Below are 71,855 nucleotides of genomic sequence, written 5' to 3'. Positions count from 1 at the left end.
TTACCGTTCCTGCCTGTTTCCTGTTTGTTGACCCGTTGCTGCCTGTCCTGACCATCGCCTGCACCCTGACTACGATTCTGCCTGTTCCTTGTTGTTCCCGTTTGACCCTGCCTGTATGACAACGCTCACTGTAAATAGAGCGGGTCGATAAACGTGTACGTGACTCAAAAGTGAAATGTGTATTTACAACTTACCAGGTTGCCCAATCTCCTCACCGACACTGTTCCTAGCGAGGTCCTTTTTATTCCTGTCTCTATAGAAGTATGAACTTGTGTCATAAATCTCTGGGTGACTGCTCACTGATAATATCAGTCGTTCCTCCATTTTGAATGAGTGACTCCGGGCGGGCCTGCCGCCACAGCAGCAAGCAGGCTCCTGATTGGCGTAAATTTGCGCCACGTTAACCAAAGTTCAAATTTTTCAATGTTAGTCTAATGTTAATTCTTGTTTATTACTAGTAGGAAGAGATGATCCGTTCACGTACTGCTTGAACTAAGACGCTACATTGATCTGTCACTACACATTGTAAAGCCACAAAACTTATTTATTTTTTGAATTTCTTAAAAAAATTACAATTTTTCAAAGCTGAGTCTTTGAAAGCAGTTTCATACCAAAGTAACCTGCTCTGTATGGCTGTGCATTGTCAGTGTTCTCTTTTCTCCACAAAGATATCAGTGTTGATTCAGAGAGAAAGTGGGCCTTGGCCTAAAAAAGGTTGGGAACCACTGGTGTGCACTTTAGAGCTGCCTAGAGTAGACAATGTCATAAGGTTGTATATCATAGAATAAGGGACAGCATATACACTGGTCAAATTCAAACGAATTCCTTTATTTTTTCAAAATGTTTAATGGTAATGCTTTAAAAATATGAACATTGGCTAATGAATTCTGCTGGCCTGAGATGGAATTTTTTTATTATTAATTTGATATGATTTGATTTTCACTGACTTCCATAGTAGGAAAAAAATACTATGTAAGTCAATGGTGGCCCAAAGCAGCCTGGTTACAAACTTTATTCAAAATATCTTCCTTTGTGTTCAGCGGTACAAAGAAATGTATACAGGATTAGATTTTTGGGTGAACTGTCCCTTTAATTATGTATTTCTTGCCTTTCTGGACATTGAAAATGGTAGTTGCATTGGATTACTATGGAGGGATGAATACCTCTTGGATTTTATTAAAAATATCTTAATTTGTGTTCCAAAGATGAACAAAGATCTTATGGATGTGGAATGACATGAGGGTGAGTAATAAATGACAGAATTCTCATTTTTGGGTGAACTAACACTTAAGGTGAAGTTGCACCATTTGAAATGTACATAAGCATGCATGCATGCGAATTAATTTTAATTTGATAATGTTTATTCATCTTCACTAGATATCCGATGATCGCAGCTCGAGTCTTGACATGCCAGTGGGGATTGTAATAGTTGAAGATGAGATGACTCTCTGCATCAGTGATATCTAACACCGTATATGATAAGTGGAGGGTGGTGGATTAATGTTTTTTTTCAGGGTGTTGCATATAATCCCATTAACACTTCCCTTTGGTAAGGGAAATCATCAAGTGTTTTGCAAAAGTGACCCAGGTTTACCGTTTTAAAATGTTGCCATAGACACACTACTGTATACTTTAATCCAGTAGCAGCTTTACAGCAAACAATGGATAAAAAGGATAAAGAAATGGGTAAGGAAAATAAAAAAAGAAAGCCAAATTGGACAGAGAAGTGTATACTTCTTGATGAATATGGGACAAGAAAAGCTATTTTAAAAAGCAAACTTAATCCCTGCTGCCAAAAAAAACAAACATAAACAGTGGGAGGAAATAACCAAGAAAATTAATGCAAGGAATCTAGGTGTAAAGAGGACTGTTTCAAGAGGTAATAAAAAACTATGAAAACATCTGTGGTGGCAAAAAGAGAAATAAGCCTTCATAAGAGGGAGCACAACAAAACTGGTTAAAAAAACAACAACTACACTTTAAATTATTATTAACCTATTTTCACCGCACCAATGCTGGAGGACCACAAACACTTGTGAATTGCAGAAAGATGCAAATACCCTCTCCCGTCGCTATAAGAGAAGAAGTGCTGGAACTGCAGAGAGAGTCCTACAGCTACAAAGGACAAAACCACAGTTAGAGATCGAAAAACTCAAAAAGGAGAAGGCTTTTCAAGACCTTTACAACTTCATTCTCAACAACAAACTTCTGCACCTACAAAGTGAAGGGAAAATAACAATTACATCAATTGACGAATAAATAAATTTTATGACCAATCTGAAAAGTTTTGTATTTATGTGATTAAAAAACAAGTATATTAACAAAATATGTTATTTTTGTCATAATGCCCTGACATGGCCATTTGTGAACTAATGATATTGAGGTGCCTACTCAGTGCTTTACTGATATAGTGTTACACACTTATGGCTTATAAACTCAAGTCTTCCCAAAATATCGACTAAGTTGCCTATTCATCTTTTTCATATAAATTGAGTGTATTTCGTTGGTAATTGTTAGATAAGTTAGTTTTGATTGTAGGTTAAGTTATAGTTATCATATATATAGTATTCATATTAGTTGTACAGTTTGATAAGTTAAGGCTTGTAGTTTATTCGTAGCTTATTTAGGATGTGTGTGTGTATATGTGCTGTTCATAAGTGTTTGTGTGTATAAGATTAGTTTATACAAGGTTTGTAGCTATATTTACTGTAAGTGTTCATGTCGTGCAGTTCATTTCATAGTTTAAGGGTTGTAGTTCTCATATTTTAGTGATTTTTATTGTTTATTAAGTCGCAAATCCATCCAGTCTGGTCTACCACCCTTTCAGCCAAACCGTGCTAGATTAGATGACCCTTCAATCTTATTTGCACTCTGCAGCTAAGTACATGTATAGTGGTCTTAAAATATCTACATTAAAAATGTTATGCTTGGTCTCACTTTAGCTCTTTCTGTGCCACCTTCTCCGTAGCTGTACTACCTGTCAGTGTATGTAAATATGTGAGTACTTTTATAGTCCACTGTTTTGAGTCCTGTAAAATGCATCATCCATCAAAACTATGGCATCCAAGAGTTTACAGATACAGAGTTTATCTTATAATTCAGAGGGTTTGAACTGATGCTTAGGAAGAATATGTAAATCACAGGGATGCAACAATAAAATTCAACACATATCTGCTTTCAGTTTGGTTTGGTTCTAATGGCTGTTTTTGAGTGTTTTTTGTTATCCTATGCTAATGCAACAGGAACAGGAAGAGGTTAAGGGGGGAAAAAAAATCTATTTTTTGCATTAAAAAAACCCTTGTATTGTATTGTATAATATAAAATATAGATATATAAAGATTAACACTGGCAGCTCACAGCTGTATAGTAGTATTCAAGTATGAAATTGAATTAAAAAAATGTATATGTAAAACACTACATAGAATTCACAGTATAAATTATACATTGATTCTTATTAAAGCTATTGTATTAAAGTTTTTCAGTCAAGAGCAGCGAGTGATTTTCTTTGTCTTTTGTTTTATTAATATTAAAGTTTAGTTCACCCAAAAATGAAAACCCATTTACTCTTAGTTGTTTTAAACCTGAATGTAGTTATTTCTTCTGTTGAACATAAAAGATATTTTGAAGAAATGTGGGTAACCAAACAGTTGCTGGTCCACATTAACTTCTATTGGTAGCTTTTAACTTCTAGCGTTAAACGTCTCGATATTCGTCCCGGTGTGTACAGGCCTTGAGAGTGACTCTCGAAGGAGTACCACTGTTTGAAAAATTTATCTTCCAGAATCTCGTAGTAAGTTTTGAGAGTTCATTTCTCAAGTCTCTGCAAAACAGACTTCAGGGTAGGAGATGGTCTAAAAATTAACTCCCAAAGCTTACTGCCAGATTCTGGAAGTAATTTTTCTAAAGTTAGCAACCCTACATACAAGCAGAGCCAATTCTGAGAGAAATAAAATGCACAGAAATTATTGAAATGCAAATCCAGGGACAAAATCACAAAAGAAAACAAAATGTTAAAATATAAAGAAAAGATGCAAATAAAACATATGGCAGTTATAGTATACATTTGAGCAGAAAAACAGATTTTGGCTACATTCAGCTGTGGTGTGTGGCCTTAATTTCACAGAGAGAGATATTTTCTGGTGCTGTTTTAAATTGCAGATCCATTTTATATGTATTTACAGAAAAACAAATAGGGTCTCACGTAAGCACTTTTCAGGGTTATCTGTAAATGTGATGTAATTTTTTTTTTAAATTACACTGAACAATTAAATTGCCTTCATTCAGAGTAAATGTTCAAGTGATTTTTAAAATTGCTATTTTTTTTTAAATCTCATTACACTGAGGAACACTGCAATGTCTCTCCAGAATGAGTTTGCAAGTGATGTTTCAAGTCTCTATGATATGTGAAACTCTCTTCACACTGAGGACACTTGTAAGGCTTCTCTCCAGTGTGAATTCTCATGTGAAGCTCAAGGTTTCCTTTAAGTTTGAAACTCTTTCCACAGTGAAAGCAGGCAAATGGCTTCTCTCCAGTGTGAAGTTTCACATGAGTCACAAGATTTCTTTTTCGCAAGAAGCTCTTCCCACACAGTTTGCAGGTGAACAGCTTCCCTCCAGTGTGAATTCTCATGTGGATTTCAAGAGACTCCTTATATGTAAAATTCATTCCGCACTGAGGGCATATAAAAGGCTTCTCTCCAGTGTGAATCCTCATGTGAGTCTTGAGACTTACTTTATGACAGAAACTCTTTTCACATTGAGAGCATGTGAAAGGCTTGTCACCAGTGTGAATTCTCATGTGACATTTAAGATGCTCTTGTTGTGTGAAGCTCTTCCCACACAGTTCGCAGGTGAATGGCTTCTCTCCAGTGTGAATTCTCATGTGATTCTTGAGACTTACTTTATGATTGAAACTCTTTCCACATTGATGGCACGTGAAAGGCTTCTCTACAGTGTGAATTTTCATATGAGTCTTGAGGTATTTATTGAATCGGAAACTCTTATCACACTGCTGGCATTTGAAAGGTTTCTCTCCAGAATGAATTATTACATGCCTTTTAAAGTCCTTTTTGTCTGGAAAACTCATTCCACAATGATCACATAAACAATCCTCTTTTGAGTGATTTGTCATCTTTTGAGCTCTTTTTGGTGTTGACGTTTTTTTAGTCTGTGAACAACTAAAAGATGTTTCTCCAGTTATGAAACCATGATGTTTCTCTTCCTTTACATCATTCAGTTCTTGTCTCTCCTCTTTCAGCGCTATCAGATCTAAAGTGAACCGATACACAAACAAGTTAACACCAGTTTAAATGGCACAAAGCAACATCAAAACATTTAGACATTTAAAGCAACAACATATGATAGATCCTATACCCAGGGTTTCTACAGGTTTCATCAAATCTAATTTAATGCTTTTTAATGCCTTTTTAAAAAGTTTAATGCCATATATATGTCACTAAATGTCAATAGGTGAAGTCATATGACAATTTGAAAATTATTCATTATGTCATTAAGTTGCATTTGCATTCTGCCAAGTGTCAGCCCTTTAAATTTGTTTGTTTCTCTGCTACTACTAACATAATGTATTTTAATACAGCAAAATTCCCAATAAAATTGTTTCATCTATACATTTTTCTGTTTTGTTGTCAGACAATATGAAATGTCTGAAATGTGGCCCATTAAAACAACACCCATTCCTGTATGATTCACGTAAAATGTATGATTCGTCTTTTATTTTTAAATTCTTAAATTCCAAAGTCAATCATGAACATCGTGATTGAGATGACAAATTTGGAAGGCAAGCAAGTGTTTGGTGACAGATGGAATGATGTTGACTGGATGGAGATTGAAGCTTTTATTGGTTTGATGCTTCCAGAAAAGCGCTATATAAATGTAAGGAATTATGCTTGTTTATCGCTCATGCAATGAAGCCTTGACAAGTCTGTGGGATGCTGAAACTGGTCGTTCGATTTTTTGGGCCACCATGTCCCTGAAAAAATTCAAAGAATTGCTAAGAATCATCAGATCTGACCAAAAGCACACACAAGCAGATTGACGGGAGACTGACAAGCTGGCTGCAATCCGTGACGTGTGGAATCTGTGGGTTGAGCGGCTTCCAATGATGTACAATCCTGGCCCAGACATAACTGTAGAGGAGTGCCGATTCCATTCACAGGACGATGTGCTTTTAAGCAGTACATTCCCAGCAAACCTGCTAAGTATGGGATCAAGATCTGGGCTGCATGCGATTCCAGAACAAGTTATCCCTGGAATATGCAGGTCTACACAGGGAAGCCTCAAGATGGCCAGCCTGAAATAAATCAGGGTATGTGCGTAGTCCTTGACTTGACCACTGGTCTTTTTGGTCGATTTATGGAAGATTGATTAATCCCCAAATAAACAGAATTACAATAATCAATTCTTTTATCAAGTGGTGATAAAACCATTACTCTTTCAAAATTTGCAAATGACAGAAAGGATTTCATTTTTACTAAGGTTCGCAGCTGGTAAAAGCTGGACTTCACAACTTGATTGATCTGTTTACCGAGCTTTAGGGCACTATCCAACCACATGCCCAAGTTTTTCACACATGGCTTAACATAAGGTGCCAGAACACCAAGATTTACATCTCCTGTACCATGTACATCAGAGGGGGTAAACACCACAACCTCTGTTGAATGAACCTTTTAGCACATTAAATGGAAGTAATTATTTGATGCCATGTTAAGTCAGTTTGTATAGCATTTTTTTTTGCAATACATATTGTTTCAAACCACCTTTAGATGAAGTTATAGCAGGAATTCAGTCACTGGATAAAGTTATGATGGGATGAACTTTGATACTCGGAGTCAAATAAATCAAATGCTTCAAAATGATTCAGTGATTCGAAGAGCTCGATTCACCGCAAGCTGACAAGACATGATGCACTCCAAACACTCCTGACTGTGATCATCTGCTCATTATTACAGACTAAAATAAACTTGGGTGTCATTACTTGCACAATATAAGTGATCAGTTCATTGGTGGAACCCGTGAAACAGGTTTAAATGGACCATGTATCCTAAACGGATGAGATGTTTAGGATACAACATCTCCCCCATTTTAATGTGTTACTTGTCATAATAACGAATGCCTAAAGTGGAAGTAGGATCTTCTCAGGTCCACATTCATTTCTGTAGATCTGGACATTTTAATAAGGATCAAATGACTGAGTTCAGTTTTGAGAATGAAACCAACCTGTTTGTTCCTCAGTATCTTCTTGTTTCACACTGAATGTTTCTTCAATCCTCATGTCTTCACTCTCCTCTTTAATAAACGCCATCTTTATAATAGTGTGTCACGTGGATTTCAGTTGCTTCACCAGTTTTTCTGCCTGTTTGGACACTGTCATGATTAAGAAAAGAATAATAAATATAAACTAAATTTCTGGGTGCGTCTTAATCAGAGTAAATACCACCCCTGTAATGCAAATTAATAAAAGAACACACATGCTCTTCATATTTTATGACTTTAAAGTTGGTATTTAATTATTTGTAGCCTATAATACATTCAGTTGATTCAATTTTCAAGAAAACGTTTGCAGTTAGTTCGTAAAAGTTAGTTAATTACACGTGTGTTTGTGTTCTCGTTGCATTTAAATCTTTTGAGCATCATGTCTCGTCAGCTCGCGGTGAATCGAGCTCTTCGAATCACTGAATCATTTTGAAGCATTTGATTTATTTGACTCGAGTATCAAAAAGTTCATCCCATCATAACTTTATCCAGTGACCGAATTCGTGTTTACGAAACTGATTCACGATATACGAGAAATGAGACGCAACATTTTGTTACTCATGTGTGAATGCGCTTTACTCACAGAAATAACGTTCATTATAATGTTAGATAAAGCGATACTATTGTACATTTAATGCATTATAATTAATTTAAGATCGCATCTAATCATAAAAAAGAGGTCGAACGATTTTTATCGCTTCAAACACGTTAATGCTTAAAAACATACCTTTCTTCACCCAATTCACAATAGATGCGGGCTCTGGGCGCAGACTTATGACATCAGACCAAAATAAACGTCCCATTCACAAGCTTCTGTATAAAAAACTTCTGGCCCTACATCAGAGTGATATCACTTATTTGCATAATATCCCGGTAAAAGATAAAGTGAAATATTTAGGCATTACAATTACCAAAGACCAGAAAATAAGTACGAAAGAAAATTTTGATAATAACCTTTTTACAGTCTATGATAATAACTTGCAAAAAGCAAACCGAATATTAAATTGTTGGTTGCAAAGAGATATTTAAATTTTTGGTCGAATTTTGCTAACCAAAGTTGAATATTTATCAAGATTGATTTATCCTGCTCTTTCTTTGGCTCCCCCCTCAAATTTTATTAAAACATGTTCCCAAAAAATGTATAATTTCATTTGGAGGCACAAAGCTCATTATATTAAAAAAGCAGACACTATTAAATCGTATGAACAAGGTGGTGTGAATGTAATTGAATTTGAAAATATGAACATTTTGTTAAAACTTAAATGGTTAAAAATGTTTCTATGTAAAGAAGAGAGTTTTTGGTTTACAGTGCCATCAGCTTTGTTTCAAGAACTTGGAGGAATTCAGTTTTTTCTGAAACTCCCTTTGAAACTATCAACATTCTATCAACAAGTACTCTTATTTTGGAAATTGGCACATACACACAATTTTACACCTCATAATGCTTCAATTTGGAACAATAAATATATATTACACAGAAACGGATCTTTATGTTATAAGAATTGGTTAAGCGGAAGTATATGGTCAGTGAGAGATCTAATAGATGAACATGGTAACATTTTAGACTATAATGCTTTTACTTTGAAACATGGTTTTGCCTGTCACCAAGAGTTCTTCACTATCATTAATGCAATACCTCCTGGCATAAAAATGCTGATGAGATGTTCCCTTTCTTATACTGAAGTTAAACCAGTTCTTCCCGCCTTATACATTGGAGATATTCAAATTAAAAGTGATAGTTGTACTAACAAGTATATAAGACAGGTCATTTTAAAAACCTGTTATCCCTGTCAAGTCAAAAGGAACAAATTAGATCACATGTTTGATAAGAATACTGTAATATATCTTAGAACAGCTTATTTAAATTTTCCTGTTTCTCCTAAAGCAAAAGAAATACACTTCAAAATTTTAAATGAAATTTATCCGTCTAACAAATTCCTAAATCAATCCCTGTTCCCTCTGTGAGAGTCATTCTGAAGACACGGATCATATCTTTCTTTTATGCAATTTCTCCAAACTCTTCTGGATATCAATTCAGATCCCAAAAAAATATAAAGAAATAAACCAATAAATGTATTGTTCAGAGGCCACAAATAAAGTGCAAGGTGTGCAATAATTATTCATAGTTGTAAAAAACATATATATTCCACCAGCTCAGATGCTTTCTCCACATCACATGCCATGACCACATTACTAATGAAACACTAATGGCGACTTTAATTAGTTTCCTTTAATATATTTTAAAAAAATCTTTGTTTTATTTTTAATTAATCTCTTAAGTAGAGAGTGTCTGTCCATTCTCTTCCTGTTCTCCTCTTTGTCTGTTTGTGAAACTTCACATTGTTTTCTCTGATTAACTCCATCAGTTCATCCTCTCTGTCCCTCTTTCTCTCTGCTGCTGCTCCTCATCCTGGTCATCAATATGACTAATTTACAAAGCCAAGAATATTAATCAAACAATTAACATTTTGCAACATGTTACCTATTTATTTTATCATATTTGTCTGTGGCCCAAATAAAGGTTTGAATTTATTTAACAAATCTTGGTATAAATAGTAAATGTACCCAAACATGACTGTTTTGCATCTTACACAGAATCTCACATAACATGTGCTAAACTGTTTTACAGCATCATTAGACAACATTTAAATATGCATCTCCCAATTTAAATACGAATACCTTATTTATTTCTTATAATTTTTAAACTATGTTTGTGTGTTTGCATGTAAATTTCTATGTACTTTTTTAAATTTTAGACAGCGCTATTGAATAGGACTTTTGTTTTCGTCTGATGCTTTGACGTCATATGTCTGCGCCGCGACCCCTCGTCTGTTGTGATTCGGTTCAAGAAAGGTTTGTGTTTTTAAGCATTTAACATGTTTGAGTCGAAACAAATCGTTTAGTCGATATATATAATTATTAGATGCGATCTGAAATGAACAATATTTTTTTTTTTTACAATGTATTGCTTTATCAAAAACGAGTGAACGTTATATTTTCCTGAGTAAAGCGCTTCCACACAAAAAGGTGCTTCTAATTTCGAGTCATATGGTAAATCAGTTTATCGTGAACACTATTTCGGTTAATGGATAAAGTTACAATGTGATAAACGGAGCTTTTTGATACTCCGAGTCAATTGAATCAAATGCTTCACGTAACGATTTAGTGATTCGAAGAGCTCGATTCACCGTACATTGGCGAGGCTTCAAAGCCAACGCAGGAAAGGAGACAAGATTAATACATTTTTTAATGTCAATGGAGAAGAGGCTTCACTAAACAGTTTTTGTGAGGAAATAGCTTGATATTTAACTTATTGACTGTCTGCTTATCTTCACCATGTTTTACGCTAAACAATATTTTTGTTGGGAACGATATAGCCTATGTAGATTTTGTTATGATAAAAAGTAGGGACTAAGCAATACAGCTCCAACTAGTCGACACTGAAAACAATAGTGATTTACACAAAGAAAAAAAATACACATTTCTTTGCTCACATTACTGTCGTGAATGTTACGGTGACGAGCAAAGCGCAGCATTTTAAATAACACATTAAAATAAAACACTAGAGGAAATTATACCTTAAGATGTACTCTTAAGTTTACCTCAGATATTTTCATTGTGTCAGTCGCAAGCTCGAAAGCAAGCAAGGTGCAGCCCAATTTTGAATTAAAAAAAAAAAAAAAAAAGTTTTCTGTATGTTTCGACATGCCAAACTGGCATCATTCCACTGTATCCTTGCTTAACCATATTCAGCTCATGTAAGTGTGATAGTTGATGCCAGCAAATGCCTGTCGCGTCATTCACTTCAACTTTGAAAAAATAAAAATAAAATCCCATTTCCGAGACTACAGCAACAGTTCCCATGGCTTTCGAAAAGTGGTAACGCAAGGCAAGCATACTGCATATATGACCTGTTTTAAGGGTCATTAATTATGAGATTTGATTGTTTGATTTATTGTTTCAAATGGATCATATATACGTACAAGTCTTTAGGGATTTTCTTACTTTAGACTAATCAGTTAGTTACAAAACATCAATTTAAACAAATGTCAATTTAGTCAAAGTGCACATCCCTAATAAAAAGGTAATTTTACAAGAGAAGTCAGAAAAAGGATATGTCGTGACAATTAGGACTCATTCACGGCATTAGCATAGTATTTTAATATTAATTTTGAGTGATATTGTAGATAGTCTAAATAGTCTAAATAAAGTGTAATATACCGGTGTAACGACACAAAAGCACATTTCACAAACAATGCAGTCCTACTGTATGTTTACTGGTGATACAACGCCAAATATGGAGCATTTATTCACAAGGCCAACACACTGATACACAAAAAACTGATTTAACGTAAACTGTAATCGACTGTCATAAAACTTTGAACGGTGGGCACTGACGTCACTGCCACATAATTGAAGTGCTTTATGTGATCCTAAAGCCGCTATGCTTTCTCCAATGGTAAGAGAGACAGACCTTCTCATCTCCCCAATAATAAGACAATCTTTGGAGACGTGCCGGTCAAAACAGTGTAAATGCAACGAGAACACAAACTCGTAATTAATTAACTTTTACAAACCAACTGCAAAAGTTTTCTTGAAAATTGAACCTATTAAATGTAATATACAAATCATTAAATATGAACTTTAAATTTATAAAATATGAAGAGGATGTATAATTTGTGTTCTTATGTTAATTTGTACTGCCTGGGGTGGTAATCACTTTGATTGAGACGTAGATTTAGTTTGGTTTTATTTTTCTTTCTGTTAAATATTCTCACCAGAAACATGACACAGAAAAACTCCCGGTAAAGCGATTGAGATCCACGCGACACCATAGCAAAGATGGCGTTTATTAAAGAGGAGAATGAAGAAATGAAGATTGAAGAAACATTCAGTGTGAAACAAGAAGATATCGAGGACCAAACGGGTTGGTTTCATTCTCAAAGCTGAACTCATTTGATCCTTATTAAAATGTCCACCTCTACAGATGTGAATATTTTTGAAGTGTGCTAATTATATGAGTGTGCTAATTAAAGTGGATTTATTTGACATTGAGCGGTTCGTCACATATGGACAGACATGTTGAGATCACCAGACAAATACTAATGCTGCCTTCAAGTTAAAATGAGAAGATCCCACTTCCACATTGAATGTTTATACAAACATACAGAAGAAGCATAAACAAAACAAATATTTTGAGTAACATTAAATCCTAAATCAACCAATCATTTACATCTCTTGATTATGCAACCGTATCTATCAAAACTCATGTATTTTGCATGAAGAAAATTGATCTGTGAACATAAAGAGAAGCACAACCGAACCTGCTTGAAGCGGCAGAACAAACCTAGTTAATTTTTATATAAACTCAAATGTGCTGCAAATCCGATGGCTCAGTAAGGCCTCTATAGACAGCAATGCCACTGAACTTCTCAAGATCCAGAAAGCCAAAAAAAAAAACCCGAAATAGCAACTTTTCAACAATATTTAGTGATGGCCGATTTCAAAACAGTGCTTTGAATCTTGTTTTTCTAATCAATGATTCGGAGCACCAAAGTCACGTGATTTCAGCAACTTGGCTTTTTGACACGTGATCCAAATCACTGATTCGAAACAAAAGATTCAAAACATTGTTTTGAAATCGGCCATCACTAAATATTGTTGAAAAGTTGCTTTTATTTCTTTCTATTTTATTTGGCTTTCTGGATCTTGAAGTTCAGTGGCATTGCTGTCTATAAAGGCCTTGCTGAGCCATCGAATTTCATCACAAATAATTTAATTTGTTCTGAAGATGAACAAAGGTCTTACCGTGCGTTCAGACCGCCGCCGGCGAGAGCGTCAACAGTCACCTTGGTCGCCCTGCCAACAACGCTGTACTGTTCGTTCAAACCGCCGCCGACGGGAGGGTCAAAGTAAATGACAAGTCGCGTCAACCAATCGGAAGCCTCTCAAGCGAGGACATCTACATTCCGATTGGTTGCCGCCGAACCGCGTCATAGCTCATTACAATAAAGTTAACCTGATTTCAACTCTCCTCGCCACTCTCACCATCCAAGACGCGCCGCTCTCGCTGGAGCTCGCTGCCAAGCTCTCATTGAAAATGAATGACTTCCTGTCACTTTGACGCTCTCTCCGCTGGCGGTGTGAACACAGAACAGGTGTGGAACAACATGAGGGTGAGTAATTAATGACATTTAATTTTAGGGTGCACTAACCCTTTAACATGCTAATTAAGGCCTGAAAAGTCTGAAGTCTGAAGTGTTGCTCTTAGGTTTTTTGCAATTTCTCTGAGTATTACACGTCTGTCCTTGGGGTGATTTTGCTAGGACTGGCACTTATTATCTGAATATGCTCCTCCCAAACTTTGTGAATAAAACATCATTATGTGAGACACTATTTGTCTGTTTTATTTGTAAATACTTTTAAATGGTTCTTTTAAATGGTACACTGACAATACCGGACAGACAACTAAGGAAACAGAGAGCTTTAATACATGGAGAGGGTAATCAACTGAAACAGGTTTGGGGGACTAAGTAGCCCATGTGACACAACAGAGTGGAGTTGAAGAAGATATCAAGGGGCTGAAGGGAATCAGCAGAGGCGGGCTGACGGACTTGCTCTGGAGACACAAAAGACTTTGAGCTGGGTGGAACCAGCAGGGATGGGAGAATTGGGGAAATATCCTCTTCCAAATCTTCATAAATATTTATAGAGGCCAGTTGCAGCTCATTCTTAGTGATTGGAGTGTGGACGGGGCTTTCCTCCATGCCCTTGTACCAGGGGAGGCACCGGCCAACAATGAAATATGGTTGGCCACCCCATGTGCCCCCCTACCAGATGTCTTGTGATTAGCTTGTTTTTATGCTAGTCAGTTTCTAACCATTTCTGCTGAAATTCTTGATTCAAAGAAGTGGTTCTCAACCTTTTTTAGGGAAGTGTCCTAAAGAAAGTTCAGAGTTAACAATGCTGAGAAGATATTCAGGAATTACAGAAAACACCTCTTCCAGCGGCTTAGAGGGTATAGGATCTAGCATATGTTGTTGCTTTAAATGTCTAAATGTTTTGATGTTGCTTTGTGCCATTAAACTGGTGTTAACTTGTTTGTGTATCGGTTCACTTTAGATCTGATAACGCTGAAAGAGGAGAGTCAAGAACTGAATGATGTAAAGGAAGAGAAACATCATGGTTTCATAACTGGAGAAACATATTTTGGTTGTTCACAGACTGAAAAAACGTCAACACCAAAAAGAGCTCAAAAGACGGCAACTCACTCAAAAGAGGATTGTTTATGTGATCATTGTGGAATGAGTTTTCCAGACGCAAAGGACCTTAAAAGGCATGTAATAATTCATTCTGGAGAGAAACCTTTCAAATGTCAGCAGTGTGAAAAGAGTTTCCGATTCAATAAGTACCTTAAGACTCACATGAATATTCACACTGGAGACAAGCCTTTCACGTGCCATCAATGTGGAAAGACTTTCTATCATAAAGTAAGTCTCAAGAATCACATGAGAATTCACACCGGAGAGAAGCTATTCACCTGCAAACTGTGTGGGAAGAGCTTCACACAACAAGGAAATCTTAGACATCATATGAGAATTCACACTGGTGACAAGCCTTTCACATGCTCTCAATGTGAAAAGAGTTTCTGTAATAAATCAAGTCTCAAGACTCACATGAGAGTTCACACTGGAGAGAAGCCTTTCACATGCTCTCAGTGTGGAAAGTGTTTCAATCATAAAGTAAGTCTCAAGAATCACATGAGAATTCACACCGGAGAGAAGCCTTTCATCTGCAAACTGTGTGGGAAGAGCTTCTCAGAACAAGGAAATCTTAGACATCATATGAGAATTCACACTGGAGACAAGCCTTTCACATGCTCTCAATGTGGTAAGAGTTTCAATCATAAAGTAAGTCTCAAGAATCACATGAGAATTCACACTGGAGAGAAGCCATTCACCTGCGAACTGTGTGGGAAGAGCTTCTCAGAACAAGGAAATCTTAGACATCATATGAGAATTCACACTGGTGACAAGCCTTTCACATGCTCTCAATGTGGAAAGAGTTTCTGTAATAAACCAAGTCTCAAGACTCACATGAGGATTCACACTGGAGAGAAGCCTTTCATGTGCTCTCAATGTGGAATTAATTTTACATATAAGGAGTCTCTTGAAATCCACATGAGAATTCACACTGGAGGGAAGCTGTTAACCTGCAAACTGTGTGGGAAGAGCTTCTCGCGAAAAAGAAATCTTATGACTCATGTGAAACTTCACAATGGAGAGAAGCCTTACAAGTGTCCTCAGTGTGAAGAGAGTTTCACATATCATAGAGACCTGAAACATCACTTGCAAACAAATTGTGGAAGGACATTGCAGTGTTCCTCAGTGTAATGAGATTTAGAAAAATTAGCAATTTCAGAAATCACTTGACAATTTACGCTGAATGAAGGCAATTTAGTTGTGATCAGTGTAATTAAAAAATTACATCACATGTACAGATAACCCTCAAAAATGCTTATGTGAGACCCTATTTGTTTTTCTGCAAATACATATAAAATGGTTCTTCAATTTTAAACAGCCCCAGAAAATCTTTCTCTCTGTAAAATTAAGGCTACGCACTACGGCTGAATGTAGACAAAATCTGTTTTTCTGCTCAAATGTGTACTACAACTGCCATATGTTTTATTTGCATCTTTTTTTTAATATTTTAACATTTTCTTTTCTTTTGTGATTTACTAGACATTCCACAATTCTCAATATAATATTGAAACATACAATCCAACATCCACAGCTTAATACATTCTTGTGGATTGAGTTTTTTTTCGCACTCTCAGAATTGGCTCTGCTTGTATGTAGGGTGGCCAACTTCAGAAAAATTTGAAGAATTTAACTTCCAGAATCTTGCAGTAAGTTTTGGGAGTTTATTTTTAGTCCTCCTACCCTGAAGACCGTTTTGCAGAGACTAAAAATGAACTCCCAAAACTTATTGCCAGATTCTCATAAATTCTTCAAACAATGGTGCTGATCCTTCAAGAGTCACTCTCAATCTGTCTGTCTATAAAGCCTATAAAAAAAAAAAAATGAAAAAAAAAAAAACAGACTTAATGTATTTCACAACACTTCAGCTTGTGATTCTTATTAAGTGGGGGTAATATTTTTAGGATTCTTTACCTAACCTAAGTCTCTGAGATCCTGACACCTTTCACTTCTGGAGACTCCAGGTAGGTTGCAGTTCTGGAAAATGTTGGCACTGGAGACTAAAGGTCTGAAAGTTGCGTCTGAAATTTCCACACGTTAAAAAATAAATTAGCATGTTAAAAAATAAATACGTTGTGTCAATCACGTTTACACACTGCCTCTGAAACTTTCATCCGTCATAAAAACTTTTTGGACCAGGTTAGATTTTCTGCATTATTTGTCCCCTATCCAAAAGGTTATTGGGACTATAACAAAATATCTAAGGTGGTGGTGCAATTTTGACCCGAATTTAGCAACATAGCTATAAACACTGACAAAAATATAATTTTATACAGAAGTACCGTCATAGACTACGACAACACCACCTTAACAACTGCCTCCACCGACCCCTTCAAGGACTATAGTTCCAGAAAGTCAGCAACCACCACCAACTACGGGTTTATGAACGTCAACAACAGTCCCTGGGTCAGAATCATTCACGACGCCATCCCACACTACGGTATGAAACTATGGCTACCCTCCAATCAGACAATGACAGGTGGTGTGAGTTTCAAAATAATAATCAAGTACTATGTCACTTTCAGAAACCACATTTGAGTTGTAAGAGCTATGGCTGAAAGCAGCCTTCTGTAAGTGAGTTTCATATTTTAAATATAAATAAGTCCACTGCATTCCAAACAACATAAATGATGCCTTCATAGACCATTTGTAAACACACACTTACCCATGTTGCTAACAGAATCAGTATAGTTTGTTCATGTGCAATAACTGTTGTAACATTTCAAATATTACAATTATTCGTTGAATACATTTAAATAAATTTAGTTGGCTAACTTTAAACCATTTTTTTTTTTTGAATGTAGCTAAAATAGTTTGCAACCACTTATTTTAAAAAATGGAGAATATTTTTTTCAATATTTGATTTAAAAAAAAAATAGCATTAATAAATTGTAAAAAGACGGCATAAAAGCTTAACCAAAAGGGCTGTCTATATTGTCCTTACAGTATAAATCTTCTGAATAAAGAATACAGTCAAATTTAGTGTTTGTCAGATGTTTCTAAATGTACATCAGGCATGCATGAACACACACACACATGCAAAGTTAAAGCATGCACTTTGATACCACCAACAAAGAAAATCCCACTAGGTAAAATTATATGGATTGTTTGCAGGACACAACTGTCAAGGTAATCTCATACATTACGGACTAAAGAAATACACAAGTTAAAAGAAAGTACATTTGCATATCTCCACAAAATTGCATTTCTGTTACTTAACACAAAGAAGTGTTCATTTGATCACCTTAGTAAACAAGTTACATATAAAAAGCAGGGTTAGTTAGTCTACCTTACCTGGGGTGTGTTTCCCAAAGTGAACTATGGTCGCAAGTTCCATCATTACCAATAGAGTTCAATGGGACTTACAACCATAGATGGCTAACAATGTTTTTGGGAAACGCACCTCTGGACTGTTGGTCGTGTCTTCCGAGGGCAAGCCCTCGGGGAAGCCAACAACCACGCTGTTATCCTCAGAGTTGGCAATAGGACGCTCTCCCATAAATTAATCGATAATGTCATAAAACGGAAAACTGGGTTGCTACCACTTTTACCATTCTGTGATTTAGCCTTGAAGAACACCGTTTTCAGTAACTTCCATCTGTTTTTGATTTGCTCGATTGTTTTGATTGACACATTTTCAAAATATTGTGAAAAAGGACACATCCAAATTTGTACAAGCTTCTTCAGCTGGCACTGACCCTTCCGGTTAGGTCAGCAACATCAGAGCGAAGTGGCAATGTGAAGAACTCGAAACTGGCTATGAGTGAACCAAAGGTTTTCTGCTCTTGGAATTCTTCACATTGAAGCAGATATTACATCATGCCATGACCACATTATTAATGAAACACTATTGGTGACTTTATTTAGTTTCCTTTAATCACTCAAGTAGAGAGAAGTCTGTCCATCCTCTCCCTGTTCTCCTCTTTGTCTGTTTCTGAAACTTCATGTCATCTTCTCTGATTAACTCCATCAGTTCATCCTCTCTGTCTCGCTTTCTCTCTGCTGCTGCTCCTCATCCTGGTCATCAATATGACTAATTTACAAAGCCAAGAAAATTAATCAAACATTTAATTTTACACAACTGACCAAACATTTTACAACATGTTACCTATTTATTATTTCATATTTGTCTGTGGCCCTAAAAAAGGTTTGATTTTATTTAACAAATCTTGTTTATTGTAAAATAATTAGTTATTGCTGTTGCACTTTAGAAAAATTCATCCAAACATCAATTTTAAAATGTCTTGTTACTAAAATTTGTTACCAACCCCTGGTATAAATGTACCCAAACATGACTGTTTTGCGTCTTACAAAAAATCTCACATATTTTAGAGCAACATTTAAATATGCATATACTATTATTTCCTTTTTTACTGTGTGTGTTTTTGCATGTAATTTTCTATGCACTTTGTGATTTTAGACAGCAGCTTGTGAATGGGACTTATATTTTGCTTTCGTCTGATGCTGTGACATCATAAGTCTGCGCCGCGACCTCTCGTCTGTTGTCATTCGGCTCATAGATCGCCTGAAGAAAGGTTAGAGTTTTAAGCATTTAACACGTTCAGTCGATTTATATAATTATTAGAGTCGATCTAACATGAACAGTCATATTTTTTATACTGTATTATCTAACATTAACGAACGTTATTTCTGTGAGTAAAGCGCATCCACACATGAGTAACAGAAAAAGTGATTTATTAGTCAATTAGAAGTCAATTTATTATAATCAACACAAGACTTTAACAGCCAATTACATTTACAGCTAGAGAGACTGCATGATTTTCTACTGTTTAGTATCACCATCTTACTCAGCTAGTATCCCTGAAGCACAGGTTTTATCAGCTGGCAAGTTTAAATGAACATTTCTCTAAAAAATGTTTGGTTACCAACTATTGTGTAAAAAATGCTGTATTGCTTTAAAATGAACCCAAAATATGTTGGAAATTAACATTTATTTATATTAAATATAATAATTAAACATGTATTAAGTTGTTTATTAATACATGTTCACCTTTGATTAATATTGTTGTCTCTAGTAATTATGTGTCTGATTTTTAATTTCCAACCTATTTTGGGTTCAGTTTAAGCCAGACATAGTCATTTTTAAACATTAATAAAACTACCCAGCAGGCTGGACAGTTTAACCCAACTGCTGCATTAAAACAACCCAATAGCTGGGTTTGTCCATTTTCAACCCAACTTGGGTTGTTTTTAATCCAGGATTGTTTAGAGTGTAACATTAATGGAAAGATGGAAAGCTTCTGTTTTGCTCCATTTCCTGCCATCATAGTTGTGCTAATTCACTAACTTTCAATTTGCAATTCGATTCAATATTAGTTATTTTGATGTATATCAGGTACAGTACATGGCAAATTTTCTCAAGAAAAAAAAATCTCTCAACTAATGTTGTAAAATAGGACTACAATACATACATAGCAATCAGTTGGTAGACCTAGTACATTAATATTGAAGGTTAAAATAAACTGATTTGTACAAACGTAAATTACACTTAAGGAAATTTGTGTAATTATATAGTTAAATATTAAAATTATTTCTACTCCAATTCGTTTTTTGAAATGTAAACATTTAAATGGTGGCTGTCAACTTGATGGATCTATTCAAACATGCATAATATAGGCTATTGAAGAACATTAACAATTAATTAATAGGTAATATGGTGTATGTATTTAGTTAAATGCTCCTTTCAAGAGTTTTTTTCTAGGTGACTAACGAGTTTATGGTCACTGAATATGCTTGTTCTGAGGTAAATGTGACGTTACATGACATTGTTTACAAGCTATTAACGTCTTTCCGCAGTTGAAACACTGTTTATGTGATTATACAAGACATGATATCATACCTTGAGAAGTTTATTCATGTTTATTTCGCGTTATAACTGGTATTAAAGAGGATCAGTTCACGCGCGTCAGGCTGCAGCTTCTTTTGAACTGAGGCTACAGCGATCTGTCACTACACATTAAAGAGCACCAAAACGGTATTTGTTTTTTTATGCTGATGTAAAATGGGCAAAATATGTAACTTGAGACTTTGTTTCATGTCAAAAGCAACAAACCACAAAAGTTATATTGTGATTTATTGGATGGTTACGTATCATTGCGCTTTTTAAAGTGGGTGGAATCCTTGACATTTCTTAGTGGGTATACGGCGTATACCCCCGTATCATGTAGACTACACCATGGAGAAAGTTATGATGTGATAAACGGAGATTTTTGATACTCCGAGTCAATTAAATCAAATGCTTTGCGTAATTATTCAGTGATTCAAAGAGCTCGATTCACCGTACGCTGACGAAACATCAAAGCCACTAGAAGGCAAGCCTGCAACCAAACGGCAACGCAAGAAAGGAGACAAGATTAATTAATTTTTTAATTAATGTCAATGGAGCAGAGGCTTCACTAAACAGTTTTTGTGAGGAAATAGCTTGATATTTCATAATAATAATAATAATACACTTTATTTTCTATAGCGCCTTTAAAAGTAGCATCTCAAAGCGCTTCACAGAAGAAAAAAAGGAAACATACAATTATACAAACAATACTTTAAAATAAGTGAGATATAAAAAAAACACACCAAATAAGAACATACTATCAAAACAAGTAAATTTAAAAATTTAATTTTAATGAATTGATTGTCCGCCAATCTTCAACATGTTTTAAGCTAAACAATATTTTTGTTGGGAACGATAATGTAGATTTTGCTATGATAAAAAGTAGGGACTAATACTGTACCGATACGAAAGCACATTTCACAAACAATGCAGTCCTACTGTATGTTTACTGGTGATACAGCGCCAAATATAGAGCATTTATTCCCAAGGCCAACACACTGATACACAAAAAAATGATTTAACGTAAACTGTAATCGACTGTCATAAAACTTTGAATGGTGCACTGTTACGAATGGGAGACTCAGGCAGGGGATCCAAGTGCAGCGTTTATTTAGAAGTGAGCGTGGTCGTTCAGGCAGGGTCAAACAGGAACAAACAGGAGCAATAAGGAACAGGCAGAGTCGTAGTCAGGGTACAGGCAAGGATCGAGGCAGGCAGCAATGGGTCGTAAAACAGGAATCAGGCAAAATCAATCACAGACAGGCAAACAGGATACAAGGAAACGCTCAGAAATGTGACACAAGTGACAACAAGACTTCGCGATCAGGTGATGAGTGTGTGAGTCTTTTATAGTCCAGGTAATGCATGGCAGCTGGATGTGGTGATTAGTGTAGTGATTGGTGGAGTGAGTGCAGGTGATTGGCAGAGAGAATTGTGGGAAGTGTAGTCCGGGGAGTGACAGGAGCAGACGGTGATCGTTACATAACGCCCCCCTTCCGGAAGGCGCGTCCTCGCGACGTAAAAGGCACGAATAGGGAGGGAGGGTGGGTACATTGGAGCTATAGCGGGACCATGGTCTCCAATGCAGGCTCCAGGGTAGCCATGGTGGATCAGGCGCCACGGGTAACCATGGCGGGTCAGGTGCTACGGGCAGCCAGTGCAGGTCAGGAGTGCCATAACTCCACGGCGGGTCAGGTGGCTCGGGCAACCACGGCAGGTCAGGTGGCTCGGGCAACCACGGCCGGTCAGATGGGTCGGGCAACCACAGCAGGTCAGGCGGGTCAGGCAGCCATGGCAGGTTAGATGGTTTGGGTAACCACAGTAGGTCAGGTGGCTTGGGTAACCACGACAGGTTAGGGTCCATAAACGGCCATAATTGTTCAAAGGCCAATGATGGCAGTGGCCGGGCAGGGTCCCCACCCACAAGCTCCCCACCCCTAGGTATACTGCCCCCCCCCCAAAAGTTCTTGGGGAAATCAAGGGAGGCATTGGCGGGTTCATGGGCAAGGAGCTCGGGTGGCGCCAGCAGGGCAGATGGCCTGAGTGGCAGCGGTAGAGCAAATGGTCCAGGCGGTGGTGGCAGGGCCGACCAAGGCTGCTCTGTGGCCTTATCAAGGAGAGCGGGCAGTTCGGTGACGGCCTCCATGGCCGTATCAAGGAGAGCGGGCAGTTCGGTGACGGCCTCCATGGCCGTATCAGGGAGAGCAGACAGCTCCGAGACGGCAGCGGGCTCGGGCTGCTCCGGGACGGCAGCGGGCTCGGGCTGCTCCGGGACGGCAGCGGGCTCGGGCTGCTCCGGGACGGCAGTAGAGCTCGAGTTCCTCAACGCACGTAGGACAGCCAAGACATAAAAAGTGAGCACAGCCCTCTGGGCCAAGACAGGACAGACCAGGAGAGCAGGCTGTGCTGGAGCGGACTCAATGGCTGGAACAACCCCTGCATCCTTGAGCACCGCAGGGGCGGCCATCTTGCCCGTGGGCACTGGCAAAGCAGCCATTTCGTCCATCGCGTCCAGGGTGCTTAAGTCCACTGCAATCGGCGAACAAGAGTCCATAGCAACCGGCGAGCTTGAGAGCGTTGAAACCGGCGAGCTTGAGAGCGTTGAAACCGGCGAGCTTGAGAGCGTTGAAACCGGCGAGCTTGAGAGCGTTGAAACCGGCGAGCTTGAGAGCGTAGCAACCGGCGAGCTTGAGAGCGTAGCAACCGGCGAGCTTGAGAGCGTAGCAACCGGCGAGCTTGAGAGCGTAGCAACCGGCAGGCTTGAGAGCGAAGCGGCCGGCTGGCTTGAGAGCGAAGCGGCCGGCTGGCTTGAGAGCGAAGCGGCCGGCTGGCTTGAGAGCGAAGCGGCCGGCTGGCTTGAGAGCGAAGCGGCCGGCTGGCTTGAGAGCGAAGCGGCCGGCTGGCTTGAGAGCGAAGCGGCCGGCTGGCTTGAGAGCGAAGCGGCCGGCTGGCTTGAGTGCGAAGCGGCCGGCAGAGACTTGAGTGCGGAGAGCGTAGTGGCCACCAGGCTTGAGAGCGAAGCGGCCGACGGAGACTTGGGGATGCCAGCTGCTCGGACTGAAATCAACGGTGGATCGGTCAAACTGGAACGCAACCCTCTCCGCTCCCGGACTGATCTAGAGACCTGACGTGACTCTGGGCGATCAGCGGCGACGTGACTTTGCTCTGGGCGATCAGCGAAGGCGTGCCGTTGCTCTGGGCTGTCAGCGAAGGTGTGACGTTGCTCTGGGCGATCAGTGAAGGCGTGACGTTGCTCTGGGCGATCAGCGGAGACGTGACGTTGCTCTGGGCGATCAGCGGAGACGTGACTCATTGTTGCGGCCGCCATTTGGTGAGTGTCATCTGGCGCGGCGGCCATCACACACCCAGACGAGGAATCGCGTTCCTCCGCGACACCCACAGTAAACGGAGATCCACTCAGTAGCAACGCCAGCTCTATATACTGTTCTAAAGTCCCATTTGGCTCATGTATTGGCATAATAGAGCTGAGCGGTTCAGACAGTCCCCCGCGAAAGAATGTCATAAGACATAACTCATCAAAGCATGTTAACGGAGCCAGTTCAATAAAGTCCAAAACATAATCTTCAATGGATTTGTCTCCTTGACGGAGACCGATCAACTGGGCGGATGGATTCATAATTGTTGAGACAGGAACACTCACGGTAGCTGCTGGATCTAGTGAGGCGAAGTCTTCTGTTACGAATGGGAGACTCAGGCAGGGGATCCAAGTGCAGCGTTTATTTAGAAGTGAGCGTGGTCGTTCAGGCAGGGTCAAACAGGAACAAACAGGAGCAATAAGGAACAGGCAGAGTCGTAGTCAGGGTACAGGCAAGGATCGAGGCAGGCAGCAATGGGTCGTAAAACAGGAATCAGGCAAAATCAATCACAGACAGGCAAACAGGATACAAGGAAACGCTCAGAAATGTGACACAAGTGACAACAAGACTTCGCGATCAGGTGATGAGTGTGTTAGTCTTTTATAGTCCAGGTAATGCATGGCAGCTGGATGTGGTGATTAGTGTAGTGATTGGTGGAGTGAGTGCAGGTGATTGGCAGAGAGAATTGTGGGAAGTGTAGTCCGGGGAGTGACAGGAGCAGACGGTGATCGTTACATGCGCACTGACGTCACTGCCACATGATTGAAGTGCTTTACGTGATCCTAAAGCCGCTATGCTTTCTCCAATGGTAAGAGAGACAGACCTTCTCATCTCCTCAATAATAAGACAATCTTTGAAGACGTGCTGGTCAAAACAGTGTAAATGCAACGAGAACACAAACTCGTGTAAATAATTAAAACATTTACAAACCGACTGCAAAGGTTTCTTAAATTGAATCTATAAAAATAATATACAAATCATTAAATACCAACTTTAAACTCATAAAATAAGAAGAATATGTATAATTTGCGTTCTTATGTTAATTTGTACTGCTGGGGGTGGTAATCACTCTGATTGAGATGCAGATTTAGTTTGGTTTTATTTTTTGTCTGTTAATTATTCTCATTTGAAATATGGCACAGAAAAACTCCTGGTGAAGCGACTGAGTTCCACGCGACACTATTATAAAGATGGAGTTTATTAAAGAGGAGAGTGAAGACATAAAGGTGGTGATTATTAAAGAGGAGAGTGAAGACATGAAGATTGAAGAAACATTCAGTGTGAAACAAGAAGATACTGAGACACAAACAGGTTGGTTTCATTCTCAAAACTGATCATTTGATCCTTATTAAAAATGTCCATCTCTACAGAACTGAATATTTTTGAAGAATGTCATATGAGTGACCTAATTAAAATGGTTTTATTTGACATGGAGCGGGTCGCCTCATGACAGACATGAACAAACCTTGTTTTTTGCATAAGCTTAAATGTGCTGCGTAACACATGAGGATGAACCTCTTTGTTTCTCACCCCCATGTCATCCAAGATGTTCATGTCTTTCTTTCTTTAGCCGAAAAGAAATTAAGGTTCCATTTTTTTTCCCCGTAAGCTGAATAAGGAAGGCGTAGGAAATACATTTTTGAAGAATACGAAAGTGCGGTTTTGGAGGAAGCACTTGGAAGGCGATTACTTGTTTATATAAAGCATATACATTCACATTTTTACATGTATTTTCTTTCTTACTTTGCAATCCAATGGTTACTGCTGCCGACAGTATATTCAGAATAATGTTCCTTACTGCATGCTGCTATACATGTCATCCATCTCCATCTAATCTTTTTTTTTTTTTCACTCTTCTGATGGGTTTTCAGATTTCTCTTTCTAGAAATTGTATATTCTATGGTGTATAGCAATAAGACCCAGCATACAAATACAATCAAAACACTCCAGCGCCCACTCAGTTCTTTGCGAAAAATGAATAAAAAGACACACAGGAAACAAAAACCTTGAAAAGTTGATATACGACCCGCCAAAGAGATGGCGATTCGCACAGGACTAATATTATCACATATTAACACCTAGGTCCCCTGCGAAATATGGTAAGTCATTTGCGGGGGAATTTTTACTTTACAAATTACAGACATGACTGAGTAATATCACAGACAACCTCCACGATTATTACAAATGACTACAGGTCCCCAGATAATACTACTCCCGTTCGAATAGTGCTATAGTCGTGTATTTATTTGTCACGTTTAATCAATAAAAGCCTTTCAATCTTCTGTTTATTAAGCTACAGTGATTTTCTGGAACAACATCTTTCGAGTTATCTTTCGTCTGTGGGTCATATTTGGAGTTTCTTTGCAAAAGTGCCCTCTGGCTTTCACATGGAGCAGCATTTAGCCGTGACAAGCTGCTCACACACACACACAAAAATGCAGCCAATTGTTAAATCGTGTGCAGTTTAATTTAGATTAATCCTGCATAGGATAACACAGTGATACAAATAATGATGCAGTGGTTATAGGATCTAGCATTTATGTTGTTTGTGGCTTTAAATATCTAAGGCCACATTTATACTGCATGGCTCAAGTGACCCAATTCTGATATTTTCCTCCCATGTAATACAGTTCTGATATAACCCATGAATTTTTAAGCAGGAAAAAAGCACATGGGCGTTCGGTTTCGGGCCTCACTCATGTTTGGAAATATTTTCAAATATGCCTTCTGTGTAAGCGGATAGATGGGATATTCCATTTAATGTGAGTTAAATGTCATGTTTTCGAAACATCTCTTGATACAGATATATCTATTACAAATGAAAAGTCTGTAGTTGATTAGCTGAGTATTAATTAAATAAAGGCAGGAACACACCAAGCCAAGGGTTGACTGTCGCGCAGTTTTTGTTCATCGGCCGACTAAGTGCGTTCCATCGGCTGAAGTTGGTCCTCATTGGCTTTTTTTTGGCCTATTCGACATGTTGAATCTGCATTGGAGCTCATCGGGCCATCTGATCATTCTGATTGGCTGTTCAGCTACTGCCACCTGCTGGTACGGAAAGGTATTTCATTTTACGCAGGCGCAGAACGGATGTGCTACTTGGCCTTCGGCTGTCGAGTGTTGATTTGGTGTGTCAGGCCAAGTTTGGACACAGACACTGCCGACATGAGCCAACCCCAGTCTGCTTTCATCGCCACTAGTTCGTTGGCGTCGGTTTGGTGTGTATCACCTTAAGAGGCACTGAAATTTGTTGCTTTAGAAATCATGCCGAGAGCTCCTTGCCACTGTTATCAGTGACGGCGGCTCATGCAAAGACAAGCGTTTCAATCTTTTGCTAACTGTTGTTGAGACTCTTTATTTCAGTGAATTCACAAAATAAACTGCACACTAACATGTCCCTGCTCTTGATACACAATCACTGATGAACACACTTGGTTTTAATAAGGAAAAAAATATACATGAGCAGATTAGAATCCAGAACCTCTGACATGCTTGGCAAAAGTTTTACCACCAGACCTTTAGAAAACACATTTACCGTGAATCTGTGGTGAAGAGTTGGTGCAAATGAATGATTCTCATGTCAGGATGAAACTATCACATGTTTCTATGAGTTCTGTCAATAAATTTAACTAATTGCGGTCACATTCTGGACTGCAGCTTTTCTATACATAGTATGCTTTATTAATAAATGTTGTGCAGAGTTTGGACTTTTAATATCACTTTCTTGCATTAAGCAACGTTAAGCCTGTATAGTGTAAATGTAGATATCGGATATGGGTCACTTAAGAGGGTCGTCAGTGTTTTAATTGCTTTGTTCCATAAAAGTGATGTTAACTTGTATTTGTCTTTGTTCACCTTAGACCTGATGCTACTGAAAGAAGAGAGTCAAGATCTGAATGAAATGGAAGAGAAAAATCACAATATCACAAATAAAAACACTTCCACTCAAACAGGAACTGGAAAACCTAAATTACACAAGAGAAATAACAAAGGAGAAAAGAGTTTCATGTGTTCTCACTGTAGTGAGAGTTTCAGTACTAAAGTATGCCTCAAGACTCACATGAGAATTCACACCGGAGACAAACCTTACACATGCAACGTATGTGGGAAGAGCTTCACACGAAAAGCAACTGTTAATGTTCACATGAGAGTTCACACTGGAGAGAAGCTGTTAGCCTGTCCTCACTGTGCAAAGAGTTTCACACATAATGGAAGCCTTGAGGTTCACATGAGAGTTCACACTGGAGAGAAGCCTTTTACGTGCACTCAGTGTGGAAAGAGTTTCACAACTAAAGGAAACCTTGTGGTTCACATGAAAATTCACACTGGAGAGAAGCCTTTCTCCTGCCAACTGTGTGGGAAGAGCTTCTCAGAACAAGGAAATCTTACACGACATATGAGAATTCACACTGGAGAGAAGCCTTACACCTGCACCCAGTGCGGAATGAGTTTTACACATAAGGTGTCCCTTGATATCCACTTGATAAGTCATACTGGAGAGAAACCTTACACCTGCAAACTGTGTGGTAAGAGCTGCTCACTAAAAAGTAGTCTAAAGATTCACATGAGAACTCACACAGGAGAGAAGCCTTTCGCCTGCAAACTGTGTGGGAAGAGCTTCTCAGAACAAACAAATCTTACACATCATATGAGAGTTCACAGTGGAGAGAAGGGTTTCATGTGCTCTCAGTGTAGTAAGAGATTCAGTACTAAAGTGTGCCTCAAGACTCACATGAGAATTCACACTGGAGAGAAGCCTTATTCCTGCACCCAGTGCGGAATGAGTTTTATGTATAAGGTGTCCCTTGATAGCCACTTGAGAATTCACACTGGAGAGAACCCTTACACCTGCAAAGTGTGTGGGAAGAGCTTCACACAAAAAGCAAATCTTAAGACTCACATGAGACTTCACGCTGGAGAGAAGCCGTTCGCCTGTCCTCACTGTGGAAAGAGTTTCACATTCAAAGGAACCCTTGAGGTTCACATGAGATTTCACACTGGAGAAAGGCCTTACACGTGCACTCAATGTGAAAAGAGTTTTACAAATAAAGGAAGCCTTCAGACTCACCTGAGAGTTCACACTGGAGAGAAGCCTTTCACATGCTTTCACTGTGGAAAGAGTTTTGGGCAGAAAGGAGCCCTTGAGGTTCACCAGAGAGTTCACACTGGTGAAAAGCCTTTTACTTGCTCTCACTGTGGAAAGGGTTTCAGGCAGAAAGGAGCCCTTGAGGTTCACCAGAGACTTCACACTGGAGAAAAGCCTTTTACTTGCTCTCATTGTGGAAAGAGTTTCAGTCAGAAAATAACCCTTGAGGTTCACATGAGACTTCACACTGGAGAGAGGCCTTTCACGTGTCTTCAGTGTGAAGAGAGTTTCACATATCACGCAGACCTGAAACAACATTTGCAAACTCATTCTGGAATGACATAGGTTGTTTGCACATGATGCCATTACTGTGGTGCGAAATGCAGCTAGATGGCAGGAAGTGATTTTTTTTATATGAAGGATTCCTTTCAGTCAAAATTACTATGTTTTGCGTTGTTTGTGGTCAAAATCTATTTTATTCTGCTCAAATATAATGCAAGTTCTGGTAGGCAAGTAGATCCACAATGTGGACTTCACGTTCCAGCCAAGAAACAAACAGCGACCTGCTTCCTGGTTTAGGTTTCAGGCCACACTACTCCTTATAAAACTTTTCAGAACAAAAGACAATAACAAACAGTGAACAAAGCTTCATGGGTATTTACATGGAAGTTCTTTCAAAATGTATTTATTTTTGTAAAAAAAAGTTTCCTTAATCGATTAGTACAAAGATCATTGAGTAAAAAAGAAAAAGGTCAACAGGTTATCATGTAGACATTTATTCATTTATGGGCTTATAGACAAACATACGTAGACATTCATACATGCACAAATACCCTCATGTCCATAACCATACTTTCAAAGCTTGATTATTCTCTTATGGTGGTTACATGTATGCATATAAGTATTCCTATTACACATTTATCTCACTTCTCTCTGTTTTGATATATGTGTAGTGCATTTTCCCCAGTGCTTTTCTAAAGTCTCTTGTAATCTCAATTTAAATGTCAGTCTTTCCATTTTATAAATTTCTGTGAAAATTTGCTCCCACTGAGTTCTCGTTGGGGGAAGATGTTGGAGCCATAAACAAGTAATCGCTTTTTTGCTGGTGCTACTAGTATCCTCTGTAAATATTTATTCCTATTATTAACTGAATTTGGTATATTACCAAGAAATAGACTACAACCTGTTTTCCTCAATCTCTAAGATTTCCTCTATACTTGAGTGTATTTCTGACCAACACAGTTTCAAAACTGGGCAATCCCAGAAAATATGTAGGAGCCTAGATTTGCTTCTCCTTTTTGTTTGGCTTTTACTTTGGGCGTGATAAAGAAATGTATAGTGTTTTTCCAACAAAATTCTCTTAAAGCCCTGGAAAGTTACACACTCTGAATGCCTCAAATTTAGCCATTCTTCTTCTGGGATAGAAGTCTGCAATTCCTTTCCCCACTTTTCTTTAATATAATTAGTTCAGTAACCGTTAATAACTTGGATACAAGTATATATACCAGATATTAGTAATTTTTTACTGTCATTTGTATTATTAGCATTAATAATATATTTATCAAAGGGGAGCAATCATTTATTGCTCTTCTAATTGTTGAATCGTAATAGTGTCTAACTTGTAAAAATCTGAAAAAGTCCTTTTTCTCCAGACTGAATCTGGTCATGAAATTTTGAAAATCTTGAATTTCCCCCTTTTATATAATAGATCAGTATGCAGTTATTCCCTTGTGAGCCCAGCATTGAAACCTTTTATCTACTCGAGTAGGAAAGAATTGGGAATCATAACCATTCCAACTCAATATTCTCGTCGGTTTTCTAGTTTAGTTTAAACCACATTTTGTCCACAGATTTATATTTCCACATATCTCTTTAAATTTTTTATCTCTTAGAAGTGATTGATTGGGTATTGGAGTTTGCAAGATATCCAGTTGTTTCTATTTAGCAGTATAGCTTGTATCACACCAACAAAATACTTTTCTTAATTGGGCAGCAATATAGTAATCTTGCAGGCATGGTAGGGACTTTCTCCCTTTTTTCTTTTGCTAATTGTAAAGTTTTAAATTTAATACGTTTTTTTTTACTATTCCAGATAAATCTAGAAATTACTCTGTCCCAGTCATTGAAACATTTCTAGGGGATTTCAACCGGTAAAGTTAAAGCTAACGTTAAAATGAGACACATTAACCACAGCCTCATGAGTTGGCATGAGCTTTCTAAAATAGAAAGTAACATTATGTTAATGTCTTGAATTACCTCAATTTCATTATGGAATGCCTTGAGATGTCTCTTAAGGTTTGTGGTGTTTTTTCCTGTGATTTTGTGGCTGCATTTCTACCTATCTTTTTTCACAACACATTCCGTTTTCTTTTCCACTTATTGAAAGTAATGAAAGTTTTTCCAAATGTCGTTTCTTCTTTTTCTACCAAAGATGAACTATATGAACCACATTCTTTTCCTTGTTTATGTATCACAGATATAATAGCCTTTTTCCATTATTAAAAGATCTAAGAAGGGGGTTAATTGAGTGCGGAAAATTTTATACCATTCAGATGGGAATCCGTCTGTTCCAGGAGATTTGTTTGTCTGTAACCTATTTATTGCCTTGTCTAATTCTTCTGGTGTTATTTCAGCAATTAATATTTTGTTTTGTTCTGTGCCAATTGACGGTAAGTCTAGTGAATCTAGAAAATGCTAAATTGATTGTGTTTATTTGAGGTGGTTGAGAATAAAGGGTTCTGTAAAAACGTTCAAAGGAATTTTGGATATCTTTTATATTATTACTTATTTTTCCTGTAATTGGATTTTTTTTATATTTTTGTTTACAAAGGTGCCAAGCTAAAACTTTCATGGCTCTGGGACCAGTTTCATAGAATCTCTGTTTAGTGAATTTGACCTGTTTTTCTACATCGTCTTCATATATTTTGTTGATTTCTTCTCTCACTGTCTTTATTTGGTTCAAGTTACCTTCCTGTCTTTGCTGTTCTTCTGAGTCTTTAATTTTTTCTTGTAATTCCCGCAATTTCTTCTGTTTGTCTTTTTGCCTCAAGGAAGTCAGGAGAATAAGTTTCTAACATATAACGGCCTTAAAGGCATCCCATAACACATGAGGGAAACCTCTCCATTTTGCTCAGCTGAGTCGAGTGCGATTCCTTCTTTCCGCAGGTCTGGACACCTCCGTCACGCTGTTATAGACTTTGTTTTCGCTGTCTAGGAATACCTTCAGCTTCGCCGGGTATGGTGTCTGGAATTGTATTTGCTTGATCTTGAGGGCTCTCTTTATTTTCGTGTATTCTTTTCTGCACTGGAGAATTTCAGTCGCATAGTCATGTCAAAAAAATTCTCTGACCTTGGTAGGGTATCTCTTTCTTGTTCCACACTTGCTCTTAGTACCTCTTCCTTGACACGATACTCAAGAAAGCAGATCACCATTGATCTAGGCTGTGCTTCTTGATTGGGTTTAGGGACAAGAACTCTATGAGCTCGCTGTATCTGTAGGTCAGTGTCCTGTAGAGTGCTCAGTAGGGATGGGCGATACCACTTATTTTGTTTTCGATACGATACCGATACTTTGAAGGCCAATATCGCCTATATTGATACAGATACGATACCTCTAATATGAACTTAAAGATTTTAAGACTTATTCAATTATTGAATTATTAAATAATTGCCTTTTATATGCCTAGCTGAACTATGGTCACTGTAGTAATGGTTCATTTTCATAAGGGACTGCCATTGACACGATGTTGCACCCATTAAATGAAACATTTGTATTCTGACAGAACATCAATATGAACTTAAAGTTCATTTTAAATAAATGTAGGCTAATTGCACAAACTATGTAGGCTATTTAATTTTGTTTATTGTGAAATAACCAATAATAATATTATATTTTTCTGTGTTCTGTTAAGCATTGTTCTGGGCTGCGTTTCCCAAAAGCATCAGTGGTTTCTTACGATACTAAACGCAGCCCTACAGCTGTTTGAATGTAGTGTCGGCAGTGAGAGAACGCTCTGTGATCGATTGGTTTTGACTTGCAGCATTTGCGTGTTCAGATGAGCAGGAAAATACTTTTACTACAAATTATTCGCTTAAATAGGTTATTTGTCCAATTCAATGCTTATTTTATGCATTAAATTTATTGTTAAATAAAATCACTGGTTTAAAAAAAAAAAACACACACCTTGGTATCGATATTTTAATTTGAGTATCGATACTTTCAATACTCAACGTCAGTATCGATATATCGATGCTTCATATCGATCTGCCCATCCCTAGTGCTCAGTTCGGACTTAATAAATCCAGCAATGAGTTCTGTCACATTTCTTCCCTCATATCCTTCAGGCCTTTCAGGTCAGATAATTTAGCTTGCAGGTTCTCTTGTATTTTAAGGGTGTTACTGACCACGTCCCTGACATCTACACCCCTCTCTTTTCCATCTCATGCACTCTTTCCGAAGTTGACTAAAGTTTTTGATTGTTTGATTTCTTCTTTGAACTCTTGTCAAGTTGTTTGTGATGTTGTCCCTAATTTTCTGCTGAAAATCGGTCATGTCATCTTTATGATCAGAACGTAGGGCAGACTGTGGATTGCTGATAAACTTTCTTGGATCATGGTGTTAATTGAGTGTGGTGATGGCACTGATGTTATTGATGGCAGTGGCCCTGATGGTGGTGGGAGTCATTTTGAGGTATTAGACGACAGAATGCTGCCATGCAACTTCACCTGCTGGAGAGAAGAAGTAGGTGGTGTACCTTTGCCTAATTTCCAGTGCTTCCCTAGAAGCATTGTTGCTGCCTAATCACTGTGGCACCAATGGCAAGGGGGCACATCTTCCTTCTACATCAGCATTGAAATTGTGAAGAATGTAAGTGGCCTTCACCACTGCAACTGCCACTTTTGATGAGACACCAAGTACTCTGTGGTAGAGTTTCCACTGGGAAGCAAGGATCCCAAATGTGCACTCCTACCATCCTCCATGTAAGGGAAAGACAGTAATTGAATATATGCTTCTGTCTGTTGAGGTGTTTTTCTGGGTAGGGTCAGAGAAGGTGCCTCTTTAGAAGAAAAGCCTTGTCACCCATAAGCACATGTGGGGGGATGGAGGTCTTCTGCTCCTAGTAAATGTGCATCATCTGACAGGTCAAGGCTCCCCTGGCCATGGCAAAGTCAAAGGCACAGAGGGTCCTATCAGTACTGCTTTTCCTGAATGTCCACCATCTGGAAAAGGTATCAGGTATCAACTACTGGTAGGAGGACGATGGAAACACTCCCTTTTGCAATTAAAATACATGGACCCTTTTGATAATGGGGCCTGTATTGCAACATGCTTCCCATCGATTGCTCCCAGGCAGTAGGGGAAGTTCCATAGCCTATGTAAGTCTTCAGTGATCCTCTTCCAGTGGTGTTGTTCAGGAAAGGGCATATATGGCAGACTATATTGTTGCACACACTTCTTTCACCACCCTTGCCACTGAGCAGTAACCCACCCTGTAGCTAAAAGCTACTGATCTAAAGTACTGTCCTGTTGACAGATCTGATACTGGCCCTTTGCAACTTTTTTCAGTGTTTATTTCAGGTTCTATTTATATCAGTTCTATAAATTCTATTAAATAGCAATGTTGTACCATATATGCAGTGATGACTGTAACCAAGTGCATGTACTAGAGTACAATTTTGAGGCACTTGTACTTCAGTTGAGTTTTATTTTCTGCTACTTTACCTTTACTTCATTATATCCAAGAGACAAATAATGCATTTTTTAACTTCACTGCATTACAAAAGTCTTTGCATATTTAGATTAATACATCACTGTAAGCACAAGTTCTGAATACTTCTTCCACCTTTACACATAGGTTACCTCAGACAAATGCAGAGACGTTCTTTGGAGCTGATGGCTTTCCAGTAGTTTGTGTCTGTCCTTGTAGTAGTAGGTCCAATTTTCCAGGACAACACTTCAAACTGTGTCCTGCTCACCCGTTAATACTCCTTGAACCAACTACTGTTCTTGGACCAAAAGATGGTACTCGCCGAGATTTTTTCTCACCCCAAAATCTCATGAACCCACATAGACTGGCGTGTCTATCCTATCTATCTACGCAACAAAGGTCTCAACGGGGAAAAAAAATGCTGCACTGCCAAAGCCCTCTCACTGATGGGAGTTTTACTTACTCAAATTTGTTCTAAGGGCAGATAGGAAAATGATCTGTTTACAGATTCAACCAATGTAATTGAAGCAGAGGTGGGATCAAGACCTACAGACAGATACGTTGTCAGCAGTTTGTGGGAGATCACATGTATTGTAAGGTAAATGAATTTGAGATATATTTTGTTAAAATTCACAGATAAACAGCCTCTAAAGATTACTAAGATAATTGAGAACATTGAAAATGCACAAAACTAATATTTATATATCCGATCGTATGCATTTTGACTGCTAGCTTCAGTCCACTGCACCAAAGCTGCTCATTTTTAATATTTTTATTTTTTTAAAATAATTATATAAATTAAATTATATATAAACATATTAATGAAACTAATTCTTAAATATTTTTATATGTGTTTATAAATGCAAAATAAATATGCATAGTACACCCACATATATTATGTAAACACAAACTTATTTTGGATGTGATTAATCGTGATTAATCATTAAACAGCCCTGCTTAAATAGTGATAAACCTATTTGTTTAGCATATAGTACACCAAAAATACTTGGTATACTGGACTTGGTGACTGCGAAATGCCTAAGCTCCTCCCACTGGATCAAAATGCGTGAAACTACGGGTTCAATGGAGACCCAACGTGTGGCATACACCTTGGTTATCTGTAAAGGTTTCTCCCCACAGTTGTAGGCCTTCCTGCACTTTGGAGACACTGAAAACAGTTGTAAGTCTCTCGTACTCCCACATCTGTGACCAACTTTTTCAGAAACTATGTTGCTAGATCATTAATCATTAACCACCATTAATCATTTCTGTGTATTTTGAAGTGGATGGCAGCAGTGGAGTCTGAGAAAGCAGCTCTACATGCTTCTCCAATGTGATCATATGCCAGCATGGAACAGTGTTCAGCGATTGCTAATGCCATGGTGGCCTCAGCCTTTTTTGCAGTCAATTTTTAACCATAAATGGCAGGCTGTTTTGGTTGGAACTGTTATTAGGCTTTGCCTTTTGAGTATGTTTTTGAGTTGTCATGTGGTGTTTTTTACATAACTATATTTTTGTGTTGAAATCAGCCTTACAATACCGGCACTATGCCTGTGTATCATCTCCAATAAATGGCTTCAACCAGCCTTTGAATATTTCTCAATGAAAGCAAACACCTAATTAAAATTGAAGGTAAACATTCAAGGTAAATGGTGCATTTGGGGTCTGTCACACAGATGTATTGCAAAATTATCATAAAGAAATGTATTTCACATGACACCCCTGGACTATGTTTAATAGATGTTCTGTAATAAGCACTTGGTAGTTGCAGTATTTTTTCATGAAAATTTTAATTACAATTTAAACTGATCAATTTAAGTTTTTAATATGTAACTGTATAAAAAAGGATGGAGACTTGTGGCCATGCATCAATTACAGAGCCCTGAATGATCTAATGTGAGGGTGCTCAATCATGACACCATTTAAGCTATGAACAAATGTAGCCATAACACTGTTAACAAACTTCTTGGCCTTGTCTATTTTCACCGGATTCACACCAGCCTTCCACTGGCACCTCTGGGTCACAGCCGACAACATGATCTTCATACCAGGGTGCCAGAGTTTAAGCTGGTGCAGGTCCTCCTTCATGGCATTCACTAGCTGCATGCTGCTGATCTCCCCCATACAATTTCTGCCACAGTGGATGAGGAGGACATCCGGTGCTGCTCTTCCTCGCAGGGAGTGGGAGAAGAAGGGGAGAAGTCCTCTCCACTGCAGTCCACCCCAGTCAAACCAGCAGACATGGGCACCTGGCAGACTGATGTCTCTTCCCATAATCTCTTCATCTCTCTGGGCACCACTTCTGACATGGCTGTCACCTATGATCCACACTGTGTCTATGGAAGGAAAATAAATGAGTTTAATAAATGCTTTAGGTAATGAAAAAGGTAATGAAGAATTTAACTATGAATGGTAGCTCAATTTTTTACGTTGACAATGCTGTCACATGTGGGAGAACATAGGTCAAGCTAGCAACACCCTTAAATTATAGATTGCAGTGTAATTTGTTGTTGTCTTTTTAAGACGGATATTGTAATCAGCTGTCAAATGTCAAGCAGCCGAGACTAGTACTTACAGTTTAAGCTGTGTGCAGACATGGTGGATGTGGGTGTGTCACAACTGGCCATAATGAACTCAATGGCTCACTAAAAGAAAATAAACATTTTGTAAAAATATAAAGTGCATTTCCTTCGCAAAAGTCATATTCAAGACAATCTCACAAAGCACTGGATACCAGTGAATCAATATAGTGTGTGGGAATTACAATATTTAGCGTAAGCTGTTACTACACTAACGTAAAATAGTAATAACATTTGTAACTCGCTAATACTAATCTAACCCTAGTTTATTAACGTTATGACAAGGAACGTTTACGTTGCACAGCAAAATCCCCAGAGTTAAATCAACTCTGCTCAGAGAACATATGGTCCCTCTCTAATAGAGTTAAAAAAAACACTGAAGCAAAGTTAATGAGATAATATGCTTTTTGTGGAGTTGTTAAATCAGATGGGGGGGGTGGGGGGGGTTCATATTCAGTGAACTGCGAACAGGTGCGCGTGTCAGAAGGGAGCGCGAGATTCGGTGAACTGCGACCTGCGATTCAGTAAACTATGAACATATGCGCGAGCCAGAAGGGCACGCGAGTGCATGGAAATATTAACGCGAAGGGCCTTGCATCAGAAGTGCAGACCATATTCAGAAGCTGAAAACACGCCTGGCCTCTGCGATTTACCTGACTGAATTTGGTGAGTGATGGCAGGGCTCGACAGTAAGGACTGCCCGATGGCCCGGGGCCAGTGTGAACGACGCTCGGGACAGTAGACGCACTGGTCACTTGCCCGATCGGGCCAGTGCTGTAGGGTGTGCGTTATATAGCCTATCGTCTATAATATCGTAGGCTAATTGTTGATTTAACGATCTGAAATTATCGAGTATGTCCCTCACTTTACAAAAACAGTCTAGAAACAGCATAGTTATTGTTACCTACGGTTAGAGTAGTGTGTGCTTATATTAAAGTGTACGCTTTCACTGCGTGATTTAGTCTATTAAAATGCCCCCAAAATTCAAGATAAGGGGCAAAAATGCCCCTGTATATATTTCATATATAATTTAATAAAGTTAATCAATATTACACAAAGAGCTCTGTTTTTCTCCAAATATTAGCATGATTACAAATGTGATATTGATTTTATTCAGCGTACAGTTTAATGAACAAGAACTTAATATCAAGTGACTTACATTTTAGACACCAAATCGTCTGTTTCGCTGTATTTTACCAACGAAAATAGTTACAAAGTCCACAGAATTGTTTTGCGTCTTTGAGCAACATTTCCTGAGTGAATCAGCCGCTTGAATGAATCGGTTGAATCTCAATGATTCGCTCATTAACAGTGATTCGCTGCCACCTACTGGCGGGTTAAATTTCACATTTAAAATAACAGTATTTGACGTTTTATATTTTGAACATTTAAAACATTTTTATGCATCTGTAACTGCTCTTGATTAACTTTAATAAAGTTATCTATTCTATAGTTATACATTAGATTACAATGTCTGTACCTGAAAATCTTGTTTAAACCTACATGAAAAACTTGAAAAGCACCATTTAATTTATATGTTTGTTCTGTTGTATTTATTTGTGCTATTACTCGTAATTTGATTATTTACTATTTTACTACTTACTGTTTATTTGTCTAATAATATTTAAAATAATCAAAAACAATGAAAACAATAACTATGCTTATTTTATAGGCCCATTTTCTTGTCTTTTACTTTTATTAATTTTTTTGTTGTGGGGCCCGGAAAATATCGCCGGGGCAAGTAAAAATTTGAACCACCTGTACGCAATTTGCGTAGGGGATACGCATTTTGACTTCAAAGTACGCTGGTAAAAAAACTTGGTGACGCCTCTGTGCCATAGACAGTAGTCCTCAAATCAAGCAACAGCAAAAGAAGAAGAGTTCGACCAATCATAGCGCTAGGTTCTTCCCCCAAATATACTGTAAATGTTAGACCCAGTGACAGGCTGGCATGAAATGGCTTGCATAATACTTAGTAAGGAGGCCATAATAATTTTTGACTCATGGCTGAAGTTAAGTTTCTCCAGCTCTCCCCAGGTTGGCAAAAAAAGCATCTCAAAATGCATCAGATTGATGCTTTAAAATATGGAACATTTAAATTTTTCTTAGAGGGGTAATATCGTTCTCACCTTTTTCACCCCTGACCCGTTTTCATGCCTGTTAATCTAAGCATGGGCGGATCTAGAAAATTATATATAGGGTGGCAGAGGGGTGGCATGAGGTCTATAAGGGGTGGCAACACCAAAAATTACGAAAATTTCGAGGACTTCTGAGTTAGCCGAGAAGCAGTAATTTTCAGATTCACAAACAAATGGAAAGCAATTCGTAAGTGAACTTCGCTGCATTGTGTTTTTGACTCCCAAAGAACCGGTCCATAAGAGTCATTTGTTAATGAAGCGGACTACATTGGGCGCGCTGCGTTCGCGTGCAACCGTCATGCAGCTTATTGAAAGACGTGTTTTCTTGCCATTATTTTGCAATACGCTGTATTTTTTATGGATTCATTTTGTAAGTTTGTAAGTTTTTTTGCAGACGACCTTACCTTTAATTTTATCAGTCACCCGCCTTGCTATATGAATTAATCTTACTTTGCAGTACCACGCAGAAGCCATCTTCACCAGAACATGGACATGGTTAGCTTCTACAAATGTCAAATGTGATTGTGCAGCTGTGGGAAGAGATTCTTCTCAGAACAGATCCTGGGTGCTGTTGTTCATCTTCCCTGTGGAGCTCTTCCCGCATTGGTTTTTAGAAGCCACTGAAAGCATCTTTTTGTAGCTTGGCAAACTGCAGTGATGCCTGGAGATGGTTTCTGTAGGCCACCTCTATCCTTCAAAGTAAGAAATCGATGCACCAAGTCATCTGAGGTCAGTGATTGTGAGCAAGGCAAGCAAGTAACTTTCTCTTTCATCTTTTTCACAATGAAACCTGTGATAAGAGATTGCTGCTTCCTTGTACTCAGACAGATTGTCAATATCTGGAAGGTCAGAGAGGGAGTCATTCCCAGCCACAAGCACTTCCACAGGCTCCACATCCATCCGGTGAGCAATGTTCACAGTCGCAGTTGTTGAGTCAAGGATGGTTGTGTTGTCACGAAGGAGACAGTTGCCTGTGCCCCTTTTCACCTGTGCCTTACAAGGAGGCGCTTGTATGCCCCTCGGAACTGCATTACATTGGGGTTGTTGTTGTAACCTCCACATGCTCTGACTGCAGAGAAGAACAACTCCAAGTGGTCCTGACTGAGTTTGTAGATCAAAAAGGTATCGGCATGGGGCAGCAAGCTGCTTTACCAGGTCTTCATATATGCCCATCACACTTCTGCCACAAGCAATGAAACCATAGATGGGAGTCTTTTTCTGTGTACAATGCACATGTACAAGTGTGTTGTCTATTCCTTTCATTTTGAGCCCACGGAGAAGTGACTCTGTTTCGTGTAAAATACCCATAGCATGGTGTTTAGTAGTTGGCTTGATGGGTGCTTTATGTCCTTTGCCAAGTGGGTTGCGGCTATTTAGGACATACTTAGGAGCTGGGTATACTTCAGCTCCTGCTCACAATACTCAAGGGCATCAGCCACACTGCTGCTGAAGAGCTGGGTTGCAAGATTGACTTTCATTTTCTGATTTCGCCACTGAATGTGCGCCATTTTTAGTTTGTTACCAAGATGCAAGCCTTCCTTCTCCTGAAGCTTGTGGAGCTCATCGGTGTACCGCCACCTTCTCTTACCACAACCTCAACTGTTGAGAACACATTCCGAAGAAGTTTGAGCATGTGACATGGATCCAAGAGCACATGGACTTTTTGTGTGTTATCCTCAGGATGGAGAAAGTAAGGTCTCATGTCCATGATGCCCAAGTTAGCACCAAGCTCCCTCATCATTGCTGTTTTGGGAGGGTCCATCACACGTCAAGGAGACAACCCTAACTCCGATTGCATGAAGCCTAACGAGGCTCTCTCGGATAATGTTTGCTCTCCGGTCCTGTCATGCTGTTGATAAGAAAGTAAGCAATTGGAATCTTCCATGACTCATTGATTGCAACAACCATGAGGACCAGTGCTTGTGTTGCCACAACATTTTCAATCTCACCACCATCGATGTCAACATAGCCATGAATTTGGTCCCCGCCAATCTCAGTTTGCTTATGAATGTACATTTCATCCATCGTCAATGAGCAAACTGTGTCTTGTCAAACTTTCTTCTGCTCAGCAACACAACTTTTTAAAGCTGTGAATGAAGCAACAGTAAATCCAGGATCTGCAGAGATGCTACTGTACCATTTTCGTATGGTCTGAGGATGAGGCAAAGCGGAGAGAAACTTCTCTCTAAAATAGTCATAGGAAGTGGTGGAATGTAACGAAGTTATTGTACTTCGTTACTGTACTTAAGTAAATTTTTACGTATCTATACTTTACTTAAGTAAAAAAAATAATGCATACTTATACTTTTACTCAAGTAGATTTTTCAGCAATTATCTGTACTTTGTACTCCACTACATTATTAAAATGCGTGTCGTTACATCCTTCCGAATCTTGCATAAAAAAATTTTTGGTCGACTGACGTTTTGGCGTTGCTGGCCAATGCACGTTGAAACAGTTCGGAGATCTGATTGGTCAAAGAACTCACGCGCTCAGCGCGCGTTTTGAAACAACACAAGCGGAACTGATGTAAATCGAAGAAAAGGACACGGTGGACACCAAATATCAAACATGGACGAAGAGCCAACAACGTCGACTGAGCTTGAGCCTGTGCCCTGCAGCTCTGATTCTGAGAGACATCCCTGGCCTTATTTAAGCAAGTTATTTGAATTTAAAGGTTCAAAGAATGACTCCTGGCGTTTTCAATGTGTCAAGTGCCTACCTCAACGCAAAGAACTGTTGGCGTTTAAAAACTCCCCTTCAAATTTGAAGAAACATATAGAGGTAAGACATGCAATGCTATTTATTAATATTTAAGTTACAAACTTGCTATGACATGGTGCTATGACTGTTATAGAAAAACAGATGTCAACATAACAAAAATATCACACCAGTATAATATTTGTTTGACGTAAGTTAGTGGTACCCTAACAGGGCAACTTCTTTAGCTGGTTATTAGCACAGCAGGGACGATAGCTTGCTAGTACGTTACATTTTTGGAGATGAGCAAACTACTGCTATATCTGTACATTCGTAGTTGGCTAAAATAGCTGTTTGTTTTGACTCGATGAAAAAATGTTCAAACTTTTTATACGGCGTCGGCCCCTAGCTTCTTTACCATACAACATTGGGTATTTAGTTGACATTCACAAGTAAGCATGCAGGCAAAACTATATCTTGGTTTGATTTGATTGTGAACAATTTTGAACTATGACAGTTGTTTTTCGTCAATATCATGACATTTTTTAGAATTTGCAAACATATATATATATACACATTGCAGGCCAAAAGTTTGGACACATTACTATTTTTGTTTTTGACAGAAGTTTCTTCTGCTCATCAAGCCTGCATTTATTTGATCAAAAATACAGAAAAAAATGTAATATTGTGATATATTATTACAATTTAAAATAATTGGTTTTCAATTTATTATACTTTAAATTATCATTTATTTCTGTGATGCAAAGCTGAATTTTCAGGATCATTACTCCAGTCTATCACATGATCCTTTAGAAATCATTCTAATATGATGATTCATTATCAAAGTTGGAAACAGTTCTGCTGCTTAATATTTTTTCATAACCTGTGATACTTTTTTAGGATACTTTGATGAATAAAAGAAAGAAAAAGAAAAAAAGAAAAAGAAGAAAATGTTTTAAAAATAGAAATCTTTTGTAACAACAATATACACTACTGGTCAGTAATTTTTTTTCTTTCTTTTTTTGAAATAAATCAATACTTTTATTCAGCAAGGATGTGTTAAATTGATAAAAAGTGATAGTAAAGAAGATTTATATTATTAGAAAATATTTTTTTATTTTGAATAAATGCAGTTCTTTTTAACCTTTTATTCATCAAATATATTAGGCAGCAGAACTGTTTCCAACACTCATAATAAATCAGAATATTAGAATGATTTCTAAAGGATCATGTGATAGACTGGATGTCACATGTGACACTGAAGACTGGAGTAATGATCCTGAAAATTCAGCTTTGCATCACAGAAATAAATGATAATTTAAAGTATAATAAATTGAAAACCAATTATTTTAAATTGTAATAATATATCACAATATTACATTTTTTTCTGTATTTTTGATCAAATAAATGCAGGCTTGATGAGCAGAAGAAACTTCTTTCAAAAACATTAAAAATAGTAATGTTTCCAAACTTTTGGCCTGTACTGTGTATATGTATGTATATATATATATATATATATATATATATATATATATATAATATATATATATATTTAGCAATTTAGCGCGAAAGTATATGCGAAATATCAAACCAATTTTACCCGTGTGATATGCTTGGTTGTAAGTGTCAGTAGCTTGTCTTTTTTAGTCTAAAGATGTAATCACGTTGGTTTCGCGTTTCAGTGCCCCATACACTGTGGTTTTGTATTAACGTAAATGTAAAATCCTGTAACTTTAGGGTCCAAACTCTTAGTTTAACATGGCAAATACAGTAGCTTTTTGCTTGTGTGGTACTTACATGTTGCCAGTCATAACAAAGTAATATGCTAGTAAGATGTAAGGTTAGTGTTTGCACTTGCACTTAACTAGTAGTGGTTTAGATTAATTGTTGAACCCTTAAAAAATATTTTACATTATGTTGTGAGATTTATTTTGGTTGTAGATTGACTATATTACTAAATACTAATACTACTAATGCTAAACGTGTATTAATTCTGTTGTCACTATCTTTTATAGAGAAAGCACAGACCACTTCTGAAGGAGTACTTGGCAGCAACTTCTTCTAAAAAGAAGGGGACATTGTTTGCTGATGGAGGCTCTTCAATAAAGCAGCGAAAACTTGAGGACATCAAAGCATCTCAGAAGACCATAGACCTTGCAGTGGTTAACTTTATTGTCCAGGGTTTGCACCCTTTTGGAGTAGTAGAACAGACTGGGTTTGTTGATTTAATACATTGTACTCAACCTGATTACACAGTCATGTCACGTACAACATTGAGAGAGAGAATTGATAAGTGCACAAAGCAAATGAAAGAAAAATTGAAGAATGCAATGCAGACTGTTAAGTATATCGCCACGACTACAGACTGTTGGACAGCTCATAGGCAAAGTTTCATTGGGGTTACTGCCCACTGGATAGAGCCAGATACCCTAGAAAGAAAGTCTGTGGCTCTGGCTTGTAAAAGGCTGAAAGGGACACATTCTTATGATGTGTTAGCCAGTGCACTTAATGATATTCACAGTGAGTGTAACATCCGTGAAAAAATTGTTTGGACCACAACAGATAATGCCTCAAACTTTATTAAGGCCTTCCGAGTTTATGCATGTGAAGATGAAGGAAGTTCAACTGAAGATGAGAGTAAAGGTGAGAATGACAGTGAAGAGGAGGATGCAGAAGAGGAGACAGAGGGTGTTGAAGTGGAAGCTTTGATGGAGGAAGAAGATGAGTGTTCTGAATATCAGCTTCCAAAGCATCACCGTTGTGCCTGTCATATTCTGAATTTGATCTCAACCGTAGATGCCAGAAAAGCTGAATCAAATGTTATGTACAAGAAGATATCTCGTGCAGCATTTTCCAAGTGCTCAGCTCTTTGGAATAAGAGTGCCCGGTCATCTACAGCTGCAGAGGTTATTGAGAGGGAGTGCAAGCTGCAATTGATCCGTCCAGTTGAGACCAGGTGGAACTCTCTCTTCCTTGCAGTTGAGCGAATACTGAGGATAATTAGGGAAAGTGGAGAAGGAGTCGTCAGAGCAGTGACCATTGCACTTAAAGTCCCAATGTAAGTTTTTCATGGAGCAGATACGTAGTTGTGATGTGGTAGGCTATTGATTGTGTGAAATAATGTTGTTTACTAATGATTTACTCCATTTAATTGAACTGCAATAGTGTAGCCTATGCTTATCATGCTGACATTATGCATGTTCTCACATGGTGTTTTACAGGTTCAGCCCTGCAGAACTTGCTTTCTTGTCTGACTATGCATCAACCATGAACCGAGTCTCTAAGGCACTCAACATATTGCAGGGAGAGGTGGATGTCCACATGGGATGGCTGGTACCCACTATAACGCTCCTAACTGTGAAGCTGGACCGCCTCCAAACTTCATCCAAGTTCTGCCAGCCACTGATCTCTGCTCTTCAGGAAGGAATACAGCAGTGGTTTGGAAAAATGATGAATGACCCAGAACTCATATCTGCTGCAATTTTACTTCCTAAGTTTCGCACATCATGGACAAGCAATGAAAACTTGCTAAAGTTGGGTAAGTCATTTAAATAATTTCTTTGTCAAGCATTCATTTGTTAATAGAATAATGGGTAGTGGTTCATTTTAACCAATATATGTTATTTTCAAAGCTAACTGGTATTTTAAAAGGCTAGACAGAAATACTCTTCATTCATGTTTGGATTTTTTTTTTTTGTGCAGGCATGGACTACATCAAGACACACATGGAGGAAGAGCCAGCCTTATCATCACCTGGTAGCCATTCTGGATCTGAGGAGGAAGACTTTTTTGGCCTTATGAAGGGAAATGTCCACGAAACCACAAAACAGTTGGATGCCTATCTGGCCAACACTTCTACCTCAATGGACATACTCAAGTCAGTGCCCACAGTTTTTAATTTGTCCCTGAAGCTCAACACACCATTGCCCGCATCAGCAGCATGCGAACGAATGTTTAGCACAGCAGGGCACATTCTTTCTGCAAAAAGAGGCAGGCTAGGATCAAAAAGCTTTGAGAACCAAATTTTGTTGAAATTGAACAAAAACTATTGGTAATGCTATGCGGAACCAAATACAGTATTAGGGCTCAAATACTCTCATGTTCTATAGGGGCATTTTGACCTTTTGACCTTTGATTGCCTGGCCAAAATTTTTATTTGAAGGTCCTTTGTTTTTAAGTTTCTTATCGTAACATCTGCCTTTATATTGACTTCATTGTTTTTCACATAGGTTCTGTTTTTTTTGTCCTGTTAATGTTAGGTTGATCAGAGTTCTAAATAGCAATATTGCTTGCATGTTTTAAGAGAAGCACTCACCCTTGTCAAATTTTGTTTGGTGCTTATTTTTTTCTCATTCTAATGTGTTATACATTATTAGCCTAATGCTTTTGGATTTTCTGTAATCAATGGAGTATAAGCCTCAAATGCAGTTTTAGCTACGTTTTCCCCATGCAGGCCTAGGTAAAGGACTAAAGCAACTGTTGTTGAGCAGAATAAACTGGTCATACAAATTTGATTAAAGTGTTCAGAATAACACTCACCTGTGTACTTTTGAGTTTTTTTTTACTGCTCTTAATAGTATAGTAAAAATAAAATAAATTGTATGTCATAATTGGCTTAGCCTAATTATTATTTAATGAGTAATAAGTAAATAACCAGATTTTTACAGTGTCAGTATTGCACAACAACTCTTTCCAGTACACAATAGATATTGTTTGTGATTGTTACAATTGAACAGCCCAGACATTGAGACAACTGATTGTACTTTTACTTAAAAAAATACTTTAAAGTAAATTTAAAAGTATGTACTTATGACTTTTACTTAAGTAAGATGTTGATGTAGTAATTATACTTTTACTTAAGTATATATTTTGCAGGGTAGTTATACTTTTACTTAAGTACTAAACTTAAGTACTTCCTCCACCACTGGTCATAGGCCTTTGGAGAGTAAAAGTGCAGCATAGTTGCGAATTGCTTTAAGTTTTTGCAAAACACTGACTTTTCTTCTTTTGGATCCTCTGAAAGATCACCGGGGAACATCATCCAGACTTTCAAGAAGAGAGGCACATTAAGTTTCTTCTAAAGCACTTTGATTATACCCTTACTATTTACAGCAGAAATAGGGATGCCGCTTACCACCTCATTAAAACTTACCAAGCATCTTCTTTTTGGCTGTTGTTCTTCGCCCTTGGAGAAAGAAAAAACTTTAGGCACAGCGGTGTCCTTCAGGCATGTCCTTCCCTAATAAAAATTACAAGAAACATAAAAATTTATGACAGAGTCAATGGCTGTTGTTCATAACAAATGTATGTGTTTATGTTTCATTATTATTCACTATATTCTGTGAAATTGAGCTCAGGGAAAAAGAGACCTACGGTGGTGAATGGAGGCATTTTCAGTATCAGTAACCATGTTAGTATTTTCATACAACAGCAACTCTGCAACAGATTACAATATAATAATTGAGTGAATGAAGATTAATACCTATTAGAAACTATGACCACGTGAATAGGGTTGAATTTATTACGTATCTTGTTCTATTAGAGGACTTTCTGTGTGTTGTGCATGTTGCACACAAGGCCCTTTAGTCCACCAGTTGTACTCTTGCTGATGCAACCACGGTTACGAGCAACCTCAGGGAGCATGTGGTATCTCGAAGAGAAGAAGATGCATGGAAGCATGTGTGGCACACAGTGAAAAATTCAGCCAAACAAGCAATGTGTTCAGCATCCAGTATTGTTAAAACACTTGGTAACATAATCAGAGATTGTGAGTGATTATGACAGTAAAGGTGGCAAGTTTCAAATTTAGCTAATTAATAAAACAACTATAATTTGTGTGTTGACATACAAATGAACCACATATAAAACATATATTCATTATATTAGAAGCTCTAGGTGTACCCTGAAACTCAGCGTGCTGGTTTTGCAGGATCAGAAGTGGCTTGGTGCAGATGAAACGAAAAAGAAATGAAAAAAAAAAGTATGAAAACTTAATTTTATTTTTATTCCAGTTACTTTTGAAGGCAATAATTATTTTTTTCTAACAATTATAAGTCATGTTTTTATTTAAGCTAATACGGAAAAAGGTGTAGCACCAGATCACAGTCCAAACAAAGATTTATACATACAGTTTCTAATGGTGCATAGATCCAAAGATAACTCCAAAAGCCAAAATAATGAAAGATCTGCACACAAGAATTAACTCAACTTCAACGAATTTATTTTCCAGAACCCACAAAAAGTGCAAGTGCAGAGTGCAAAATGTTTTCGGGATCAACCCTTCATCAGTGCCATCACATTTATTTAAGCTAATGAGATGTTTTTAATTAGTTTCAGTTTTCGTTAAAACCATATCAAATAACAACACACATACATATTCAATCGTGCCTCTTGCCGATTATTTGTGACATTTGGAGACATATGTATGTATTCCCACATTAACTTTTTAAAGAAAGAATGGAAGAATGGTCATTAATTTTCCACTGGCGAGTCTGTGCATATATATATATATACACTACTGCTCAAAAGTTTGGGATCGGTAAGATTTTTAATGTTTTTAAAAGAAGTTTTGTCTGCTCACCAAGGGTGCATTTACTTAATTAAAAATACAGTAAAAACAGTAATATTGTGAAATATTATTACAATTTCAAGTTACAATTTACAGTTTTCTAATAAATATTTTAAAATGTAATTTATTCTTGTGTTGGCAAAGCTGAATTTTCAGCATCGTTAATCCAGTCTTCACAGTGTCACATGATCCTTCAGAAATCATTCTAATATGTCAATTTGCTGCTCAAGAAACATTTTTTTTTTTTACAATTGTACAAAATATTTGTGTACAATATTTTTTTTCAGGGTTCTTTGATGAATAGAAAGTTCAAAAGAACAGTGTTTATTTGAAATCTAATCTTTTCTAACATTATAAATGTCTTTACTGTCACTTTTGATTGATTTAATGCATCCTTGCTGAATAAAAGTATCTTTAATTTCTTTAAAAAAAAAATTGAAAAAAAATTCTTACTGACACCAAACTTTTGAATGGTAGTGTAAAATGTTACAAAAGCTTTGTATTTTAGATCAATGCTGTTCTTTTGAACTTTCTATTCATCAAGGAAACCTGAAAAAAAAAGTACACAACTGTTTTCAACATTGATAATAATAACAAATATTTCTTGAGGAAATAATCATCATAGAATAATTTGATGTGATGTGAAACTGAAGACTGTAGTAATGATGCTGACACGAGAATAAATGACTTTGTAAAATATATTCAAATAGAAAACAGTTATTTTAAATTGTAATAATTTTTTCACAATAATACTGTTTTTACTGTATTTTTAATTAAATAAGCAGATTAAACTTTTTTAAAAAACATTAAAAATCTTACAGATCCCAAACTTTTGAGTGGTAGTGTGTGTGTATATATATATATATATATATATATATATATATATATATATATATATATATATATATAAACACACACACAGGAATTAATTTTGTTCAATTAATAAAAACGCAGCATTACCAATTGATTTGTTGCATATTTGATTTTGAATAATATTGTTGGTTTAATTTTATTGACAAAACTTGTTTATTGTGTAGCCCAGTAGTGATTTTTTCCTGGACATTAGGTTCAAATGCATGGAAACAAAATGGAACATCTCCCAAATATATATATGATTTTTATGTATAATATTTATTTTGTGTGTGTGTGTGTGTTTTATGTAAACGTCTATACACTTGAGGGTTTTGCGTGTGAACAGGGCTTTTATTTTGTTGTGACGATGTGACGTCATAAGGCTGGGCCGCTTTACTGCGCCTGTGATTCGGCTGAAGAAAGGTTTGTTTTTGTTTTTAACAAATGTTTGCTTTTAAATTGATATAAAAACTATAAACTATACCGGACGGTTTTCAAAGAGACGTAAAATGAATTACTTATTATTGAATGTAACATTATCGTCCCTTTATGTAACATTAAGGAACGATATTTTATGGATAAAACGCATCTAACGTGTTACAGAAAACGTGCGTCTCGTTTCACTCTGTATTATGTGAGTTCAGTCCCTTGACAAGTAATAATGGAACAAACTGAGCTTTTAGACAGATTGAGTCGCTTAATTATTCACTGTTTCTAAACCTATGTTCTAAACGCTTGAAGTCGCCTCACGCTGACGACACCTGCTGGTCAAAACACTGAGAGGAAAAAAACAACAGCTTTTACAAACAATTTTAATAGTTTTCAAAAAAGTACGGCAGTGATAGGTGTAAAAAAATATATATATATATATATTTATAGGGTGGCATGAGGACTGTGTGGGGTTTTACACTGGTTGTGCTGTGTTTTTGACTTGCCAAGGAACCGTTCATAAGAGTGCACTGACTAATGAGCTGATTGAGATACAACCAGAGAATTAGTTTGGATGTTTATTTGTTTTGTTTTGTTTTTTCTTTAATTCTACACATCTCTCCTTAGACACACACACAGAAAAACTCCTGGTGATGCAGCTGAGATCCACATGACATACAGTTATCGACATGGCGTTTATTAAAGAGGAGAGTGAAGACATGAAGATTGAAGAAAAATTCAAAGTTAAACAAGAAGATACTGAAGAACAAACTGGTTGGTTTAATTCTCAATGTTAAACTCAGTCATTTGATCCTTACTGAAATCTCTACAGAAATGAATGATATAATGAAGAATGTCTTCTGAGTGTCATTATTAAAGTGGTTTTATTTGACATGGCAATAATAATCCTATCAATAATAATTTGACGACCTATTTCATATCAGATCAGTTGTGTAGACAGAATATTATTTTTGGCCGGGCCTGGGCGAAAGAGATTGAGCACTTTTACGTAGGGTCCTATAGCCACATTCTTCACACTTCTTATAGCCAGAAGCAAAATAACGGACTCAATATTAAGATTAGACGACTACAGTCTTTTTTTTTTTAAGGGCAGTAGAACACATGTACAGAACAACAAAAACTTACCATGTATTCATCACAAACGTTTTTAATAAGTAAATAATATTAGATTTTTTAAATAATTTGAACAATTTTACCTAAACAACTTAATTAAAATTTTAGGGAAAATAAAAATAGCACAGTTTAATCAATTAGTTAATTAATTTAATAGTCAACGCTCAAAGGCACATAATGCAGTAAGTTTTCAATAGAATTATGTTCGGGGAAAAAACGAAAATGGTGGTTATTTAAACAATTAACTAGTTTATCAAATTTATTTAATAATCAACACTCAACTAATTAATTAGTTTCAAAAGCAATATAAGTTAGACTTACAAACATATCATAAATAAAAACAAAATAATTAATTCAAAAGATTTAGTCAGTGACATCCATGCTTGTTTCTTTGTGTGTGGTGTAACTTGTTTTTAGTACTGTGGGATGCAGACAGTCTCCTCAAGAAATCACTGTATTACTGTTGATAAAACTAAAGTCAAAAATACTCCTCTAAAAATGTTTACTGTCATGTGGCATATCATCATAATTACAATTGTATTTCTGATACTTTTCTCAGTGAAAAAAAAAATTCAAGTTGTTACTACTAAACTGAATTGGAATATTAAGTTAAGTTAAGTGACGTCTGATTATTTGTGAATCTAGGCACTGTACTAAATAACCTTGGATTGTTGTGGTTATTTTCTAAGTTTGCAGAGATCCTTGGCCTTGGCTGCTTTTTAGAGCTTTTTATAGTGGGACATACTGTCTTTCTACACAGTTTTAAAAGTCATGTAAATGAGTTTGTTTCCATTTGCGCTCTAGCTTTCGAATTTCTCTCTTGAGAGCGTGGGTAATACTGTTGTACTATGGTGCAATACTTTTCTCTCTAACTTTTATTAATCTGGTGGGTGCAACAGTTTCTAATGTACTAGAGAAAATGGTGCCCATATTTCTTCATGTTCATTTGTGTGTTTGGGTACAATAAATTGAAGAGTTGATCATATGAGAATAAGTTCTGAGTTTACAGCAAGAGTGGGTGGTATAAGTGGTATACAGCAAAGTAGGATCTACATGTTTTTTTTTTGATGGTTTACTTATATTTGTCTCTCCACTTTAGGCCTGATTGCATTGAAAGAGGAGAGTCAAGAACTAAATGAAAAGGAAGAGAACGATCAGTATGAGAAACATCATGATTTCATAACAAAAGTTTATATTTGCTCACCGACTGAAATTACTTCCTCACAAAAAAAATCTAAAAAGCCAGGAACTAGAAGTAATTTCACCTGCTCTCAGTGTGGAAAGAGTTTCAGACAACATGGAAAGCTAAAAGTCCACATGAGAATTCACAATGAAGAAAGTTCTTTCACTTGCCAACAGTGTGGGAAATGTTTCAACAGAAAAGAAAACCTCAATTACCACATGAGCATTCACACTGGAGAGAAGCCTTTTACCTGCAATTATTGTGGAAAAGGTTTCAACAGAAAAGGAAGCCTTAAAAGCCACATGAGAATACATACGGGAGTGAAGCCTTACACATGTCCTCATTGTGGAAGGAGTTTTACACATAGACCAACTCTTAATGCCCACATTAGAATTCACACTGGAGAAAAGCCTTTCACATGCCCTCAGTGTGGAAAGAGTTTTGATCAGCATGGGAACCTTAATGCTCACATTAGAATTCACACTGGAGAGAACCCTTTCTCCTGCCAACGGTGTGGAAAAAGTTTCAGTCGAAAAGGAAACCTTAAAGTCCACATGAGAATTCACACTGGAGAGAGCCCTTTCACCTGTCAACAGTGTGGAATAAGTTTCACTCAAAAAGGAAACCTTAACATTCACATGAGACTTCACACTGGAGAGAAACCTTTCACTTGTCTTCAGTGTGAAAAGAGTTTCACATATCAAAGAGATCTAAAAAGGCATTTGCAAACTCATTCTGGAAATAATTTGCAAGGTTCCTCAGTGTGGAAAGAGGTTTGCAAAATAGAACAATTTCATAAATCACTTGCGCATTGACTGTGGAGAAAAAAATTAATTTTGCTTAGTGTAATGAACATTTCTTTTCCCATCATACTTACAGATACATCCTGAAAAGATGTAGATTTGAGACCCTCTTTGTGTGGAATGAGTTTCAAAGGTATCTGCAATTTAAAATGGCACCAGGAATTATCTGTTTGAATGAATTTTGATTGCATAGAGGTGTAACTCATAAATTTGATTCAGTTTAAAGGGGTAGTGACATGGATTTTATTACTTTAAAGGGTTAGTTCACCCAAAAATTAAAATTCTGTCATAATTACTCACCCTCATGTCGTTCCACACCCGTAAGACCTTTGTTCATCTTCAGAACACAATTTAAGTTATTTTTTATAAAATCCGATGGCTCAATGAGGCCTGCATTGCCAGCAAAATAATTAACACTGTCAGATACCCAGAAAGCTACTAAAGACATATTTAAACATTTCATGTGACTACAGTGATTCAACCTTAATGTTATGAAGTGATGAGAATACTTTTTGTGCACAAAAAAACGAGTCACTATTTTGTTTTTTTGTTTAACAATATCTAGTGATGGGTGGTTTCAAAACACTGCTGGTTTGGAGCTCGAGTCAAACTGCCATTCATGTGATACATGCTCCAGTTTGGAGCGTGGCAGTTTGATACATGCTCCAAACCACTGATTCAAAACAAAAGATTTGTAATGCTTCAAAGCTCCATGAAGCAGTGTTTTGAAGTCTTTAGTAGATTTATGGGCATCTGAAAATGTTCAGTATCTTGCTGGCAATGGAGGACTCACTGAGCCATCGGATTTTATCAAAAATATCTTAAATTGTCTTCTGAAGATGAACTAAGGTCCAATGGGACCTATGGGAACTTGTTTTCTTTCCATTATTTGTTAACATTTTTTTTGTTATTTTGACCAGTTATTATTTTCTAAATAATTATTATTATCTAAATGATGATGTCAAAATTTGGCAGAAATGTCACTAGTTTCTAGAATAAAACAAGAATGTACATTTTACTCAAACAAATACATATAAATAGTATATCCAGAGAGAGTGTTAATTTTGCAGTGGTCTCATAATTGTATTTCTAGAGCTGTATTTTGGTCACATGTTAGAACCTCGACATAACCGGTGTCTTGTGATGATAAGTTAAAACTGCTACAAAACTGAACTGAACATTTAATATGAGGTCCTCATAATGTCTTGATCATCTCTTAACCAGTTTGATTTCACCATGCTTAAGCTTAGTTTTGAATAGTTTCAATAATTTACAGTTCAGTTACATGTATAGCACTTCTCTATCTCTTTTTTACAACTTCATTCCCTTTACAGCTAACGACACAAAAAATAATACAGAGAAGAACTTTAGACACTTTTTACATAAAGGTGAAAAAAGGCGTCAATTAAATCCAACATTAAAATTGGTTAATGTAAAATCCTTTAACTCAAACACAAGCACTTTGAGAAAATGCTATTGGCCTAGGGGTATGATTCTCGCTTCGGGTAAATCCTGGATGAGCCCCCATTTTATTACGTCCTCTAGGGGTAAGACGTAATAAATAAAAGAAAAGAACGAAAGGCTCCCAGCAGACTGTCAGACCAAAAATAATCAAAGAAAACACATTAAATTATAAGGTAAATTTATTGTAAATCAAAGAAGAAAAAAGCTAACCATAAAATACGTTAAGGGACCCACAGTCCAGACAAAGTACCAATAAAGCAATATAATTCATCTGAGAAAAAAAAAAAGAAATAAAAATAATAAAGTGGTATTTTTATGTCAGAGAGACACAAGGCCCAAAATAATAACAGTATTAGTTTAGTAGTAGTTTTATATTGCACACACACACAAAAAAAAACATATACAACCCACAGCATCCACCACACAAAGAATTACAAAATACAACAATACCAATGTCTCCACAGCTTTGACTGATATCGCGTAGAACTAATCCCTATATTTAATAAACTCACAATAATCTCATTTTTAGAAGCATTAAGCCGGCAGATAAATCTATACATAAGATTTCGTAACAGTGCTTTAAAAGTAATTACTCTTGCACTCACAAACATTTCACTTGCACTATGCCATCTAGGTTTCTTTAATAAGATTCTCATTGCATCATTATAAGCTACTTGCAGCTTCTGTAAACTAGATGTTCTATAGTTGAACCACAGATGAGCAGTATAAAGTGTTGTGCAATATGCTTTAAAAAGTGACACCTTCACTTCATCAGAACAGAAACTAAACTTACGTAAAAGTACATTCGCCTGCATATATATCTTAAGGCGTTGCCTTTCAATATCCTCATCGTCTGTCATGCATTCAGTAATAAAATGTCCAAGATATTTTATTTTCGCACACACAGTGATACTCTTATTGGACAACTTAAAAACTGGAAATTTTATACTTTTATCCTCCTTAGTTCTGCAAATCATAACCACACTCTTATCAGGGTTATAAAATATCATGTTCAAGACCATAATTAGAACACATAGTTAAAAGCTGTTGAAGGCCAGCACTGCTGGGACTAAACACCACAAGATCATCTGCATACATAATATGATTCACTAGAGTATTTCCAATCATACACCCAGTTTTACAAGCATTCAAACATTTAGATAGGTCATCCATATAGAGATTAAACAGAATTGGGGACAGAATCCCTCCTTGTCTCACACCATTACTAACCCCAAAAGGGGCAGAGACTTTATTGCCCCATTTTACTTGCACCATCTGGTGGGCATACCAATAGACCAGGATTCTCACAATGTATTCTGGCACCCCTCGTTGTCTCATTTTAAAGAATAGTGTTGCATGGTTAACCCGATCAAAGGCTTTAGATGCATCAATGAAGCACATAAAGACTGATGAGTTTTTATCTCTATACTTGTTTACTATTTCCTTTAACGCATAGATGCAAAGATCAGTACCATGGTTAGCCTTAAAACCAAACTGCTTGTCTGTAGAATTAATAAATACATTTAACCTATCCAACAATATTTTTTCCAACACTTTAGACAGGATACTAGCTAAAGCCATTCCAGCTTTGTTCTTAATAACTGGCACCAATAAAACAGACAATATTGAATCTGGTAACACACCATGAATCAAAAGGGCAGTAAAACAAACAGCTAATAAAGGGGCTATCCTCTTACTTCCATATTTAAGATGTTCAGCAGAAATATTATCTAGGCCACTAGCTTTATTTTGAGGCAATTCTCTAATAGCATGATCCACCTCACATGACCTAATCACTATTGGATCATTAACTTGAAGATCATCCACATTATACAGTTCATTTTGAATACAATTAAAAAGATTACAATAATGCCGTCTCCATAATTCCGCAATATTCTCTGCCCCAGAAACTCCATTTAAGGTACAAGGTAGAGATACTCTGCATCTATTAAAAGTTCTGACTTCTTTCCAAAAATCAGTAATATTGTGATTTAACAGCTTCATAGCCATTGAATCAGCTCTTAAGGTTTGCTCATTTTTACAGATAAAACGAATAGCATACTTATATCTTGCATTTGTAGATTTCTTATACTCAAGCTCAGGTCCACATATATATATATTCCCACATACACCTAAAACAATTAAATCACATAAATGCTATCCTAAAAAAGTGGGTTTTTAGAACAGACTTAAAAACACTAAAAGATTTGACCTGTCTAATCTCAATGGGGAGATAATTCCAAAGTTTACGTGCACTGACGGAAAAAGCCCGGTCATTCATAGAGCATAAACGAGTAGGAGGAACAACTAAAAGACCAGAATCAGAGGAACGGATGTCACATCTCAGAGTGTAGATAGTTAAAAGTTGTGACAAATACTGCGGAGCCATACCACGTAAGGCCTTGTAGGTCAGCATAAGAATTTTAAAATCAATCCGGAACCTGACAGGGAGACAGTGTAGAGACTCTAAAACTGGAGAGATATGATCCCTGGTCCTTGTCAGGATCCTGGCGGCCGAATTTTGAACAGATTGCAATTTATTTAAGGTAGATTTTGGGACTCCAGCAAGAAGAGCGTCACAGTTATCAATGCGTGAAAAAACAAAAGTGTTGATCAGTTTCTCAGCAACAGAAAAGGATAACATAAAAAATCACTCCAATAAAACAGCAATGTAAAAGACAAATTTCAACCTTGGTTGACAATATAGATGTATTATTATGCTGCATTCACACTGAACGCGCCTGGGGCATCTGATTTACACGTTAAGTCAATGTAAACGCGCGTTTAGATGTCCTGGGGCGCGAATTGGCCGTTCATGCGCCAGGCGCGCGAATCAAGCATCTGACGCCCTAGACACCCGAGTTGAATTTGGCGAATATTTGCGGTGCGTTAACCAATCAGGGACTCTGCTTTGGTAGTCATGTGTTTATGACGTGATCAGCGGTGGAGACCAGAACAAAGATAATAGTCGCTGTGTATGGCCACCCTGAGCTCTATGATGTGTCATCATATTTTTATCGAGACAGGAATAAAAAAGACCTTGCCTGAAAGAGGATAAGCGAGGAAATCGGACAATCTGGTAAGTTGTAAAACGCTTTGTTTGCCGCTACTAGTTTCCAACTGACGAGCTGATGTGTTTATTCAGAGGATCTGTGCAGAAAGAGATGGAAGAGTCTGAGGGACACATATTTGAAAGAGAGGGGAAAGGAGACTGAGAAAAGAAGTGGGTCAGCAGCAGAGTCAGCCAAAAGGTGGAAGTACTCTGCGGTCCTATCCTTCCTCGACCCCTTCGAGTGGGAATATGGAGAGTAGGGACGCAGCAGGGCTATCTGAGACAGGAGGTGTGTTGACAAGTGTCGCCACACAGAGAAAAACTATTGTGTATTATTATATTTAAGGTGAACAACGAAAGGATCTCTGTAACAAGTGCAATATGCAAAGGTGTTGTATTAAATTTGTATTATTGTCATGGTAGAGCCAGCTGACTTTTTGGAAGGCAGTGAGCCTGGGTCCCCTCCACCAGAGCCAGAGTCCCCTCTGCCAGAGCCTGCTGCTGCTTCTCCTGCTCAGGCTGGCCCATTGTCTGCAGCTGCTGTACCCACAGTTGTGTACAGGCATTTATTCATTTGCCGACATGCTTCCAATAAACAATATTCATTTCTGCTCAATAGAGTTCAGTTATTGCTCATTTGTAGTGCCAGTCTTATTTGAGATTTTTAATACTAAAAATGTTACAATTTTGTTTTGTTTTCAGTTAACCTTTTCTATGAACATCTTAAAATCAGGTTTCAGCTTTCAACCTTCTCATTGCAAGATTTTTCTTTACAGTACCACCAACAAGGAGGAGGGGAAGGCCCTGGGAGGAGCCCATTAATTTTGAGAAGGAGCTGTTGGCAGCACTGAGATCCAGGCCGCAACCTCCTCCCTGCTCTAAGGACGAGCATTTTCTTTTGAGTCTGCTTCCGTCCCTGCAGAAGTTGCAACCTCAGACGAAGGAATTCGTCAAATTTCAAATTTCAAATTCATAAATTAATTTATAAAAGCAGCACTGTTCTGCTCAATTTGGAGACATTGGAGGCTACAGAGTAGTTTTTTTTTAATTAAATGAGGCAGCAATCTCTGCAGGGAATGAAACGGACTTTTCGTTTCGGTCTCCTTTCTCCTCTTTCATTTGTGTCCCTCACTATTCCATCGTCCCTCTTCCAATGCATGGTCCGTTTTATTCCTGTCTCAAATGTAAATAGTTCAAATGTTATTTTTATATTATTAAAGTTATTATAATGCTAATTTGTCATTTTTATTTTTTTATTAAATGATTTTTTATTAACAAAATTCAGGAGGAGCAACGTTCAAATAATCTGACTTATCACGTCATTTCAGCCAGCTGTTAGCAATCAGTAATCGACATATCTACCCAATCAGAATGAGTGAAAGAATATATATATGTAGACAGAGTCAAATCACCCTTATTCCTCTGCCGTTTTACAGCAACCCTCCACCACCCCGTCTCCTCACACTTGCCTGGTTGCTTCCTAACCAGAATACGGGGGGAGTACTCTGGGTTCAGGCCAAAACACCGAGCTCAGAGCCCTCTCCTCGGACAGCACCCCAAATACGCATACTACTACGCATACTATTTACTATCTGATTATTTGTAAGTGTGAACTCGTGAATTCTATATTTGTAGTGACCAAAGGTTTGGTGTGGTACACAACAGAGTAAACCATTATATTTTTCACAGGAAACATTATTTCAATATTCCAGTCTGATTTGCAAACATTTGTTTATTTGTACTGTGTCATATTGCAAAAAACAGTATAGCAAGACAATAAATAAATGTTTCTTTTTAAACAGACCTGTGCAAAAAATTTTAAAGTTGTACTATTTATCATGTTTTAATCACTTCACCTTATCAGCTGTTGTGGACAACCTGCCACTCAGCAAAAGTTAGTGTTATGTCACAGTTATGACTCAAGAAATAAATAAATGTGCATGTTGTGACAAGGCCTGGAACCTAGGCAACAGCAGAGTCACTTTGGAACCTCCTGATAAGTGCAAGTGAGTTGAGGTGCAGCCATTACCTGCAAACAGGGAAAACACAGGAGAACAACACATTACAATCGAAGGTATTTATAAAAGAGATATAACTAGTTAAGATCTTTGGGGTTTTGTGGGTGGCTCTTAAATGAGCCGTTGTGGGGCAGTCCTTGGGAGGACATGATAGAAAAAAAATATTCAGTGGGCTGCCATGAGACTGCTTCCTCCACAAAAAAGTGGGCCATAAAGGTGTCTCTCACCTGGAGTGCCTCTCTGGAGGAGTTATTGGCTGCAACCTGTCCCAGACCTGGCAGTGGCTCCTCTTCGGTGGCCACAACCTCCCTCACTGCAGGTGCCTGCTGAGGACCTTATAAAATTGTGGAGAACACATGTCGCCTTCACGCATTTCTCTGCAACTTCAGGGTGGACCTCAATCAGATGGCGGTACAGCCTCCACTGCGCAGAAAGCATCCCATAGGCATCCTCCATGCCTTCTCTCTTCTCCATGTGCTTCTCTCTGGGAAGGACACGCCCAGGGAATGGCTGCATTAGGTTTCTTCACAGCGGGAAGGCCTCATCTGCAACAAAGACGTGGGGCTGGGGTCCTCTGTGGTCCACTCTGGGTATTGGATGGTCAGGTGGCAGATTGAGTGTGCCACTACGAAGCGCCTGACCAAAGGCAGAATTGGCCAGTATCCCACCATCACTCGTCCTGCCGTATCCCCCAACATCAATCACCCGGAAGCGAGAGAGTGCATCCACAACCGCAAGGAGAACTATAGAAAAAGTTCCCTTATAGTTGTGGATCTGGGATCCTGAGTTGGGGGGTGCCTTTAGAATGACGTGTTTGCCGTCCAGTGCTCCACAGCAGAGCGGGAAGCCCTCCGCAATGGACCTCCAGTCATCTGTGGAGGGCACAACCATAAACTCCCCCACCAGGCAGTCCCAGATGGCATTGACCACTTTGGGGATGATGCTGCAGACTGTGGAGACACCAACCCTGAAGCTGCTGGCAATGGTCCTGAATGAGTCCCCAGTGAATCCCCATGTTATGCTTAAAATAGGCTTGGATCACCTCATGTTGTAGACAAATGTTAATTAATTCAATCAGAACAGAATATATTAGTATTTACTGACCGAAGACAGATGGACAGGCGCTCTGCAGCTGGAATTGAGCGCCTGTAGTTGGTGTCCTGGTACGAAATCCACGCACCAATGCGGGCCAACAGGTCAAACTGGGACCGAGACAGACGGAAGTACAGCTGAAAGCGGCCATCATCCAGATGCAGCTCCTGGAGTAAATGGTGAAACTCACCAAACTGGGAGCGTCTCTGGATAATCTCGTGAACCCAGACACGGTGAGCCCGCCGACGCTGCTGATGATGGGCTTTCTGGAGTAAATAAAGCCAACCCACCCTCTCAACAACATCCATATCTGCCATTATCTAGCAAGAAGGCCAGCAAAGGTAGCACGCCAGGCAGTGCACTCTTGCATTGTTGCCATGTCCATCAATTTTATATGTGGTTTAGGGCTTATTTAAGTACTTAATCTTGGTTTGGATTTATTTCAGTTTATTGTGGGTTCAATCTTGTTAGTTATTTTCCTAGCAAGATCTGGCAACACAAATGAGTCAAGGCTCATACCACTTTGCCTATGATTTATTGCGATGCACTGTCTGCACATGAGAAAGAGAGAAATATTTCTAATGCATGTTAAAACACATCAATAACAATTAGTTGGTCAGTTCAGTTCCATACACACTACTTAGAATTTTTGTAAATGTGGTTGAGTTAATTCAGTTGTAGAATGTGGTTGTCACCAGGCCTCCGAATTGGTTCAAGTAACGAAAACAAAAAATGAAAATGAACGAAGTCCATTTCAAATGAAACTCTCATTTGAAATGGCCATTAACCAGTTAATAGAGTTATTTTATAGTTCAGTTTAATATTTTAATTTAGAAGTCAGCTTACATATATATATTATTATTATAATGTATGTATGTATGTATGTAATTTCCTATGCACTTTTGACATTGTAGACAGTAACCTGTGATTGGGACTTTTATTTGGTCTAGTGATGTGACGTGCATTGCCCAAATATATGATATATGTAATTTTTATGTATAATATTTTATGTGTGTGTGTGTGTATTGCACTTGACATTTTGGCGTATGAGTAGGACTTTTATTTTGGTATGTCGATGTGACGTCATAAGGCTGCGCCGCGTTCCTGCGCCTGTGATTTGGCTGAAGAAAGGTTTGTTTTTTTTTAAATAATTGTTTGCTTTTAAATACACTGAAAACCGTTCAGTACATTTTAGAGTTTTTTCAAGAGATGTGAATTAATAAATTACTATTATTGAATAACATTGTAAGGCTCTTTAGTCCCTTTATTTAACTTTAGGGAACGATATTTTATATGGATAAAACGCATCCAACACAAACGTGCGTCTCGTTTCGCTTTCTGTATTATGAATCAGTGCTGTCACTGACAGGTAATAATGGAACAAACTGAGCTTTTAAACCGCTTGTAATCGCCTCACGTTGACGACACCTGCTGGTCAAAACACCGAAGGGAAAAAACACAACAGGTTTTACAAACAATGTTGTCATGAAAGCCGGCAGTGCCAGATATAGAAAGTTATAGGGTGACACGAGGACTGTTATAGCAATAGTTCTTGTGGATTTATGGCCTGAAATACACATTTGTATCCATGAATATGCAGAAGTTACATTAGCACAATCATCTATCCTATACTGCTTGAAAATATTTAAAAGTAACAAAATGTAAAACTCCACCACGTCAAGACATTGCACCTTAAACATTATAGATTACTATAGATAGACTATTAAACTTTATAGATTGTTTTATTAATATTATGTAGGCTTTTTAAAATCACAATATTTAGTGCAAGGTTAAGAACAACAATTATAGAATTTATATTTTGGCATGTCTTTCTAATGTTAGCAAAGCAAAGAGACTGGATCAGTTTTGCAAATACTGTTTGAGTTAATGCTATTAACTGGTGTTCAATGTCTGTAGATGTAGCAACCACCCAGAATCCCTAAGAAAATAATGTAATTTATTACTCACTCAGTGAGGCTTCTATTGCCAGCAATGTCACTGTCACCTCTCAAGATCCAAAGGTACTAAAAACATATTTAAAACATTTCATGTGACTACAGTGGTTGTACCTTAATATTATTAAGCAATGAGAATACTTTTTTTGTGCCAAAAAAACTAAATAATGACTTTTTTCAACAATATCTAGTGATGGGCGATTTCAAAATGGTGCTTCATGAAGCTTTGAAGCTTTAAAAATCTTTTGTTTTGAATCCTGAGGAAATATAGTCCATTTGTTTGTGAATTGGGCTACACTGGTTGTGCTGTGTTTTTGACTCACCAAGGAACAGTTCATAAAGAGTGCACTGACTAATGAGCTGATTGAGATGCACCCAGTTTGGATGTGTTTTTTTTTCCTCTCTAATTCTCCACATCTCTTCTTAGACACACACACAAAAAACTCCTGGTGAAGCAGCTGAGATCCATGTGTGGCACTATTATAAAGATGGTGTTTATTAAAGAGGAGAGTAAAGACATAAAGATTGAAGAAGTATTCAGTGTGAAACAAGAAGATACTGAGGAACAAACAGGTTGGTTTCATTCTCAAAGCTAAACTGTCATTTGATCCTTATTAAAATGTCCAGCTATACAGAAATGAATGATATTTTTGAAGATTGTAATGTGAGTGTTATAGTAGGTACTATATAATTTAGTCTATTGTTCTCTCACTTCACCAGTTACTTTCTGGAGAAATTTAAATTACATGATGTAACTCTGCAGGTTTCTACATTACAATTTGGAGCAATCAGTTATCAGAAGTGACTGTGTCCAAGTAATATCCATATTTCAGAAATGTACAGTTCTAAGATAATACAAATCATCTGAAGTCTTCACAAGAGGCTGGATCCAAACTAGAGCTGGCGTAAGCTCTAGTTAGAGCTATAGTTGGACATCTCGAGGTAGAAACAAGAAAAGCAAATGGATGATTAGCTTAGCTGCTGTTCATAACATTTCAAATAATACGTAATCATGCACATTTGATCTGATATAACTGGAGCACAAGGTTATGAGATGCATAATGTGAATGCTTGGCAAAAGAAATATGTCCCCGAAAATTATCAGGAAGACTATTCCAGAATTTAGGAGCCAAATGCAAAAATGCTCTCCCTTCTTTAGTGGACTTAGATATCCTAGGTACTACTAAAAATTTCAGTTTTGTGATCTTAAATTAGGTTTGGGGTTGGGGTTTTTGGCTATAATTACCATGAGTTTTAATTTGATTGTATAATTGATTTTAATAGCTGTTATTTCAAACATAATTAGATTCAAAAGCAACATAAGTTAGCCTTACAAACATATCGTAAATAAAATAATTCAAATAAATGAATTCAAAAGATTTAGTCGGTGACATCCACGCTTGTTTCTTTGCGGGAACTTATGTTTGTAGTACTGTGGGATGCAGAAGAAATTGCTCCCTATTACTGTTGATTAAACGAAAAGTCAAAAATACTCCTCTAAAAATGTTTACTGTCATACGGTATTTGATCATAATATACACTATATTGCGAAAAGTTTTGGGACGCCTGCCTTTTCATGCACGTGAACTTTAATGACATCCCATTCTTAATCCGTAGGGTTTAATATGGAGTTGGCCCACCCTTTGCAGCTATAACAGCCTCAACTGTTCTGGGAAGGCTTTCCACAAGGTTTAGGAGTGTGTTTACGGGAATTTTTAACCATTCTTCTAGAAGCGCATTTGTGTAGTCAGGCAGTGATGTTGGCGAGAAGGTCTGGCTCGCAGTCTCCACTCTAATTAATCCCAAAGGTGTTCAATCAGGTTGATGTCAGGACTCAGTGCAGGCCAGTCAAGTTCCTCCACACCAAACTCACTTATCCATGTCTTTATGAACCTTGCTTTGTGCACTGGTGCGCAGTCATGTTGGAACAGGAAGCGGCCATCCCTAAACTGTTCCCACAAAGTTGGGAGCATGAAACTGTCCAAAATGTCTTGGTATGCTGAAGCATTAAGAGTTCCTTTCACTGGAACTAAGGAGCCAAACCCAACCCCTGAAAAACAACCCCACACCATAATCCCCTCTCCACCAAACTTTACACTTGGCACAATGCAGTCAGGCAAGTACTGTTCTCCTGGAAACCGCCAAACCCAGACTTGTCCATCGGATTGCCAGACAGAGAAGTGTGATTCGTCACTCCAGAGAACACGTCTCCACTGCTCTAGAGTCCAGTGGCAGCATGCTTTACACCACTGCATCCCACACTGCATTGCAAACGAAAATTGGATATACTTAGACAATGTGCAGCTTGTATAGCAGTACAAATTTAGTGTCCTCTAAAAATAACTTGAAGGGGTGGATTCTGGAATCCACTGCCGCTTCAATATATATCTTTTAAGTTATAAATCAACATTTATATTTGTTAAATTATTTGAATGACTTCTTCAATGTATGTTAAAGGATCTATTTTCCTCTGTACATCTCACTGAGAGAAAAGAACATGTTATCAGTATGTTTTGGGGAAAGTTTTCTGCTCAGAGCAGAGCTCAGATCAACTTCAGCCTTGAAGAAGCTGTGAATCATGTGTATCTGTGTATGTGCGCTAAGTGTTTTGTGCAGGTCCCTTTTGTACTGGACAACTGGCATTCTGCTCGAGACCAGCAGACGCCACATCATGACCCCAAAAGGACATGCGGTACCTAAATCTAGGGTCCCCCTCGTCATCACCGTGACGAAGGGAGATATGCTTCTTACTATCTGTCCACGTGTGGAAAATTTCTAACCTTGTCTATTTTCCTTAGCCAATCAGAATCATCCAACCTGAAGTGATGACGTAGTTAGTGGACTCTGTTAGAGTATAATTGTTGTGGAAATGTGAATGTACGCGGAGCGGCCTACGAACTCCTTGTGAGACTTGAAGCTGGCTTCTGCTGATGAAACTGCAAACTATTCTTCATTAAATTTTTCTTCAATTTATTATTTTTTTTAAACTTTGACTCCGGGTCTTTATTCAACATATCTGGTTTCAAGGGTCCTAAACTGTTTATCCCCAACAAACTCAACATACAGCCATTATTGTCTGCATAACTGGCAACAAAAGTGAGTATACCCTAAGTGAATGTGTCAAAACTGTGTCCAAAGTGTCAATATTTTGTGTGAGCATCACTGTTATCTTACACTGCCTTAATCCTCCTGGGCATTGAATTCACCTGAGCTGCACAGGTTGTTGCTGGGTTTCTCTTTCATTTCTTCATAATGACATCACAGAGCTGCTGGATGTTAGAGACATGGCGCTTCTCCACTTTCAGCTTGAGGATGCCCCACAGGTGCTCAATAGGGTTCAGGTCTGGAGACATACTTGGCCACTCCATCAACTTCAGCTTCCTCAGCAAGGCAGTTGTCATCTTGGTGGTGCGTTTGGGGTCATTATCATGCCGCTCGGCCCAGTTTTCATCATGTTCTGCTTCAGAATGTCACAGTACATGTTGGAATCCATGTTTCCCTCAATGAACTGTAGCTCCCCAGTACCAGCAGCAATCATGCAGCCCCAGACTATGATGCTTCCACCACCATGCTTGACTGTAGGCAAGACACAGTTTCCTTGGTACTTCTCACCAGGGTGTCGCCACACATGCTGGACACCATCTGAGCCAAACAAGTTTATCTTAGTCTCATCAGACCACAGGACATTGGTTCCAGTAATTCATGCTCTTGGACAGGATGTCTTCAGCAAATTTTCTTGTGAGCCAGCTTCAGAAGAGGACTCCTTCTGGGACGACAGACATGCAAACCGACTTGTTGCAGTGTGTGGCGTATGGTCTGAGCCCTGACAAGCTGACCTTCCCCTTTTGCAACCTCTAAAGCAGTGGTTCTCAAACTTTTTTCCCAGTGGGCCGCACAATGGTCCAAGTGCAAGTCTCACGGGCAGCATATAATTTACATATGACGTCACCAATGCTAACCAATCAGATTTAATGTTATGGTATTAGCAGATAATACTATTATTATACCAAGATGTTGCACACAATAAATAACAAATAAAAACTAACTTACTGACATTAGCTTCACAATAATAATCAGTAACAGCAAACTGATTCTTCCATTCTTCTTACCTTTACTGCTGATGCTGCAACTCTTCTTTTTTGCATGTGTTCCTTCATTTTATCTTCCACATTTAGTTTTTCTCCTTTAATAACAAATTTGACCATTTTGAGGCTTAAATTGACAAAATTAATGGCTACTGTTTGAATTCTTCCTAAGCGCGCACTTGTGTTTGTTTCGTTAACTGAGTGATTGCGTCATTAGCCTACATTGCCTGATGTCTGAAAATAATAAATGCTCACCAAAACTATTTTATATGACAAATAAAGCATTATATTTCATTTATATTTATTTAATTCACTTTAATTTACATTTTAAAACAAAAATAAACTGTATGCGGGCCGCAGGTTGAGAACCACTGCTCCACACCAAAGACTGTAAAAAAAAAAAAAAAACATTCAAACGCTTACTGCGGTGAAGTATCGCGTCCCGCACCCAATTATGTCAAAAGTATACACTCACTGGATGTCATGGCAACTGAATCACGGAGGAAAACTTTAAATATCTCGCCTTCACTTTAATTTCGGACCATTTCCAAAAAAAGACATAAAACACTAAACAAATGATTTTGACATGCGTTTACCAAAGTAGGAAATCCAGACTTTTAATCCCTTACACACAATTAATTTACTGCTGTTGAAATATGAAATGGAGGCGGGTCCGGATTGAATTCCCTCCGGGTCCGGATCCGGACCGGAGTCCGGACTTTGAGAAGTGCTGCTCTAAAGCAGTGCTGGCACTCATGAATCTTTTTTTGAAGCCAGCTTCTGCACCTGACACACAGCACAAGGTCTTAACTTCTTTGATTTAACTTCTTTGCCCTGTTCAGAGTAGAACCCGTCTTGGAAAACCTCTCTACTCAGTTTTATGGTGTTACCAATCTTCTTATAGCCTAGGCCATCTTTTTGGAGAGCAACAATTCTAATTCTCAAATCCTCAGAGAGTTCTTTGCCATGAGGTGCCATGTTGAACATCCAGTGATCAGTATGAGAGAATTGTACTCAAAGCACCAAATTTTATCTGCTTTAATACAAGATCCACACATTTGTATAGTCCTATCAAGCAGACAAAAACATGAACACGATGAATAGGACATGTGGCTTTGCATGGTTAAACGACATACAACTGTTATCACTTAGGGCGTACTCACTTTTGTTGCCAGCTATTTAGACAATAATGGCTGTATGTTAAGTTATTTTCAGAGGACAGTAAATCTATACTTCTATACAAGCAGCACACTGACTACTCTAAAATATATCCAAGTTTCATTTCTATAGTATTGTCCCTTGAGAAGATATACTAAAATGGTTGCTGAAAAGAAAAGAACCAGTTCATACGAGTTGCATCAGATATTGAAGTTAAAGATGTGTTTTCTTGCCATTTTTTCGAGGGACAGTTTTTTTTGCCATCACATTAAAGCACACCTGCTAAAATGTTATTATATACTATAGTTAACAACTCTTTCAATATTTGGTGTGATTGTATTCAGACTTCAGACTACCATCACACCTGGGGGCATTCCCATAGCATCAGCTACACACAGACACAGCATCCTGTTACATACATATCCAAGATGCATAATAGGATCTACATGGTTTGGTTTGGTTTTGTTTTATGGTTAACTTTTATTTATCTGTTTTCACTTCATAGGCCTGATTGCATTGAAAGAGGAGAGTCAAGAACTGAATGAAAAGGAAGAGAACGATCAGTATGAGAAACATCATGATTTCATAACAAAAGCTTATAGTTGCTCACCGACTGAAATGACTTCCGTACAAAAAAGTGCTAAAAAGCCAGGAACTAGAAGTAATTTCACCTGCTCTCAGTGTGGAAAGAGTTTCAGACAACATGGAAAGCTTAAAGTCCACATGAGAATTCACAATGAAGAGAGTTCTTTCATCTGCCAACAGTGTGGAAAATGTTTCAACAGAAAAGAAAACCTCAATTACCACATGAGCATTCACACTGGGGAGAAGCCTTTCACCTGCAATTATTGTGAAAGACGTTTCAACAGAAAAGGGAACCTTACAAGCCACATGAGAATTCATTCTGGGGTGAAGGCTTACAAATGCCCTCATTGTGGAAGGAGTTTTACACATAGACCAACTCTTAATGCCCACATGAGAATTCACACTGGAGAAAAGCCTTTCACATGCCCTCAGTGTGGAAAGAGTTTCACTCAAAAAGGAAACCTTAACATTCACTTGAGACTTCACACTAGAGAGAAACCTTTCACTTGTCTTCAGTGTGAAGAGAGTTTCACATATCAAAAAGACCTGAAAAGGCACTTGCAAACTCATTCTGGAAATAATTTGCAAGGTTCCTCAGTGTGGCAAGAGGTTTGCAAAATAGAACAATTTCAAAAATCACTTGTGCATTGACTCTGGGAGAAGAATTTAATTTTGTTTAGTGTAATAAACATTTTTTCCCCCATCATACTTACAGAGACATTCTGAAAAGATGTAGATTTTAAGTCCCACTTTGTCTGGAATGAGTTTCAAAAAAGTTTCAAATTCTGCAATTTAAAACAGCACTAGGAATTATATATTATTAATTGATTCAGTTTAACTCATAAATTTGATTCAGCTAAAAAAATCAACCAAAAAAATGAATATTAACTTGTTTTCTTTGCATTATTCATAACATCATTTTTGTTATTTTGTTATTATTTTCTGCAAATAAATTATTTAAATTACAATGTTTTTTTCTCAAATGTACATTTTACTAAAACACACATAGATATATCCAGAGAAACTACTAATTTTACGGTGGTCTCATTTTTTCTAGAGCTGTATTTTGGTCAGAACCCCGACAAAACCAGTGCCCATGAGGTTACGTTAAACTGCTACGAATCTGAACTTCATTTAAAGGAACCCTCCACTTTTTTTTGAAAATGGGCTCATTTTCCAACTCCCCTAGAGTTAAACAGTTGAGTTTTACCATTTTCTTATCCATTCAGCCGATCTCCAGGTCTGGCGGAACCAGTTTTAGCATAGCTTAGCATGAATCTGATGAGACCAATAGCTGTGATCAGACATGGGTATGCAGTCCAGTACAGTGACCAATGATAGAGAACAGTCCAGTTTTTTTTTTTTTTTCTGTAATACAAACTGCATATACATGCAAAGACATGTTCCATAGACATGAACGGCACGCTTAATCGAAGTCATACTACTCGATAGCTTCCGGGTCACTACAAACAATCTGCACAAAATTAAGATATAAGATTTTCACACGTGTACTTTAATTCCCGATTTCCATTTATAAAAACATTTGAAAAAAATTGGACAATGGGTAATATTTCCATTTTTCTATAATAATCGCAACAAAAAAAAAAAAAAGGAAAACACGTTGCTTTCCTTTTTTTTTTTTTTTTTTTCCTGTTCTCCTATTCCTAAATGATAGTCGGGAAACAGCTCAAGTCCCGATTTTGGTTTTCTAATTTCAAAAGAAAAATACATTGGCTGCCAAGTACATCCCACTTACAGAGTTTTTGAAGCATTTTAAATTGTCCCACTGTTTTTATAGTGACTGAAATACGGCAAGTGCCGTATATGAATCACAAGTGCCCAATTTTGTTTTTCTTCTAAAAATTTGAAACAAATGGAAAACTGGCAGGTCTGTACTGCAGTTCTATGAATGTTTTGCCCTCCAGGTCTTCATGCCTGTCAAAAGAAAAGAGTATTTCATAGCTTTTAAATGAAATCAATTCATATTGTTAATTTTTTAATTAATTTTATCAAAATTATTATCAATTCTGTATTACATAATTAAATTAATTACATTTTTACTTAACATTTTTATTGACATGCTTAAATATTGACATATATATATGATATCCGATTTATATGAACTCTTATGTGAGTATTAAAATGCAAATAGTGACAAATGTGATTTACGTTAAAATGTGATATTTGGTAAATGTTTTCTGCATTACCAACTCTGTTTCATTGGTGAGTCTTACACTGTTTCAATAGTGGTTCTTAATATTTTCTTTTAATATTAAATACTTTTCTATGTCATTTCCTATGCACTTGAGATTTTAGACAGTAGCGCGTGAATGGGACTTTTATTTTGGTCTAGTAATGTGACGTTATAAGGTTGCGCCGCGCTGTTGTGATTCGGCTGAAGAAAGGTTGGTTTAAAAGCAGTTTATGTGTAAAAATCAAATCAAGCTGTTCAGTCCATTTTTATATTTTTTCACAAGCTCTGTAAAAAAATTACTTGTTGAACATTGTAATGCTTTATTTAACGTTAATGAAGGCTATTTTGTGAGTAAAGCGCATCCACACAAATAACATAAAAGGTACGTCTCATTTTGTTCCCTATATCGTGAATCAGTTCGTTGTAAACACGAATTCGGTCACTGGCAAGCAGTAATTGGAGAAACGGAGCTTTTCTATACTCAGACTTAATTGAACAATTGATTCGCAAAATGATTCACTGATTCGAATCGCCGCGCGCTGACGAGACCTGCTGGTCAAAACAGTGTAAATGCAACGAGAACACAAATGTGTAATGACAACTTTACACTTTAATGAAAACATTTGCAATTAGTTTGTTATTCATATTAAAGACTATTTTATAAATCATTAAATACAAATATAAATAATAACTAAATATGAAGTGCATTATAACGAAAATTAACCATTGTTTTATTTTAGTAAAACCATGTTTTAGGCATATTGATTACCAGTATAACCACACAAATACCATATTTAAACTATGGTTTATAATAAAACCATTATTAACTTATGATTTCCATGGATTAACAATAATCCTGTTTTTACTACGGATAAAACACAAAAACATTGTTATTGTTGTTATTCCGTTCCATGTATTTGGCTAATCAGGCCATTTAAGGCCATTAACTCTCAATCTGACTGACTACTGAACTAGGGAGATGATTGAGACACACTCAGAGATTTAGTTTTTAGATTTGGATTTATTTTTAATTCTGTTAATCATTCTCATCTTAAACATGACAGAGTGTCCAAACACAGAGAAAAACCTCCTGGTGAAGCAGCTGAAATCCATGTGACACACTATTATAAAGATGGCGTTTATTAAAGAAGAGAGTGCAGAAATGAGGATTGAAGAAACATACAGAGTGAAACAAGAAGATACTGAGGAGCAAACAGGTTGGTTTCATTCTCAAAGCTGAACATTAAAATGTCCAGCTCTACAGAAATGAATGATATTTTTGAAGAATATCATAAGAGTGTCATAATTTATTTGACAT

General features: G+C 37.5%; 6 protein-coding genes across 11 annotated transcripts in view; 5 read left to right on the top strand and 1 right to left on the bottom strand.

Moving 5' to 3' along the window:
* Positions 1–3,442: 3,442 nt before the first annotated feature.
* Positions 3,443–8,031, bottom strand: LOC137024982 (gastrula zinc finger protein XlCGF57.1-like). The gene is made up of 2 exons (XM_067392970.1): positions 8,000–8,031; positions 3,443–5,268 (listed from the first exon to the last, which is right to left on the bottom strand). Exon 2 carries the CDS (start codon positions 5,129–5,131, stop codon positions 4,334–4,336), a length of 798 nt encoding a protein of 265 aa, XP_067249071.1. The 5' UTR covers positions 5,132–5,268; positions 8,000–8,031; the 3' UTR covers positions 3,443–4,333.
* A 2,068-nt stretch (positions 8,032–10,099) lies between these two features.
* LOC137025253 (zinc finger protein 585A-like) lies at positions 10,100–31,569 on the top strand. Its single transcript, XM_067393274.1, has 5 exons — positions 10,100–12,199; positions 14,395–15,661; positions 16,808–16,937; positions 24,947–25,067; positions 27,617–31,569. The coding sequence occupies exons 1-5, from the start codon at positions 12,115–12,117 to the stop codon at positions 29,185–29,187; spliced, it is 3,174 nt and encodes a 1,057-aa protein (XP_067249375.1). The 5' UTR covers positions 10,100–12,114; the 3' UTR covers positions 29,188–31,569.
* A 10,267-nt stretch (positions 31,570–41,836) lies between these two features.
* LOC137025252 (zinc finger BED domain-containing protein 4-like) lies at positions 41,837–46,042 on the top strand. Its single transcript, XM_067393273.1, has 4 exons — positions 41,837–42,049; positions 43,981–45,023; positions 45,187–45,503; positions 45,668–46,042. The coding sequence occupies exons 1-4, from the start codon at positions 41,837–41,839 to the stop codon at positions 46,018–46,020; spliced, it is 1,926 nt and encodes a 641-aa protein (XP_067249374.1). The 3' UTR covers positions 46,021–46,042.
* A 3,705-nt stretch (positions 46,043–49,747) lies between these two features.
* On the top strand, positions 49,748–64,804 carry LOC137024976 (zinc finger protein 501-like). Of its 6 annotated transcripts, none has more exons than XR_010895807.1 (6): positions 49,748–49,808; positions 50,442–50,588; positions 52,048–52,904; positions 53,011–53,067; positions 62,943–63,088; positions 64,133–64,804. XR_010895807.1 is itself a non-coding variant. In XM_067392961.1 (5 exons), exons 2-4 carry the CDS (start codon positions 50,504–50,506, stop codon positions 53,029–53,031), a joined length of 963 nt encoding a protein of 320 aa, XP_067249062.1. In that variant the 5' UTR covers positions 49,748–49,808; positions 50,442–50,503; the 3' UTR covers positions 53,032–53,067; positions 62,943–63,272. The 6 variants fall into 6 exon arrangements, 1 of the variants encoding a protein (XP_067249062.1); XR_010895806.1 differs by lacking the exons at positions 62,943–63,088; positions 64,133–64,804 and adding exons at positions 57,544–57,739; positions 57,874–58,884; XR_010895805.1 differs by lacking the exons at positions 62,943–63,088; positions 64,133–64,804 and adding exons at positions 57,874–58,001; positions 58,227–58,884 and having other exon boundaries at positions 52,048–57,739.
* On the top strand, positions 63,004–68,994 carry LOC137025251 (gastrula zinc finger protein XlCGF7.1-like). The gene is made up of 2 exons (XM_067393272.1): positions 63,004–63,088; positions 68,264–68,994. The coding sequence occupies exons 1-2, from the start codon at positions 63,004–63,006 to the stop codon at positions 68,992–68,994; spliced, it is 816 nt and encodes a 271-aa protein (XP_067249373.1).
* Positions 68,995–70,767: 1,773 nt separating this feature from the next.
* Positions 70,768–71,855, top strand: part of LOC137024974 (gastrula zinc finger protein XlCGF57.1-like) — a 13,008-nt gene continuing 11,920 nt past the window's right edge. The window contains exons 1-2 of the mRNA XM_067392958.1: positions 70,768–70,919; positions 71,602–71,754. Of these exons, the coding sequence (XP_067249059.1) occupies positions 71,670–71,754 (85 nt within the window). The 5' untranslated portion in view covers positions 70,768–70,919; positions 71,602–71,669. The remainder of the gene's footprint in view (positions 70,920–71,601; positions 71,755–71,855) is intronic.

This window comes from Chanodichthys erythropterus, chromosome 8, assembly GCF_024489055.1.
Source record: "Chanodichthys erythropterus isolate Z2021 chromosome 8, ASM2448905v1, whole genome shotgun sequence".
NCBI lineage: Eukaryota > Metazoa > Chordata > Actinopteri > Cypriniformes > Xenocyprididae > Chanodichthys > Chanodichthys erythropterus.
This window is presented reverse-complemented; position numbering and strand designations above follow the sequence as displayed.

Excerpts from the sequence above, each read along its gene's own strand:
- LOC137025252 (XM_067393273.1), top strand. The coding sequence starts at position 41,837 with ATGGACGAAGAGCCAACAACGTCGACTGAGCTTGAGCCTGTGCCCTGC. Across the intron at positions 45,024-45,186 it reads ATTGCACTTAAAGTCCCAAT|GTTCAGCCCTGCAGAACTTG; the intron begins GTAAGTTTTTCA and ends GGTGTTTTACAG. Across the intron at positions 45,504-45,667 it reads TGAAAACTTGCTAAAGTTGG|GCATGGACTACATCAAGACA; the intron begins GTAAGTCATTTA and ends TTTTTTGTGCAG.
- LOC137024976 (XM_067392961.1), top strand. The coding sequence starts at position 50,504 with ATGGCGTTTATTAAAGAGGAGAGTGAAGACATGAAGATTGAAGAAAAA. Across the intron at positions 50,589-52,047 it reads AGATACTGAAGAACAAACTG|GCCTGATTGCATTGAAAGAG; the intron begins GTTGGTTTAATT and ends TCTCCACTTTAG. Across the intron at positions 52,905-53,010 it reads GTTCCTCAGTGTGGAAAGAG|ATACATCCTGAAAAGATGTA; the intron begins GTTTGCAAAATA and ends TCATACTTACAG.
- LOC137025251 (XM_067393272.1), top strand. The coding sequence starts at position 63,004 with ATGGTGTTTATTAAAGAGGAGAGTAAAGACATAAAGATTGAAGAAGTA. Across the intron at positions 63,089-68,263 it reads AGATACTGAGGAACAAACAG|GCCTGATTGCATTGAAAGAG; the intron begins GTTGGTTTCATT and ends TTCACTTCATAG.
- LOC137025253 (XM_067393274.1), top strand. The coding sequence starts at position 12,115 with ATGGCGTTTATTAAAGAGGAGAATGAAGAAATGAAGATTGAAGAAACA. Across the intron at positions 15,662-16,807 it reads ACATTGCAGTGTTCCTCAGT|AAGTACCGTCATAGACTACG; the intron begins GTAATGAGATTT and ends AATTTTATACAG. Across the intron at positions 16,938-24,946 it reads ACGTCAACAACAGTCCCTGG|ATGGAGTTTATTAAAGAGGA; the intron begins GTCAGAATCATT and ends ACTATTATAAAG.
- LOC137024982 (XM_067392970.1), bottom strand. The coding sequence starts at position 5,131 with ATGACAAATCACTCAAAAGAGGATTGTTTATGTGATCATTGTGGAATG.